The 72,089-nt window shown below is 40.8% G+C and overlaps 5 protein-coding genes across 13 annotated transcripts; 1 reads left to right on the top strand and 4 right to left on the bottom strand.

Annotated features, from left to right (window-relative positions):
* Positions 1-2,434: 2,434 nt before the first annotated feature.
* On the bottom strand, positions 2,435-3,796 carry LOC143521119 (odorant receptor 131-2-like). Its single transcript, XM_077013683.1, has 2 exons — positions 3,536-3,796; positions 2,435-3,154 (listed from the first exon to the last, which is right to left on the bottom strand). The coding sequence occupies exons 1-2, from the start codon at positions 3,794-3,796 to the stop codon at positions 2,435-2,437; spliced, it is 981 nt and encodes a 326-aa protein (XP_076869798.1).
* An 8,913-nt stretch (positions 3,797-12,709) lies between these two features.
* On the bottom strand, positions 12,710-13,660 carry LOC143521012 (odorant receptor 131-2-like). Its single transcript, XM_077013606.1, has one exon. The coding sequence runs from the start codon at positions 13,658-13,660 to the stop codon at positions 12,710-12,712; it is 951 nt and encodes a 316-aa protein (XP_076869721.1).
* A 7,159-nt stretch (positions 13,661-20,819) lies between these two features.
* On the bottom strand, positions 20,820-21,704 carry LOC143521118 (odorant receptor 131-2-like). The gene has a single exon (XM_077013681.1). The coding sequence runs from the start codon at positions 21,573-21,575 to the stop codon at positions 20,820-20,822; it is 756 nt and encodes a 251-aa protein (XP_076869796.1). The 5' UTR covers positions 21,576-21,704.
* Positions 21,705-25,581: 3,877 nt separating this feature from the next.
* matn4 (matrilin 4) lies at positions 25,582-52,445 on the bottom strand. 9 transcript variants are annotated; one of them, XM_077013832.1, is made up of 23 exons: positions 52,164-52,444; positions 47,179-47,307; positions 46,185-46,751; positions 45,815-45,937; positions 45,573-45,695; positions 43,330-43,452; positions 41,113-41,235; positions 38,401-38,523; positions 38,180-38,302; positions 37,949-38,071; positions 37,713-37,835; positions 37,480-37,602; positions 37,247-37,369; positions 37,016-37,138; positions 36,779-36,901; positions 33,024-33,146; positions 32,198-32,320; positions 30,980-31,102; positions 28,791-28,913; positions 28,146-28,559; positions 27,651-27,803; positions 27,168-27,272; positions 25,582-26,309 (listed from the first exon to the last, which is right to left on the bottom strand). In XM_077013832.1, the coding sequence occupies exons 2-23, from the start codon at positions 47,249-47,251 to the stop codon at positions 26,251-26,253; spliced, it is 3,339 nt and encodes a 1,112-aa protein (XP_076869947.1). In that variant the 5' UTR covers positions 47,252-47,307; positions 52,164-52,444; the 3' UTR covers positions 25,582-26,250. The 9 variants fall into 9 exon arrangements, with proteins under 9 accessions (XP_076869947.1, XP_076869951.1, XP_076869950.1 ...); XM_077013836.1 differs by lacking the exon at positions 32,198-32,320 and having other exon boundaries at positions 52,164-52,445; XM_077013835.1 differs by lacking the exon at positions 37,016-37,138 and having other exon boundaries at positions 52,164-52,445.
* On the top strand, positions 50,158-68,162 carry rbpjl (recombination signal binding protein for immunoglobulin kappa J region-like). Its single transcript, XM_077013841.1, has 12 exons — positions 50,158-50,237; positions 52,099-52,213; positions 54,381-54,515; positions 59,237-59,307; positions 59,472-59,584; positions 60,202-60,376; positions 61,413-61,550; positions 61,698-61,810; positions 62,709-62,849; positions 63,228-63,383; positions 64,219-64,322; positions 67,851-68,162. Exons 1-12 carry the CDS (start codon positions 50,204-50,206, stop codon positions 68,122-68,124), a joined length of 1,569 nt encoding a protein of 522 aa, XP_076869956.1. The 5' UTR covers positions 50,158-50,203; the 3' UTR covers positions 68,125-68,162.
* The last annotated feature ends 3,927 nt before the right edge of the window (positions 68,163-72,089 follow it).

Here is a 72,089-nt window from a genome sequence, read left to right as displayed (position 1 = left end):
TACTGGTTGTAAGTAGCCTACTGGTTTTTGTTCATGCCTTGTGTAATTTCTGCTCCTCCTGTCTTTATTGTTAGCCTTTAATGTCACCTTTGTTCTTTGTGTTGAGTTCTGTCGTTTTCATGTTAGTTATTTAATTAAAACTCCTTAAAATCTGCATCTGTTTCCTACCTGCTCAGCCAAATTTTCCAAGGGGTCAAACAGGAATGGTTTCAGAGGGCCAGACTAATATACTACTTGGTTCCACACTATACAAATATACTGTATACACTATATGTACAATATCTTTAAAAAACACCGAATGAAACATTACAATGATACAATGAAAATGTGGAGGAATTATTTCATCAATTAAAAAAGTGACTGTTCAATTTAGAAATAACTTTTTTTCTGTAAAAAAAAAAAAACTGCATTGCTGCAGCTCCTCCATCATCTCAAAGTTTTTCCTGACGCCACATACAGTATATAGATCAGTAACTGGGCTGTATCACCACGGCTCCACATATATAGATCAGTAACTGGGCTGTATCACCACGGCTCCACATATATAGATCAGTAACTGGGCTGTATCACCACGGCTCCACATATATAGATCAGTAACTGGGCTGTATCACCACGGCTCCACATATATAGATCAGTAACTGGGCTGTATCACCACGGCTCCACATATATAGATCAGTAACTGGGCTGTATCACCACAGCTCCACATATATAGATCAGTAACTGGGCTGTATCACCACGGCTCCACATATATAGATCAGTAACTGGGCTGTATCATCACAGATCCACATATATAGATCAGTAACTGGGCTGTATCACCACGGCTCCACATATATAGATCAGTAACTGGGCTGTATCATCACAGCTCTCATTCAAAGTCAAAAAGTAAATATCTTTGTTTTTCAGCTGAATGTCCCCTCGATCTGCTTTGTTGTGTTTTGCCTGAAGAGGGAAACATTTGCAAACATTTCCTTTCTCTTGGGACCAATTAGCACCGCAAAGACTACCAAACATCCTTGGACAAATTCCCCATCAGAGAATATCAGAGAGTGTTGTGTGATACTGTTACTTTAAAAAGTGTTGGGAACGTTACTTTAAAAAAGTAATTAGTTATAGTTACTCAGTACTTGTTCAAAAAAGTAACTGAGTTAGTAACGAATTACTCTATAATAAAAGTAACTCGTTACCAGGGAAAGTAACTATTTGCATTACAGTAAAAAAAAAAGTTATATGCTCTCAACCTGAGACAACTGGTTTGTTCACAACAGAAAACTTCTATTCTTAATTAAATAAATCAAATACCCAATCTGGGAGACATTCAGGAACTTCAAGTATTTTCTTAAATAATGTTTATATCGCCACCTTGAAAATGCTAATTTTTCTTCGGCTTGCTCCTGACTCACCATTTCTGCCTCTTCTCCGTTTGGGTCACGTGTCACTGGTGTGCTTCGGCACGTGTGTAAAAACACTGGCTCGGATTGGCTACCATAATGCTGCCTTAGCCAATCGCTTACTGACTTGTTAAGTTAAACAGGTGTTACACCGAGAACTGTGACCTATCGAGATCTGTTACTCTTCACGAGCCTGGGCAGCAGTCCGCTCGGATTACTGTTAGTATATCAATATATAGTAACGCACCGCTTTTAATGACCAGTAACTTCAAAGGCGTTGTAACGACAGGGAAAGTAATTAATTATATTACCCCGTTACTGACAATATGACGCCGTTACCTAACGTCGTTATTTTTAATGGTGTTATTCGCAACACTGGATATCACTAAGCTGGTCCTGACTGCTACATCCCTGGAAAAGTGCAGCTCTTTAAAACATCCTGCTGCCTTTGCAGTTTTGACAGCAAATGTTCAGATGCATGTGCCAGTTATGCATCAAGTTCTTGTCAAGTTCTTGTATATCTCTGCATGTTTACTCTCATAGTAGTGATTCAAATTGTAATCTTTAAACACAGCAGTCTGTTCTCTACAAACTAAGCACACAGATTTACATTTTACTTCATTTTATTTAAATAAAAGGAACACGTCTGGACCACTGATGTAAAAGAATCTGGTAAATACTGCCTTTTACACATGCACATGACAGTTTTGATAAACATATACTTTTAACTCCTTATCTTGTTCTGTACATGAGTTCTCTATTAATTGAAAAAGGTTTACATAAAGTTAACAGATCTGAAATAAATTCATGATTGTTTTGGTTAAGTCATATCCAGCTTTTTCAAATGTAAGTGATTTGAGCATATTTTGCTTTATATAGAGGAAATTTTGATATACTGTATATCCACAAAAAATACACATAATATTGTTTGTATTTAAAAAAAAACATGCTACCAATGCTGTCTTTAACCATGCCTTTCACACTTATGAACTAAAGTGATTTGTGCATACTGATAGGCTGCAGGCTGGATGTGTATTCTCAAAGCGTCACCATGCTTTGTGTGAGGCCACCGGTGCCACCGTTAGTCTGACCTTGCAGGCTATGTCCCTGAGCCAGTACCTACGGAACTTCTCATCCCGAACTCCATAGATCATGGGGCTGAGGAAGCGCGGGATGATGTACACCAGCAGGAAGTTGATGTAGCGGATCTCCAGGCTGTGCTGCGGGAAAAGCTGGATGAGCAGTGCCTGTATGGAGGGCACGACAAAGGCCAGCAAGCAAAGTAGCAGCTGCGCACCATGCAGCAGCACCGTGTTACGGGCCCGGGACACTGAAGTCGGGTCGGCAGCCGCTGCCCGCGCTGCCAGAAGGATCCGGCAGTACGTGTAAACCAGTGTCAGTGCAACCGACGAGAAGTAGATGCCATCCACGGCACAGTTCTTGTAGTATATAGCGCGGGCACGGAAGAGCTGGGACTGGTCGCAGAAGATGACCTCCCTGAAAAAGGACGCGCCGTCCTCGGTGACAAGCGCCACCATCAGGTCGGTGAGCGGCGGCACAGCGCTCAGTGCCAGGATGACACCGATGAGCAAGACGGCCCAGCGCACCGTACACATGTGGCCGTGGTGCAGAGGGAAGCAGATGGAGACGTAGCGCTCCACGGCCATGCCAGCCAGGATGAGGGGCGTGGCCCGTGTCGTCAGCACAGCGGTCAGGATGAGAGGGCAGCACGCAGATGCCTGGATCTTGGCGAAAGCATAACTCACCTTGGGAGAGGACGGAGAGGGTGAGCAGATCATTCACTACTGCCTGAGTTAATCAGGTTTGGCAAATGTAAAGTAGTTTTCAGCATTGCACATATAATTTAGACTTGTACCTGTGTTAAAATTGTAAAGGTCACCTTGGGTATCTTGAAAGGCGCTATATAAATCAAGCATTCATTTATTCATTCATTCATTTACAAAAACTTGGTTTCCTGAGCAAAGATCAATGAGTAAACAGAATACTATGAAGAACAAAAAATAAATTCAGCTCTTCTTAATTTGAACAAAATCACACAACCTTTACAATCTGTCACACTTTGCTGTTACTGACCAACAAAGCTTTTTGGCTCTCTCTTCTGCCCTTCAGGTCATCCCAACACTCACCACATACAGGCCAGTGACCAGAGTGAGCTGCACTGCGTCGTTGATGACCATGAAAATAAACATGATGTAGCGCGGGTCCTGGCGGAAGGTGCTGTGGCGGCAGAAGGTGGACACCATGCTGCCGTTGACGACGCTGAGCGCCAGCCACACCAGCACGGCCACTGTGTTCTTGGTGAGCACGGCACTGAAGCTCTCCCGCACCATTGTACTCTGCAAGGTCAGGCTGAAGTTCACAGATGCGGGGTCTGCCAACGAGTTCATGGCTTGAGAGTGCAAAGACGTCCAAGAGGGTGGACAGGGCTGCAGCTGCAAAACAGTAGCGTGATACACATATCCTCTGTGCTGCAATTGCCAAGTTATTTTTAGTAGCTGTAAAAACTACATCCCAAAAATATATTCTTTATCATGCTGTAAAGTCGAATGTAGCTGTGTAATGTGTAAATTGAGTAATATTGTATCTGGGTACCAGTTATGTAGTAAAGTCTTACCGTTTTCACACACTGGCCAACAGTCCTTCCCCATCCTGTCTTTTATACGCTGAGTGTGTCATTGATCACAGTGGTTGATTGGTAAACACTGACAGATCAGCAGGGATTTCCTGTTGTTCACCATCACAACATTATGCTCAAGAGACAAGGAAGAGGCAGCAACCGAGTCAATTTTCTCCAGTATATGAGCTTTAAAAAAGTAGGATAGTTTTACAGTGTTTTTTTCTGTTTGTGCTATGTGCATTTTTTTATGTGTATGCCATTGTCAATTCACTTTTCTTTGACTTTTCTGGAATTACATGTCCAAAGATATTTTGAATATAGATATAATTCAACAACAACACATACTGTGGTTGTTTTCAATGAAAGGAGCTTGATTTGATTCCACCTCATTAGGAACACTTTGTATATATACTGCTGATCTGTTAGCTTAGGTTAGTTTATTTGTACCCAAAGGTAAATTTGATTTACAGTATGCGAAGCAGCAAAAAAAATTAAACAACAATTAAAACAAACACAAACAAACAGTGAACCACATATACAATTTCTTAGGTCTCTATGTCCTATTCATCCTATTTGCTTGAGTTATGGCTGCCTCTGTGGGGCCTATAGGCAAACTGCATAGGGTCAAGTTTATGTTCAGTTTTCCTTAAGATTTCAGACCTTATCAATTTCTCAAAAGTTTTCATGACAATTGACGTAAGCGCAACTGGTCTAAAATCAATATCAATCAATCAAAACAATCAAATTTTATTTATATAGCGCTTTTTACAACAGTTGTTGTCACAAAGCAGCTTTATAAGTGCCGAGTCCTAGCCCCCAGTGAGCAAGCCAAGGGCGACAGTGGCAAGGAAAAACTCCCTAGTTTATTTGCATGAGGAAGAAACCTTGAGAGGAACCAAGACTCAGGGGGGAACCCATCCTCCTCTGGCCGACATCGGTCACAATGACAACAACAAAAATTTAAACAGAAAGAAATAAAGAAAAGGAAAAGATGTAGTAATGTCCATCATGGTGTAGGCTCATCCGGTCAGGCAGTAGGTGGCTGGCACTGGATGAATCGCTTGGGTCTCCTCATCTCATTTTTCCTCGAGCAATAAGAGTTTTAGGGTGGCTCGACTTTGGGACAGGAACCACTACTGCATCTTTCCACACCTTAGGTACATGCTGTGTCTGTAGATAGCCTACTTATTAAAAATATAATGAAACACAGGGCTCAGTTCATTAGCACAACTTTTGAGTAGGCACCCACAACCATTATCAGGCCCATAACCAGTGTTGCGAATAACGCCGTTAAAAATAACGACGTTAGGTAACGACGTCATTTTGTCAGTAACGGGATAATATAATTAATTACTTTTCCTGTCGTTACAACGCCGTTGACATTACTGGTCATTAAAAGCGGTGCGTTACTATATATTGATATACTAACAGTAATGCGAGCGGACCCCTGCCCAGGCTAGTGAGGAGTAACAGATCTCGATAAGTCACAGTTCTTGATGTAACACCTGTTTAACACTGGGGTGGCCGTGCCTTAGCCAAAAGGCTATCATCCCTGCCACGTACCAGAGCTTAGCCAGAAGGCTAGGGTTGGGAGGTGTGATAAGCCCTTCTTACCTCCAGTGTTATGTAAATGAGGCGTGTCTCAGGTGTGGGTGGTTGCTGCTTCAATACACACCTTTGGCTGCCTGCCACAATAGACTGCAAGCTCTCTTGCAAGAAGTCACAAACATAATATTTGAATTATAGTGACATATAAGTGGCATATTGATTATTCAAAATGGCACAGATTTTTTTAACCTTATTTTCAGTAGTTTTAGTCGTTTGAACAACTACCAATAGGTAAAGATATTTTTACACAAATTTATACAAAAAACCCTCAGCTACTTGAAATAGAATAATAATCTTGAGCAATTTTAACTTATCAAGATGGTACTTTTTAGTGTGTCTCTTCCAAAAACACAACAACAATCTTACCAGAAGAGATTTCAGAGTCACTACTCTCTTTTTTTTTGCCCCCCCATCTTTGGAGGACAACTTTATTTTTATGTAAGAATCAAAAGAAAACAATTCTGTAAAATACAGTACAATAGTAATAAAAATAATTGGGGTTAGGTGGGCCATACAGAGAAAAGAGGAGGAGAGACAAGAGGGTCAGTGTTCAGTGTTCATGGTCAGCCACTGGTCAGTGTTCATCCACACCGTCCCCTCAAAAGCCCTCAATGTCTAAAATACAGTAAAGAGTACAGGAGGAGGTGCCTTACACAATCACCGACTATAACAGCCTAAAATGTGGTGTCCCACCACCCCCACTGCAGAGAGTAGCCTGTTCAGCCAACCACCACCCCCTCCCAAAAAAGTCAACATTGCCAGAAATTTAGATTCAAGTTAGATTTATTGATATATGCACAGTAAAGAAATGTAACTGTAATAAAATAATAAAGATGATAAAGTAATAATAAAGTTAAAAAGTAATAAAATATAAAATAAGCATGCAACAATATAACAAGAAACATAACAATATAACAGAAACAAACTATAGACTCAGCATCAGCAGACAGCACATTTATAATTTCTCTGCACACACCTGGCACTGCCATATCATCTAATTTCTGCATTTGCCACATGTGAACTTACTACAAGAAATACAACGCTTAGTGGCATGGTTGTTCTTGCACCCACACTTGACTTGGCAAAATGCCCTTTTCCCTGTGTCAGGTGTGGGTGGTTGCTGCTGCTGAATCAGTTTCTGTTCCTTGGCTGCCAAATGAGCCTGTGCCAGTTCTCCTGCAAGCTTCATCAAGAAGGTGGTAACGGTTCTTCCTTTGTCCAAAAATGGTTCCATCAGCTTCATCACCCCATTTTCCGATAGTCTTTCCCCCGTGGGACGACTGGAGTCTTTTCCAAGGTATGGGATTACACATACTTAGATTTCAGGTCACATGCCACCCAGAACTTTATCCCAAACTTGTCAGGTTTTCCAGGTCTCATTATGTCCTGGAAGCGGTTTAGCGACATAATCTTGATGATGGAGGGCTGCTGCATTGCTGCAGACCATGCGTCCTGCACCGCTGGAAGGCGGATAACCCCTCTCAGGATGAGGATGGCAATGAAAGCCATTAGTTCAGGAAGGGCCAAGAACCAGTTTTCATGCTGTGTTGTCTGGTGTGCATGCTGAACAGTCCACTCCTGTATTGTCCGAAGCATTTCCAGAGAGATGAAACAGAGGAAACTCTGTAAGCGACTAGACACTTTACTTCTGGCAAAAGCAGTTGGCTCTCCAGTTTTTAGCACGTTGAGTTGCATGTATGTATGAAAGGTGCTATACAAATAAAGATTATTATTATTACTATTTATTATAAAAAGGGAAGGGCAGAAAAAACCACAGCTCAAATGACCACTGCAATGGTTCACCAACTGCTGCTACATTGGACATCCATATTCACCCAAACACATATACACCCACACACACATACACCCTTACACACATACACCCACACACCTTCATCCCAACATAAATTTACTCATATATGTACCCACACAGACAATCTCCCCAAGGAGAGGCCAGGGTTTTTTCTTCTCTATCTGAGTCAGTGAACACATCCAGCAGAACAATGAACTGATGGTTCACACCATCACCCCCCCCCCCCCCCCCACCCGTCTTCCTATAAGTGGCTGCATGTACATAACAAAGGGTGGCCTAATGGGATGCAAATGTCCCCAGAACTGCCCCCTGGTGGAGACAGGTAGAAAAAGTTTGGAATTAAAATGCTGGGAGTCCTAGTGTTAACTTAACAAGTCAGTAAGCGATTGGCTAAGGCAGCATTATGGTAGCCAATCAGAGCCAGTGTTTTCACACGCGCACCGAAACACTCCAGTGACACGACACAAACTGAGAAGAGGCATAAATGGCGAGTCAGGAGCAAGCCGAAGAAAAATTAGCATTTTCAAGGTGGCGATATAAACATTATTTAAGAAAATACTTGAAGTTCCTGAATGTCTACCAGACTGGTTATTTGATTTATTTAATTATTAATATAGGTTTTATTGTTAAGTTTACTTCTGTTGTGAACAAACCAGTTGTCTCAGGTTGAGAAAATTTAATTTATTTGATAGATGTAAATGCACGTTATATAGTGTAAATGTTTACTTTTGCTTTTATTTATCTACAAAGATTTGGGATTTTAAAGAATTTTATCCTGCACTGGTCTGTGGATGTGCAATAAATATCAAACGTTAAACACCTTTCTGATCTACTCATTTCAACTGACTGTAAAAACTGCTTTTTCAAAAAATCCTTGCATATAACTTTTTTTTACTGTATAGTTACTGTCCCTGGTAACGAGTAACTTTTATTATAGAGTAATTCAGTTACTAACTCAGTTACTTTTTTGAACAAGTGAGTAACTATAACTAATTACTTTTTTAAAGTAACATTCCCAACACTGCCCATAACTCTTCTTCACCCTTACAGAGAGAAAGGCCTTATATACCTGCTCCATATCTATCGAGAAGTGCTGGTCATTTGCCAGTTTTCCTCTCAAACCCTGTACTTCATTTACAAAATCAAATGCATCAAAACGATTGTAAAAATGATTAAATGCATTAGCCAGCTCAGTGTCTGAAGTGAAGCCTTCCAAAATGACCTTCTTACTGTTCCCTGAATCCTTAAGACCTGCTATAGTTTTCATGCTAGACCAGGCTGAACCAAGATTATTTGCCACCATTTTATTCTCCAACTCATTTTTATAGTTCTGTTTTGCTTTTAAAATTTAAATTTTCAACTCCATGTTAGCAACACTCAAATCAGAGGTTGTTCCTTGTCTAAAAGCAAGTCTCTTTCTGCAGACTGAGACTAACTGCTTTATTCATCCATGGTCTGATACATTTTCACCTGTCTACAGGGGACGATCATATCTCTACAAAATGATATATAAAAGCATGTTACGTCAACCAATTCATCCAGATAATCTCCACAACATTCTTTAAACACATCCCACGCTGTACAGTTAAAACATTCCTGCAAGCAGAGCATAGATTCATCAGTTTGGGCAGCACAGCGGCTTGGTGGTTAGCACGTTTGCCTCTCAGCACTGGGGTCTTGGGTTCAAGCCCCTATCTGAGTGGAGTTTCCATGTTCTCCCTGTGTTTGCGTGGGTTTCCTCTGGGCTCTCCGGTTTCCTCCCACAGTCCAAAAACATGCAGTTTAGGTAAATTGGCAGTCCTAAATTCTCCCTGAGTGTGTGTCTGTGTCTCTCCATGAGTGTTTGTCTGTGTCTCTCTCTGTTCAATAAAAACAAATTGTCGTCTGAGTGTGTGCTTGTATGCCTAGTGGCGGATGGTGCTCTGCCACTAGGGTCTGTCCTCTCTCTCCCCTTCCTGCACCCCACTCAGTCCCCCCGGTAGAGAGTACGCTGTGTGCAATTGGCTGCCGCTTCTCGCCAGTGTGTGATTGGCTGTCTGAGATTTGTAGCTGTGTAAACAATTGTAAAGCGCCTTGGGTATCTTGAAAGGTGCTATATAAATTGAAACATTCAGTCCAGTGTTTAATGTTCTTTATCTGTGCTTTCAGTAGGTGCACACAGTTATGATCTGCTGAACCCAAAGAGGGTAAAGGGAGGGACTTGAAAGCATCCTTAACTGATCCATAACAATGACTTACCGTGTCTAGTTGGATACGACACATATTGATTAAAATTTCCTCAAAGTTTTTTTTAAGCAAAACATGGTTAAAATCGCCCAGTATGAAATTTGGGGCATCAGGAGAGATCAGCAATTTTTGTACAACGTCATAGATAGTACTAGAGGCAGAAACAACATCTGCCTTAGGATGAATATACACCAAAGTTGTGGAAATTCACGTGGCAGGAAAAAAGGACATATCGATATAGATAACAGTTTAATATCTTGCGTACAAATGCGTTCTCTGACAGTCACAGCGCTACAGTAACGCTTGTTCAGATATAAACAGACCCCACCACCTTGAGTTTTTCCTGTCACTTCAACCTGTCGATCCAGTCGAAATGGCTCTCCAAACCCATCTATGGCCAAGTCGTTGTTCTGATCCTTTGTGACAACATATGTTGTGAAAAGCGCTATACAAATATATTTGATTTGATTTGATCCTGCTCAGTTAGCCACGGCTCTGTAAAGGCCATAACGCAGCAGTCCTTGAAGTCCATCTGATAGCGAACATTTCCCTGCAATTCATCCACTTTATTCCTTATAGACCAAACAGTTCCCATGATCATAGAGGGGAAATCGGTTTAGCCACTGTTTCCTCAGGCATAACCTCACGTCACCCCGTTTACCCCGTTTCCTCTGCTTATACCTCGCTGTATCACAGGCTCCATGTGAATCTTTCTCAACAAAGTTTGGTAGTTGTAGCGTGCTCCCTGTCACGCCAACTACACTCACACCGTTCAATTGCAGCAACTTATTTCTACTGTACCAAATCCTGTCCTGATGAACAACTCCCTTCACATCGCAGGCTTGAAGTAGATAGAACAAAGTCCATAGAACAGCCGTATAACAAAGATCCATATTGAATCAAAAACTCATATAATGATTTATCATGCCAATACTCGTGCACAGGACTTCTATAATAACTTAAAAACAATTAAAACACAAAAAAAAACACCAGACCACAAAAAGGCCAACTTCACCCTGTTGCCATGAACAGTTTGGGCTAGCCGTCTTGTCATACCACCAACCCAGTGACTTCTTTCTGAACACAGGAGGGATGTTAAATTTTTCTGCATGGTCGACAAAAACTTAATAAACTTGTACAAGTTGAACATCCACACAGCCACTACTGTGTCTTTATACACTAATCTTGACACAGTAGTGGCTGTGTGGATGTTCCATATGACATGGTTGATGTTGATGATTCTCTACAACATCCGACGTATCCGACCCTTCCTCTCTCAGGAGGCCTCCCAGGGGCTTGTCTCTTGTCATTTCAAGGCTCAACTACTGCAACTCGCTCCTGGCTGGTCTTCCTCTGCAGGCCATCAGGCCCTTGCAACTGATCCAGAATGCAGCAGCAAGGCTTGTCTTCAATCTACCCAAGTTCACTCATGTCACTCCACTGCTGCGCTCCTTTCACTGGCTTCCCGTGGGACCAGGGGGTGTGTCTTTATTATCTATATTTGAAAAGAGTCCAAACATCCCAGGCATCTCCCCTGGGTGTGGATGTAGGCATCTTCCCTGGGTGTGGATGTAGGCATCTCCCCAGGTTGCCGGGACAGGCCCACAGTGACAGTGGAATCAATGGAATTTTTTGTAGTGTGTATAAATATTGAAAATTACTATTGAACTAATATGACTGATAGTTGAAAATGACTATGACCGAAATTAACTATTAGAATGTCTTAGTGTGATCATTTGCTCAACCAATATTTGATATCATTTTAATCAAAACTGCAGATGTAATCATCTTTATGAAGACAAGCAGAATGTCCCCACACTATCAAAATGTATGCCTTGTTCTTTCATTGTAAATATAACACACACAGTTCTGAAATGCAAACCCTATAATTATATACAAGCTTACCACGTTATTAACTAAGGGCGTACTCACACTAGGGTCTGTGATCCGGGCACGGATCCCTGCCGAAGCACGGTTCGCTTGGCTAGTGTGAGCGCTCCAACCATGCCCGGGCCCGGATCAGTTAACCGTGCCTGGGCCCGCTTGAAGAGGTGGGCCATGGCACGATTCTTGTGGACTCGGGCACGGTTCGCTTCTAGTGTGAGCGCTATTCGTGCCCGGGCCCGCTTGTTGCCTCGTCTGATTGGTTCATTTTGCTGGAACTCAAACATGACGTCAGTGATGCAACGCTCACGTTAAACAGTCATGGCGGCAAAGTGATTAGCAGACAATCGTTGTGTTAAATGATCGATAAATCTGTGCTTGCACCGTGTTTCTGCACTCCCAAAACGACTCCAAAAATACAATCAAAAGAGAATCGTGAACTCCATAGTGTTGTGCGAGCGCGCTTTTATTCCAAATAAAATCACGTTGTGATGACGTAAGCGTGCTCGGGCCGGGTTGCTGAAGCGAGTGTGAGTGCAGGCCAGAGGGGGAGTGGGGAGGGGGGATAACCGGGCCCCAGCACGGAACGAGCAAACCGTGCCTAGTGTGAGTACACCCTAAGATGTCTCATAAAAAGCATGCCAGTGCTTTTTATGCAAAGTGCATGTTTTGACAAATGGGACAAAATATTTCCTTTTTGCTACAGTTCATGTTTGCAAGTATTTGTGTAATTCAGAGGGACACTGTGGGTTTATTCATTGAGGATAAAGACAAGTTAAACACTGACACGGGTCGTACGCTTTGCATCATAAACTTCTGTCTGGCAGAAGCATGTACAAAGATGATCCCAATAAACCTCAGTGGTCAGAAACATTATTCAAAACGACAACAGACAACACAGCTTCAATTAGTCATTAGTCATCATTTATATGACAGCCCTTACAAAGGTATAAAATAATAGTATAATATAGTAAAATCGCAACATTTTGCTGCCCATTGATAACACTGCAAAAACGTTACTTACAGGTTATTTTCTTTTATAAAAGAAATTTATAAAAGTAAAGCTGCTACTTTAAAGCTGTTTAATTTAGTACAGTAACATAGTACATAGTCACAATTATAATAAATATTTAATAATAATAAAGATTTATATTAATTTTCTTCCTCTTGGTTGTCCACTCTTACATTAATTTTACATTGACTGCTTACAAAATACAACTTGAGATATTTACAGAACTTTTGGTCCCGAACCCCATATATGATTGGGCTTAGAAAACGTGGCAGAATGTAGACAATGAGGAAATTTGCATAACGCATCTCCAGGATGTAGCTGGGGAAGAGGACATTTAGAATTATCTGGACACTGGGGGATATGTAAGACAGCATGCACATGAGCAGCTGGGCACCATGCAGCAGGATGGTGTTCCTCGCCCTCTGGACCAACACCTTCTGGACCGATACATCCCGGGCAGCGGATAGTACCCGCAGATACGTGTAGATGAGCGTGAAGAAGACCAGTGAGAAGTAGAGGGCATCGAAGGCCTGACGCTTGTACAAGAGGATGGGGTCCTTGAATACGTTCTGGCGCAGGCACAAGACAGAGGAGTGGAAGAAGGAGAGAGGTTCGGTGGCCAACGTGACGAACAGGTCGGTGACATCGGGCACGACGCAGATAAACCAGATGAGACCGATGAGGAGGTAGGTGCGGCGCACAGAGCAGATCTGGGCGTGGCGTAGCGGAAAGCAGACGGCGATGTAACGTTCCACTGCCATGCTGGCTAGGCTCACCGGGGTGTTGCGTGTGGTGAAAACGGCCACAAGTATGAAGACACAGCAGACGGACACGTTGATGGTGTAGCAGACGTAACTGACCACGAACAGGGCGACAGACACGGTCAGCTGCACTGCGTCATTGAGGACTGTGTGGATGAAGAGAATGTAGCGCGGGTCCTCGTAGAAAGTCCGGTTGCTGAAGAAGGTGGCCACCACGCTGCCATTAATATAGCTAAGGCTGAACCACAGGCAAACCAGAATGAAGTTTTTTGTGAAGGCTATGGCAAACGGATCTCGGCTCAGATCTTGTGGTCCTCTGGTTGAGTTCATAGCTCAGTAATTATGTCCTGAAAGAGAACACTACTAAAGATTTAAAGACGTATCATGAAAAATTAAATTTATGAGTATTATAAATATTTATATTATTGTGTTAAATGTATTGGAATTACTGATTTAAGCTCTCTGCTTTGCTTTGTGAAGTCTTTTTCAGTGTACTGCACATATCACACACAGTCCTTTACACAAAATCAGTTTTAGACAACATTTAGACATTTGTATTGGTGTGCCAAACACTGGCCTCTCAAAAACTCTCAAACCACTTTACAATAGCAGTATTAACCTGTTTACATGTAAAAAAAATGTTGTAGTGAAACTTTATATCATAGTATAGTAATACATATTTTTTGAGCTACGCAATGATTATCTGAATAGCATAAACAGCACCTCAATAATAATTGTATGGTAAGAGGAAACAGACACTAACATAACCTAAACAATATTTAGTCTATTCAAAATCTGGATACCGACTGGTGACTAACCACTCCAATTGTTAAATAGTTGAATCCTACATTTGCTTCATAATGTTTTTATACTGTAAACCTGCCTTTATGGTGGTCACAGTAGATGGAAAATAGATTTCCAAAATGTCATTTTAATTCACAGATATAAGTAGCAGATAAATGACTTCATCCCAAAAGAATGTTTCTATTCAGATAAAAAAAGACAGCTACCAATATCTTTATCTAAGTTTGTTCTCTAAAACATATATTCACATATCAGTTTGCCGTTCAAATGACCTGCAGATGGAGACTATTTATTTTGATCATGAGAGGTCAAGTGAACTGCATTCTGTAAAATAAGAAACACAGAAACATATTCTATATATATAAATAATATAGGGTCTTTACTGTAATTTTCAAATTTGCTGTCCTGTTAGCTATCACATCTGAGTTAAAGTCAGAGAAACAATACTCACTTCATCCCTGTTGGCTAGTGTCATGCTGATGAGTTAATGCTACCTTTTATATTTTGCTGTGACATCACAGATTACTGACACAGTACTAAATCAAAGCTAAATCAAAAATATTAATGAACGGATGTTTTGAATTTCAAGCAGTAATTCAAGCAGTGCATAGATTGTTAGCATGTTAAAGAATTAAAGAATATATATATAATTTGTAATTTTTTTTACTTTCATATATATGCTTCAGTTTGTGAACCACCCAAACGTCATTGTTTAAATATTGTCACTGTGATAAAAAATATCATAAAATTAATGTCCAAATCTCAATTTGTAAATTTGTACAAATAAGGGACACACAGAAAGAAGATATAGTCAGGAAAATAAGTATTTGAACACCTTGCAAAGTTTTCCCACTTAGAAGTCATGGATGGGTCTGAAATTTTATCATCTTAGATGCATGTCCACTGTGAGAGACAAAATAAATAAAAAAATCACAATGTATGATTTTTTAATCATTTGTGTGTTACTGCTGCAAATAAAGTATTTGAACACCTGTGAAAATCAATGTTAATGACGCAAAAGCAAGTTAGTGAATATTTATTAAAAAGGAAACAACAAAACGCTACACTACAACATAGAAGGCAGAGAGAGATAACATCAGATGGGAGAGCACGAGACAACTAGATAAAGACAACAAGTCAGGATCATAACAAACTAAACGTAGAACTATAATATTAACAAGAGAGCAACGACTAACGGTAGAGACAGAAGAGAAAACAAAGCTAGACAACGGACGAGAGACTTAACCAGACTACAACTGAACACAATGAGGGTCAACGTAAACGAATAAGCAAAGTAGAATACAGAGGAATACAACTAGAGTTTAACATAAGCGATAGGGAAACGAACCACAAAGCAAATGATAAATGAGACAGACTACACAGAGCGGAGCAGAAGGGCAGAACAGTAGCAACCAGCGACAAGACTAAGAGCAAGAACAGGCATATGACTACATAGGGAAACACAGAAGAGAAGCAGAGCAAGGAGGAACTCAAATACAATGACCGATGAGGGGGAACTAACTACACAACAACCAGGGCAGAAAAGTAGACACAGGTGGAAACACTGAGGATGGGGGCGTGGTGGGCAGAAGGGAAACCAAGGAAATGGGGAAGCTAGGCGGGACTAGGGAGGAGGGCAGAGCTGGACTTGACATAACTCCCCCTCAAGGCATGCAACATTGGGACATGCCAAATATGGAGGGAGGAACAAACACTGGGGACAGGAACACTACGATGCTAGGGGAGGCCAGTGGGCGAGGCCGGGGCAGGGACAATAGGCAGCATCAGAACAAACAGGCACTGCATAAGTCTCAGGCCCACAGGCGGGCAAAGCAGTTACAGCATCACATCGCGACCTCTGGCCCACCTGTTCACGCTCGCGCTAGACGTTTGGACCCCGCCAAGCTCGCAATAGCGAGAGCTGAGTTTGGGATGATGGAGCGCCTGGGTATTGTACGTAGGTCTGACAGCCCCTGGGCCTCGCCGCTGCACATTGTCGAGAAACCAGGCGGTGGCTGGCGCCCTTGCGGTGACTATCGCTCAACGACGCCACCACTCCTGATCGCTATCCTGTTCCTCATGTGCAAGATTTTTCTACCTGTCTGGCCAGAAAACTCATATTTTCAAAGGTGGACTTAGTCCGTGGCTACCACCAGGTCCCCGTGCATCCCGCAGACATTTCAAAGACGGCAGTGATCACTCCTTTCGGCCTGTTCGAGTTCCTCCGCATGCCTTTTGGCCTCAAAAATGCTGCCCAGACATTCCAGCGTCTCATGGACAGTGTCCTGCGGGATTTGCCTTTATGACATTTTGGTGGCCAGCGCCTCAAGGTCGGAGCACCTGCGGCACCTCAGGCTCATGTTCGAGCGTCTCAGCCAGCATGGCCTGATCATCAACCCGTCGAAGTCCCAGTTTGGTCTTCGCCTTATTGATTTTCTCGGCCACCGCATCTCCAGGGCCGGTGTTGTTCCACTCCCTACCAAGGTGGAAGCTATCCAGCGTTTCGCCCGTCCGCTTACAATTAAGGCCCTGCAGGAGTTCCTGGGAATGGTGAACTTCTTTCACCGTTTCATCCCACGAGTAGCCGGCCTCATGCACCCTCTCTACACGGCCCTCAAAGGCAAGGCCGCCAAGCACATGGTGGATTGGACTAGTGAGCAAGGCAAGGCCGCCAAGCACATGGTGGATTGGACTAGTGAGAGGCTCCTGGCTTTTGACGCAGCTAAGCGCGCGTTGGCGGATGCCACTTTGTTGGCGCACCCCTCTCCTGATGCGCCCATCGCCATCAACACAGACGCATCGGATTACGCCGTGGGCGTGGTGCATGAGCAGTGGGTCGATGGGGCTTGGCAGCCCTTGGCATTCTTCAGTTGCGAGCTCCGCCCCGCCGAGCGCAAGTACAGCACGTTTGACCGTGAGCTACTCGCCCTGTACCTGGCTGTGCGGCATTTTCGTTTTCTTCTGGAAGGCCGCATGTTTACTGCCTTCGTGGACCACAAGCCATTGGCATTCGCGATGGCTAAGGTTTCTGAACCGTGGTCTGCTCGTCAGCAGCGTCAGCTGGCCTTCATCTCAGAGTTCACCACGAACATCCAGCACGTTGGCCAACTGCCTCTCTCGGGGGGTCGTCGGCGCCGTGCACCTCGGCATCGACTACTCCCGTATGACAGCAGACCAGGCATCAGACCCGGAGGTCCAGGCCTACAGGACGGCAATCACCGGCCTGCAGTTGGCGGACGTTCCCCTCAGTGATGCAGGTGTGACACTCCTCTGTGACGTGTCCATGGGCCGGCCTAGGCCTATTGTCCCCACCCGCTGGCGCAAGCTGGTTTTTGATTCCATACACGGTCTCTCACACCCCGGCAGGAGGGCGTCGCAGAAGCTAGGGGCGGACAAGTTTGTCTGGCATGGCCTCAGGAAGGATGCTTGCGATTGGGTTAGAACTTGTGTAGCCTGTCAGCGCGCCAGGCCCCGCTGGATTCATTTCCTGTGCCGGAGCGGCGTTTCGACCACGTGCATGTGGATTTAGTGGGGCCGCTGCTACCATCCCATGGTTTCTCTCACCTCCTCAACGTCATGGACAGGACCACGAGGTGGCCGGAAGCCATACCGTTGTCCTCCACTACGGCCTCGGAAGTGGCCTGGGCGTTTATTGGCGTGTGGGTCACATGGTTTGGCGTCCCGTCGGATATGTCCTTGGACCGCGGGCCTCAGTTCACTTCTGCCCTCTGGAACGGCGTGGCTGCGGGCCTCGGAGTACACTTGCACCGCATGACGGCCCACCATCCCCAGGCCAACAGGCTTTGTGAGCGTTTCCATCGCTCTATGAAAGCTGCGCTCCGGGCCAGCCTCCAGGACGGCGACTGGGTGGATAGGCTCCCCTGGGTCATGCTGGGCCTCAGGTCGTCCCCCAAAGAGGATCTCCAGGCTTCGTCGGCCGAACTCGTCTATGGCCAGCCCTTGCGGGTCCCCGGAGATTTTCTTCCTTGTCCTACTGCTCCGTGGTCCGCCGGCCACCAGGGCAGGCATTTTGTGAATTCTCGGGTGCTTTTGTCCCCGTGCCCACCTCTCAGCATGGCTTACAGCGGTCCCGGTTTCCACCTTCTTTGCATGCTGCTAAGTTTGTGTTCATACGGCATGATGCGCACCGCAGTCCCCTCCGCCCGGTCTATGACAGCCCTTTCAGAGTGCTGGAGCCGGGGGACAAGTTCTTCAAGGTGGACATCGGGGGCGTCCCCGAGAGTGTTTCGGTGTCGGTTTCGGAAGCCGGCCCATTTGGACTTGGATGGTGCTGTGGTGATGGCACGTCCAGCGAGCCGTGGGCGGCCCCCGGTTGTTGGTCCTGCCTGCCCTGCTGGTCAACCAGCTTGTGCAACTGCCCCGCCGGCGGGTGGTGTGAGCCGGTCTGGGCGGTTGATTCGTCCCCCTTGCCGAATGGACATGTCTCTTTTTGTGAATTCTGGGGGGGGGGGCGTGTGTTGCGACTACTACTCCTCGCAGCGAGTTCCCTAACAGACAGGCACTTGGCCATTCATGGAGTTTTAGCCCTTTAAGTGACACTGGGGGAGCGGCGCCTGCGCGCGCCAGGGGAGGGGGAGAAAACAGTGCTGTTGTTTGAGTTGCGTGGAAAATAAAGTTTCCCTCCTCGGGATTTTCTCGATTAACCCGCTTCAACCGAGTGAGTAATTACATACCAAGACCGCAAACTAGATAATCCACTGCAAGGATTACAAGCGCGTAAACGCAGAACACAATGAACCCGAGGAGCAACTGCAGAACGCTGAGCACCAAGTGAAACTCCCTGAACACAATATAAAAAGCTAACATTAGCAAGTGATAACTAACTTGCACTTCGATGCCAAGAGAAAGCCATTTACATACCTCCAAGGAGAACGTAGGCAAAACTAACCCCAAACGCAGCCTCAACAGAAATTGCCTGCAGACGAACAGCAGCAAAACCAATGCTGATGGCCAGACAGAACGGCGTAGGACAGCCAGAACGTGCATCTGGCAGTGTTGGCGCCCTGAATTTAAAGCCCATTGCTAACGTGGGACGACAAAACAGCGTGATGATGCAAACAACGACGCAGTGTGACTGCAGCATGCGTAGAGGTGCCGAAGCACCACTACATTTAGCTTGTTCCATTTTCTAATAATTGCTCCAACAGTTGATCTGTTTTCACCAAGCTGTTTGGCAATTGCTCCGTAGCCCTTTCGAGCCTTGTGGAGGTCTACAATTTTGTCTCTGGTGTCTTTGGACAGCTCTTTGGTCTTAGCCATGTAAGTAGTTGGAATGTTACTAATTGTGTGGGGTGGACAGGTGCTTCTAATTTAGAATAATAAGTGGAGTGGAGGTGGACTTTTTGGGCCAGGTCTTTGAGAGCCAGAATTTTTGCTTATTTGGCAGGTATTCAAATACTTATTTGCAGTAGTAACACCCAAATAAATTGTTCAAAAATCAAACATTGTGATTTCTGGATTTTTTTTGATTATGTCTCTCACAGTGGATAAAAAAATCTAAGATGAAAATTTCAGACCCCTCCATGACTTGTGGGAAAACAGATGTCCTTTTATTTCGTTTATTTTGATACAGTCAAAGTAAAATTGATTTATATAGCGCTTTTCACAACACATGTTGTCACAAAGCAGCTTTACAATCGTATGGGTCCAGATCCCTAATGAGCAAGCCAAAGGCGACAGCGGTGAGGAAAAACTCCCTATGGTGGTGGGGATTAGGAAGAAACCTCGGGAGGACCAAGACTCAAAAGGGAACCCATCCTCCATTGGGCGGTCCATATAGAGGCCTACACTTTATGAGGTCTGGAAAATTCATTATAACAATAGGCATGACCTCATGTATTCAGTTTGCCTTATACTTGAACTTTGAAAGAATGGACTAGCAAGCTTAGTGTGATACATCTTTTTCTGGCAAAGACTTTATGCTAAAGGTTGTTAACAGAAGTGATGCTCATTGGATCTGTTTGGTTTTGCAGACCACTCTTGACTCTTGACTGATGGGTATAACAACCACAGTAACATTGCTGTGTTGCAGCTCAATACTCACAACCATATCACGTGTTAACAAGATAGAAGTGGGTAACATATGTATACATGTTATGTATGTATGCTTAAAAGTGTGCGGACATAAGAATTTGGTAAGTGAGTGTAGGTAAAAGGAGCTGTGATGTTTACAATAAAATGTCTGGTAACTGTACATAACCTGTGTTTAATATAACCACACAAAATATCGACACTACACATCATTCAGTCGACTGGAAAACTCACTGTGTAACACTGTGCACAGGAACAAGAGTTCTCAATTTACCTTCTCACTACAACAGTATAAAGTTGTATATTATAAAAAGTACAGCACTTTACTAAGTACAGCTACACATGTGTCACACATACTACAGTTCAAAACTGAAGTCCAGCTGTACCTTCAAACTTGGCTTTGTGCTTGGTTCCTCTCCTACTCTCCTATTTCCTTCTGGACAAAATCACTTCTGATCTACAAAGTAAAACAAACTAGACCATTAACTTTTAAAGTGAACTTTTATAGTTTTTGCATTTAGTAGTGTGGGGATTTATATGATGGTTGATGATGCATTCACAGCATGTTGTTAAGACATACATGTGACACACACAAATTCAGATATTTCCCTCAGATTTGTTAGGCTAAAATCACTTAGAAGGGCTGTGTTTGTTGTTTAATCCCTCCCAGCTGCACATTGCACACCAATTGCTTTTTCAGGTATGTACGGAACATCTGATCCCTCAAGCCATACACTACAGGACTTATTAGCCTTGGTAGGACATGCACAAAGATGTAGGTCATGAATCTCAGCTCCATTGCAAACACTGGAAAGTGCGAGATGAGCAAGCTCTCGAGGAGTGGGCCGATGTAGGTGAATATGCAGAGCATCAGCTGCAGTACGTGCAGCAGGATTGTGTTGCGAGCCTTCCTAGCATCTGAGCCTGCAGCCCTGGCGGTAAGCGCAACCCTGAAGTAGGTGTAGACCAGAGTGAGAAACACAAAGGAAAGGTAGAGCAAGTGTGAGATGTTCTTCTTCTCTATCAGGTACGGGTCATGGAACACAGTATCTCGGTTGCAGAAGATGCGAGAGTTGAAGAACTCCATGGGCTGGGTGGCAAGGAGGTAGAACAGGTCAGGGAGGACAGGGATGGTGCCCACCAGCCAGATCAGGCCAATTAGGACATAGGTCTTACGCACCGTACATATCTGTGTATAGCGCAGTGGGTTGCATATGGCAATGTAGCGTTCTACAGCCATGCTGGCCAGATTGAGTGGTGTGTTGATCGTGGTGAACACTGCGATCATTAGTAGGAAGCAGCAGAAAGAGACGTTGATTGTGTAGAAGACATAAGAAATTATGTTCATCACCACGGCAAAGGTTAGTTGGATCATGTCGTTCACAACCATGTGGATGAAGAGGATGTAACGAGGATTCTCATTGAAAATCTCATGCTTAAAGAAGGTGTGAACAAGGGAGCCATTGATGTAGTTGATAGAGAAGTACAAAGCCACCACTATCACATTTCTCACAACACTTGTGATGTCCCTAGTATGGTTGAGGTCATCATTCATTGAGAAGTTCATCACTTCCTCAGATCCAACTGTTAAACAATGTAAAAAGAACAACATTTAAAATTCATTCCACAGTATATTACACTATATTAAATACAGCAGGCATTATTTCTTTAGCATAAGTACATGCAACATCTGAATTCATTTAATAGCCAAACCAACTCTAGAATTTAAAAAACATGTTGCACTCTAGTGATACTCTATAAAACCAGGATAATTTTATTACAGAGTGAGAAAATAAAGAAATCATGAGGTCTTTTGAATTTAGTAATCTCCCAACCTCCCAGTCTCGTATAAAAATTATGAAAGAAAATAATTCTTGGAAGTACTTATATTGAGCATGAAGACCAGAAGGTCATGGCCCCTCCCTGATTCAAGCCCTGGAACCTGATTCATGATTCCACTCTGTGTTTTACTTTATGCATAGGGAGCACTCATTGCAGAAGATTTTCAATACCTGGAGCCTCCATGTGCTAACCCTAACCCTGGGTTAATAACTTTAGAAGGTAATAGGTTCAGACAGCACTGAACTTAGCACTGAATTGCATTTTCCAGCTACCTAATAACAGTCCTTCCAACACAAGCGGAACAATGACTCTACTTATGACCCCCACTCCCTGACGCTTCCCCCACCTTACACACATACACACATTTTTGCTCACAATTCATTATTAATTGCACTTTTAGCATGAAAATACATGACTTCATGGGGCTATTGACTTTAGCTAAAAAATTACAAGAAAAAATTACAAGAAAAAGTAAGGTCATTATCTGTAGGCTTCTTTGAATTTTTGCCTTTCACAAGTTTTAATAAAACATTAGCCATGGAACTAGGAACTATGAAAAAAATTGTATCTTTAAAAATTATTGGGAATTGGGAAGTTAATGGAACCTAAATAAAAGATACTTTGTTATTTTAGCCCAATATTACAACAGCTGATTTATATATGAATTCTTTTTAATTGTGTAGCCTAATCCGTGGGGGGTGGGGGGGTGGACACTGCTCACAAAGATCTGTAATGAAACTGAGTGACATCATTGCAGATACTCTGTGACAGACGGTTCTTCACACCTGGATCAATAGTTGCTGCAAAAGAACTTGAAGACCTTGTGTTTAGTGACCTATTAAAAACTTGAACATGCTGGTTGGACTAATTTCAATCTATTTTTTTGCACCTTTAAACACTATATTGCCCAACGTATTCGCTCACCCATCCAAATTATTGGGATCAGGTGTTTCAGTCACTTCCATGGCCATAGATGTATAACATTAAGCACCTAGGCATGCATAATGTTTTTACAAACATTTGTGAAAGAATGGGTTGCTCTCAGGAGCTCAATGAATACCAGCGTGGAACTGTGATAGGATGCCACCTGTGCAACAAGTTCAGTCGTGAAATCTCCTCACACCTAAATATTCCACAACTGTCGGCTGTTTTATAAGAAAATTGAAGTGTTTGGGAATTACAGCAACTCAGCCCCTAATTGGTAGATCATGTAAATTGACAGAGCGGGGTCAGCAGATGCTGAAGCACATAGTGTGAAGAGGTCACCAACTTTCTGCAGTCTATCACTACAGACATCCAAACTTCATGTGGCCTTCAGATTAGCTCAAGAACAGTGCGCAGGGAGCTTCATGAAATGGGTTTACATGGTCAAGCAGCTGCATCCAACCCATACATTACAAAGTGCAATGCAAAGCGTTGGATACAGTGGTGTAAAGCAGCGTTTCTCAATCAGGGTGCCGTCTGTCTTCATCGGGGGTGCCGTCAAAATATTCTGATGTGAAATAAAAAACTAAAGTTTTAAAAATTGAAGTTATTATATGCTTTAAAAATCATTAACATTTATTTCATATGACCAGATCTCTCAAGTTTGGTGGATTGGAATCTGTCGCGATGGTTAGTGTAGCGGCTGTGTGTGTGTGTGTGTGTGTGTGTGGTTGGGGAGCGGGCTGGCTAAAGTCTACCAAGCAACAGCGCGATCTATATTCTGATTAGTTCAACCTGTTATAATGTACAACCGATGGATTGGCTGAATATGCTGCGGTGTGCGGCGATTAGATTATTTAAAAAATAAATTATTAATAATAATAATAATAATAATAATAATAATAATCAAGCGTGAGAAATTCCATGTGTGGCGTGAGAGCGTGTGAAATTGCTAAAATGCGTGAGTGTCACGCTCAAAGCATATGATCCTTACCAAGGTCAGCACATGATTACGCAGGTTTCCCACTGACTGTAAGTCAAATGTATGCGCTCTCTGTCTTAATAATTACTTTTTTGTATGTTTTCAGGGTTGCCAACTCTTGCGTGAGACACACGCATTTGACCGTTTTCACACGCTCTCACGCCACACTTCCGATTTCTCACACCGAAAAAAAAATCTAGCTTATTTACCTCTGATCCATATCTATGATTCAATGAGTTACTAGTTTGCTCTGGTGCCAACCACATACTTAATTTGTGTCCATTTTACGTTCGCCACCAGTGCACAAAGCAAGGTCCATAAAGACATTGATGGCAGAGTCTGGTGTGGATTAACTTAACTGGCCTAAACAGAGTCCTGACCTAAACCCAATAGAACACCTTTGGGATGAATTAGAGCGGAAACTGGGAGCCAGGCCTTTTCGTCTAACATCAATATGTGTCCTCACAAATGGAAGAATCCCCGTAATCACACTCCTAAACCTTGTGTACAGCCTTCCCAGAAGAGTTGAAGCTGTTCTAGCTGCAACGGATGGACCAACGTCATATTGAACCCTATGGATTAGGAATGGGATGTCACTTAAGCTCATATGTGAGTCAAGGAAGGTGAGCGACTTTTGGCAAAATAGTGTATGTAAATCTGGGTATTAATTTTCATTAATCAATCAGGCATGGTCAGCCTAACCCTTGAGGCTATATGCTAATTACACACACCTTTACATTTTTATCAAGGCTACCACTTCAAATTTGATTTGTTCATCCATGTTCACAGTATCTGAAGACCCTTTAATTCTTTCTTTAATGCTGTTCATGTTCTTCAGTGGGATCATTTAAAAAATACTCCTTGTTGTTATGTGTTTGTTTTTTCCAAAGCTGAGAATGGAAACCTGAGGTGGATAATAAAGGCTAGTGGGACCTTCTGACATTTGTCGGTCTCCACTGGGTCCAGACTAAGACCTCAGCAGGACAGGTAGAAGAAGTTGAGCATCAAGCCCCTGAGCTCTCATTAGGAATGGCATAAAAAAGGTCAACACCAGAACAGGGACACTTGTTTTTCAAAAACACATAATGCATCCCAGGGACTAATTAGGATTATGCACATAGGTAGAGAAGTTCAAGATGAGAAAAAGAGTGTCTTCAAAATATTTAAAGACAATTAGGATCTGATTATATCTTATTTTGCCATGTTAATTGGGTCATCTTGGGACATCACCTTTTGAGTGCATGTAAAGATTATTGCATTGCCACTGTGACTAAGGATCTTATGTTGAGCAAATACAACTTTAGTAAAGTTAATAATTAGTAATCAGGAAAGTGTTTGTGTTCACAATAACCATCATAACCTTTATAAATTTCCTTTCCTCTTTTAGTACAAACTAGTTTTACCACACCTAAATGTCACAAACTTCATGGCACTTTCATGGCACAAACTTCATGGTGAACTAAATTATGCTTGACTCATAAGAGGCCAAAATGACCATTTTTCCTTTATGCTTGTGTTGTTTACTTTTCCCCCCAAATGTATTTGTGTTGTGCTACCAGGCTGTAGGCCGAAGGAGCGAACCTCTGCATTCATTAACCCTTGTTCTGAGAGGAACGTAAAGCCTTTGGCACCAGTAAGAAAGTCACTCTGAAAAGAAATTATTTTATTTCTTCTGGTGAAAGAATATAGTCCTCAAACATTACAAAAATGATTATTAGAAAATAATATATAAAATCACAAGTATCAAATACAGAGGTAATAAAAACATAACAAACCTTAACATTTTTGTAGCTGACTGAAAGCAACATAAGTCAAGGTTACTCAAAGTAGGTATTCTCAACCAAGAAATGCTTAATGGGAATTTTCCAAAGAAAATCCTATTTAGCCTAGAACTAAACTGGCTGTCAAACCAGTAGTTGGTCATGACTGTTTTATCTCTTTCTTTAACTCCAATCTCCAATCCATATGCAGTCCACTATAAGCCATGGCAATGCTTTCAGGGCACTCAAGTGATGGCAAAAACTGCTTTAGCCTCTTAGTTTATCAAAATGTAAATGACTGAGCTTCTCAGTGACATTGGATATTAAATATTTCCTGGTGCATGTGATAACTGTTATTAAACTTGCAGTGACTTCAATGCCCACACAAAAACAAAAGTAGAGGTATATAATTTATAGCTGTTTTTTTATGATGATATTAACCAGAAAATTGGTTTTGGTAGAAGTCTTCTCAGGGCATGTCAGGGCCATCACTTGTAGATCTCTCAAAGTGAGATCAGCCCCTAAAGCCCAGAATGCTTGCAGATGATGAAATTGTCTCATTTCTTTGTGAGCAAGTTTTTCTCCAGATTCTCCAAACGTGTTGTCATTGCTGACAGTGATAGATGGTTAAGGAATCAGCATGGCATTGTGTGAAAATATTTCAAAACTTTCTGTATAGTGTTATTACACATAGGAGATAACTGCTGCAAGACATACTGAAATATAACAGTGCTTGTCACAGCAGTTATTTAATCAGTGTTCCTCACATATCCTTGCCAAGGGCTCTTTTCCATGAAAGGCTTTTTAAAATGCATTTTGATATTCCTTGAAATACTGTTAGCCCCCTGTTATCCTATGAAATTGAATTATAAATAATATTTATTTATTTTTTACATTTTTTACATTTAGCATACTCACTGTTTAAATACAAGGTGTCAAAATGTATGATTTTTGTGGGTTTTTTTTCTCATTAAGAAAATTAACAAAAATAAGATAATCAATGCTTAAACCTATCCACTATTATTGAGACAGCCATATGTATGTGGCCTCAGAGTCTGGACAAGGGCTCTTTTCAGGACAGATGAATGGCAGAATGAGAGATTAGATAACAAAGAGGCTTTGAAGCTAAAGTCTGCTTCCTGTGAGGGACTGACCAGAGAGGCCAGTTAGAGATCAGACAAACATACTATGCTTTACTTGCTCTTCACAGAGGAGTCTCTGTTTCAGGCCCTTTGGGCAAAATGAGTCAGGATGATGTGAAATGCTGTGTCAAAAGCAGAAGTGATGGTTTGGTGCCCTGTGCCCTGCCTGACAATAAAATGCATGTTATTTAAATTAGCATATACATAGCATTTTCAATAGATTTATATAGCATTTTTATATAGCATTTAGATTTTAGATGATTAGATTGGCACTCTGTGTGTTTATTTTTATCCCTGTAAGAAGAGAGATACAACAAAACTGTAAAGGATATATTTCTGGTTGAGCTGCTTCAGAGTGGTCATTGTAGCTTGCTGGAATTCTACAAGGGTTTCACAGGCACAAGGGTCCTTAACCTCGATTTCACCCTGACTCTCCTCTGAAAATATCCAGAGCAAGAAAAACTGAAAGAATTAATATAATGAATAAAATAGATATATTGTGATGTCTGGAAAGATATCTACATGTAATAAATACACACACACACACACACACACACACACACACACACACACACACACACACACACATATATATCCATTTGTAGCCAATGTATCCATTTGAACCATACATTTTCTTATTAAGCCATATCGTCAGTGTCCCCTAGATGGCACCAGAGGACAACTATGCAAATGTGAACGCACACGTTGGGTCGTTCATTTCCACATTTCCATTCAAAATGCCTTGATGTTACAGTGCTCATCCGTGTAGCTTTATAACAATAAGACTTATTCTATAAGACCAAACCTGGGAATACCTGGGCAGACATTGAGTTTGAGGTTCTCTGCAATCTGGCTGATGGCTGTGAAGTCGGCACTGTAAAAAAAATGCTTCTCCACAGGTTCAGAGGCAATCTCCCTCAGTTCATCCTCCACTGCTTTGCCAACACCAACAGCATACATGGTGATGCCTGTAAAAGAGCAACTGTGAACTCTAAGACCTACATCCTGCTATAGCTAAACCAAAAGGAAAGTTATGTGCAAATTTCTGTTATTTGGAAAAATAACAGAAGTTTTTAAACTAACAATTACTTTAATGAATAGAGGTCTTTAACCCCTGTGTACTGGAGGTTACAAACAGAAGGTTACAGTAGGTTCATATGTCATTTCTCCAACATACCACAAGTCAGCATTATTATGTGAAATGATTTTACATTGATTTTACATGATAACATGATATTGCTTTTTTCTTTAAAACATATTGACAGCACCCAACCCACACCCTGGCAAATCCCACACCTTTCAACTCTGACCTGCATCCTTTGCTTTTTTGGCCCATTCTGTAATGTCATCCTGAGAACGTCCATCGGTAAACACCAGCCCAACACGGGGGACGTTCTTTGAGGTGGGGCGAGCACCCTCTGCCTCAGAGAAGCTGTTCTCAGCCATGTGCTTGAGGGCCAGCCCTGTCATGGTCCCCTTCTCCATGTACTGCACCTTCATCACGGCTGCCTTGATCTCATCCTTGGTCTGGTAGATGCTGAGTGGGAACTCCGTTCTCACCCGGCTGGAGTACTGAACGAGTCCCACACGTGTCCCGTGAGCAGAGACGTCGAGATGCTCCACGACCTGGTTGACGAACTGCTTGACGAGCTCAAAGTTATGGGGCCGTACACTTTTAGAGCCATCGATCAGGAGGACCAGGTCAATGTTGGATGACCTGCAGCCTCAAAGTCATACAAATAGGTTACATTTACATTTACATTTATTTACTTAACAGACACATAACCCATGTAAACATACAGCAGGTTGCATGTAATGAGAAAATGTAGAACTTAGAACCTATTTTGTAATATTATTCAAGGGATAGCAATACAGCTTGGAAGAAACTCTTAAGTACCTAACCAGGGAAATTTTTAGCTGGTATAAAGGTTCAACAAGAAGTGTGTAGTACATACTTCCACAACTCTTCCCATCCTCCTGTAGAAGATGACCCTCAGGGCAGATACAGTGGTACGACCCTGGAGCACTCACACACTGGTACTCACAACCATGCTCTATTATGTTGCACAAGTTGTCAGCTAAACAGGACATAAACAGATATTTGTTTGAAGAAAAACTCATTCCAAAGCAAATAAATAAATAAAACAAAACAGTAAGTATTTTTGGCACAACAGCACATGAACAGCATAAGTATAGGTTACCATTTAAGGGTTCTCATTAGGCAAAAGGCATTGGGCCTAACTCAGTGGTTCCCAAACTTTTTCTGCCGTGCCCCCCTTTAGTAGATGAGAATATTTTTGCGCCCCCCCCCCCCCCCCCCCCCCCCCCCCCCCCATATTGACTAGGGATGTGTTGAAAACTTACAAAAACAATAGGTTCACAACTTTGGTCAAACATGAAAAAAATTACCTGCAAGAAACATTTTAAATGGTTCAAGAATTCTAAATGTAATTTAAAATAAATAAGGAGATGAAATAAGAGAAACAGCAATACATATGCGGCTACTTTGCAAGCGCAGACATCACGCAGAGCACAAAGCATGTAACGGCCAGAAATATGTGTACTGTCTCTTTAAGGGAGCGAGTTGAGCGTGCGTATGGAATATTGTTTTTTTAGCTTTCCGCCGTAGACCGAGTCAGACCACTGCTCTTTAATTTATTTCTGTAAGTAACGCATTAAATGAGCTTTGGACAACTCACCAGTTCATGTATGAACAGTGAAGTATTGCTGGAGCCCAGGTTTATTTTGGTCAACCAGCAAATAAACGGACTAAGTGGAATACCACCAGCGCGAGTATTAGGGTTGAACTAACTCCGAAAAGCAAGCAATACAAGCATATAATTAGAGTGAATAGATCTGTTTTTATGGATCGGTCACATTGTCCCCGATACCCGATCTAGAATTTTTTCAGATATTAATATCGGAATCGGTGCATCCCTTGACACATGTGCACGTTTTACTTTCAAGCTCCGCGCCCCCCCTGCAATAGCTCCGCGCCCCAACTAGGGGGCGCGCCCCCCACTTTGGGAACCACTGGCCTAACTGATCATAGGTTTCAATCTGTGGTTTCTATTATGTGGTTTTTATGTTGTATTGTGGTGGTTTCTATTATGTAGTTTTTATGTTGTACTATGTATTCTAGAAGTATTCTATTAGTTGTTTGACTTCAGATAAGTTTTTCTGATAGCACGTTATACAATGCTGCTTTAACAGAAGCACCTTCCTTATAGTTATACCAAGTAGCCATTTTGTTAGGTACATGTATCTTTTAGGTGTGTTTTAGAAGTGTACATTGACAGACCATAGCGCATCTTTTGGCATCCATGATTCATCAGCCATCTTCTACATAGTAATAATCTGGGCCCGGTTTCCCAAACAGGAGTGTTAAGACGATCTTAAATGACAGCAAGTGGCTGGTGTCATACTTGCTCTGTCATGTAATGATGAGGTTCGCATTATGATGCTTTTGGGAAACCCAACCCAGTTAATTGCCATCTGGAATATTTTTCTACACTGTGAACGTTGATGCATGTACATATGCAGGATTTATTCTAAAGAAGTCAGTTACCTATATTGTGTATAAAACTATAATATCAATTCTACATTAAGTCATCTGTCTTCTATTGGAACTACCTCTCTCAGGAAAAAAGAGAAACTCTAAAAGAGTCACATCACTGTCCTAGTGCCTTTGGAAAATCGATAAAAGTAAATATTTATTCTGGATCTCCTCTACCATCTGGGAAGACTGGGAAGGCTACTAGACGTTGGACATTTTTACTTTTATGTCTGTGTTGATTCAAACATGCTTATTGTTCCTGGAAAAGGGGCTGTAACCTGTCAGAGCACTTAGGTTGTTAAACAATATGTAAAACAGGTTGTACATTGGTCACAGCAAAAACATTTTGGATCAATTTATTTTAGCTGTACATGCCTGAAAAAATATCAAACATAAATCCATACATTAAGAAATGTATAAAGAGCTGTTTCAAGCATTCATAATATGAATCATATCCCATAATTATTGTTAATTAGAATAACTAGAGGTAGAATAAATATAATTCTTCCTCATGAAGGTAGGCACACAATTGAAACACATATAATAAGATTCTAGTCATGAATTGTTGTTCTTTAATTTCACACATACCCTGGCAAGTCTTTCCATCCTCCTGGAGTGTGTATCCATCATTGCAATGGCAGTAAAATCCACTGAGTACACTGACACATTCATGATCACAACTGTGATTCCCAAATGAACAATAGTCAATCACTGGATGGATAAAGAAAGAGCAGAATTTATAAATAAGCATCAATTATCAATTACAACCACAACATTTCAGTGAAGTACATAAAGTTCACTGTTTCACTGATTACAAATTTTATTAGTATGAATTGCATATATTATATTAATCAGTATATTATATATATTAATCAGTATTAATTTTACTGAACAACAAGTCTTAATTATTTGTTTTTAATTAATTTTTGTTCATTCTTGAGACATCACAAAAGTTATTTTTGAGTTTTGAGACACTAATAATTATGGTCTCAAAATATTTCACCTTTTGTGCTCCTGTGCATATTCAACAAATTAAACCAGGCTAAAGATTTATTAAGCATACAGTATGTGTCCCCTCAAGTGCTAACAGCAACAATTTAACAAAAGCTATAAGTGGCTTTAGTGGCTTCCTACCAATGCCACAAAGTACAGCACAATTAATTACCGCTCTGGGGCCAATATAATTGGAGTACATAAATATGCAAAAGAACAGCTTTGAACAGCTAGAATCTTGAGATACCCCATCACCAAAGGCAAACAAAGCAGAATCTGAACTACATGACTCACATGCAGAAGCATCACATCACAGGATGACCATCACAGGATGACCATCACAGCATGACCATCACAGGATGACCATCACAGGACGACCATCACAGGATGACCATCACAGGATGACCATCACAGCATGACCATCACAGGATGACCATCACAGGATGACCATCACAGGATGACCATCACAGCATGACCATCACAGCATGACCATCACAGCATGACCATCACAGGACGACCATCACAGGACGACCATCACAGGATGACCATCACTGCATGACCATCACAGCATGACCATCACAGGATGACCATCACAGGATGACCATCACAGGATGACCATTACAGGATGACCATCACAGCATGACCATCACAGCATGACCATCACAGGATGACTGCATGTTAAAGCATGTATGTTCACATGCAGGTTTCATGCAAAGGATGTGTTTTAGTAAAGCACTGCAAAAATACAATGTACCAAAAACATCCAATGACAAGGAACAATGTGTGTAGTTTAATCAGTAACTTAAAACTAACTTGTGCAAGTCTTCTTATCTTCATTGAGTGTGTATCCACCATTACAGCGGCAGTAAAAGCCATTGAGAACACTAACACACTTGTGTTCACAGCTATCATTCCCAAATGAACAGAAGTCAATCACTGGAAAAGTTAGAGAACATAAGTATATGTATTAGAACTTTTGCCTATACTCTCACCAGTCACATTTTAAAACACTTCTTACAGGTTTGTAGTTGTTTTGTCTTGTACAGTTTGTGGTAAATATCTAAGGGCTTTATCAATGTCTACTTTCTGATTACAGATTGCTGTGCCTGATAGATTAATAAGTTTGCTAATGAGAGCATATTTATACACAGGTCATCCTGGACTATTGGTTCTCATACATAGGGCCATGGCTTGTCCCTGATTAGAGATTAAACTTTAATATTAAAAAATGCTTTGCTGTATGGAGTACAGTGAACTACTGCACTTACATGTACTCACAATGTTTATTTATAAATTATACATTTCTTATTGATTTACCTCAGGACACATCTATTGAGTTGACTTGGTAAAGGAGCTATGGAAGTTTAATTTTGTTTAATTCTTTGCATAGAATGTAAGAGATTCACTGTTCCAGAAAAATACAGCTCTAAACTAGTAAGTTTGGAGTTTATAAGAAAATGTGTGTGTAATCAGTTTGAAACAAATCAAGTAACTGCAGTCAGATGCAACTGAGCAGTACAGTAGTAATTAAAGTAGGTCTGAAGCACATAATTTTTATATTTGAGCACGTGGGTAGAGTTTGTATGTAGTGTGTGTGTTTGTGTGGGTGTTTGCGCTGATCTTAGTAGCCCCCACTAACTTGTGCAGGTCCTCTCATCTTCATTGAGTGTGTATCCCTCTTTACAGCGACAGTTAAAGCCTTTGAGGACACTCACACATTCGTGCTCACAGCTATCATTCCCAAATGAGCAGTAGTCGATCACTGAAATTAGTGGAGAACAATGAGAAATTCGATACCTTCAGAAGAACCCAGATAAGGAAACAATGCAGATATTAAGATACAAGCATTAAACATGGTTGGTAAAGAAAAAATAAGATGCATAACTATATGTTGACAGAACATTCTACAAAACCTCTTAAAATGAAAAGTTTGATGCATTTATATTTGTATTCAAATCAGCATGCTGTTTAGAATAAACTGATTATCAGACAGTTTCTCGTAATGAACAGAAGAGATTACATCAATTATGTACAATTATGTATGAGGAAAATAAGTATTTGAACACCATGCGACTGCAAGTTTTCCCACTTAGAAATCATGGAGGGTGTCACGCTACAGCCACGGACCCCTCCCTTTGGGGCGTGTGTCTACGTAATCCGTGTCCGTGTATGTACATGTGGGGGTGTGGTTGTGTGTGTGTGTGTGTGAGTTCACTTGTGTCATTAGACTCTCGTGTGTTTCACGCAGTGCTTGTTAGTTAATGTGTATAAAGCGTGTGTAACGTCCTGTGCTAGTCTTTGTTAGAGTCTGACACCTGTATGTGTTTATGTTTAATGTGCGCTATCTGCGCTTACACTCAATAAACGTAACGTCAGTGTTTTTGTTCTGAAAGCCGCCTCGTTTTTCGTCTCGCACTGCGCGTTACAGAGGGGTCTGAAATGATCATTTTAGGTGCATGTCCACTGTCAGAGACATAATCTAAAAAAAAAAAACATCCGGAAATCACAATGTATGATTTTTTTATAATTTGATTTTTTATAGAATAAAATAAAATACTCTTTTAAAGCTGCAGGGTGTTAAAATACTTATTTTCCTCACTGTAGATTAGGGGGCAGGATTATTTTAGCTGTTATATCAGATCATAAGATGTCCAGTAGAATGAGATGGTAACATTTAGTACATTTAATCATATTTCTTTCGTAAATATTTGGATTAAGGTGACTTGAAAGTGACTTCGCTTTGCAATTATTACTATCAGAAACAAAATGCAATGTCATCAGGTGGGAGAAAGTACGTTTCACAAGAAATTGTTTCTGTATTTATTGTCTCTGAATCTCTGATTGTAAGCAGAATAACCTAAGCAGCTATGTGTAAGCAACTAACCTCTCTATACAGAACTGGGTCACATGTGAAAGCTTTCTCATGTGTACATCTTCCATGGAGTTTCAACTCAGATGACATCTGGGCTTAAACTACTACACCATTTTTTTCTTCTTTGGTTTGTTCAGTCTTCTTGTTGAAGATTTGTTTGCATGTTGAAGATGAGTTCTTATAGTTTGGTTATATATGTCTTATTGTAAGATCTGTCATTTTTTTGATGTGAGTCAAATATCAAAAAACAGGGTTCCATAAAATGAATGTGCTGGATGCTGGCTTGATTGGAAAAGCAACCGAATTATAACTTTGTACAAATTGAGTTTTGTTAGCTAAATTAGCTTGCTTAGTAGCACGTCATTAGTTTACTTTCTAACCCCACTTTCTAACACCACCTAGGAAACAATATATTGTTGTGAATGCCCGCTCGTCTCCTCGGCATTGTATAAAGCACTCTATAAATTCATCAACAGCAACACAGTTTACTGAAACTACTTTAGCCCTCTCACCGTCAGATCTAGAGGAGTTAGACAGTTTAACCAACTATCAAATATAAAAAGGCCAGATTAAAAAAGCTTGTCCCGTGGTATACCGACCAAAGGCCGCAAGACAGAAAATACCAGATCCAATGCTAAATCTTGCAAACTACCCCATTACTCCTGGCTCATTCGCCAAAAATCTCACCATCATGCTCGACTCTGACCTATCATTTGATAAATACATAGATAATACTACTAGGATCGCTTTTCTACACCTCACCCAACTATGGAATAACCTTCTTTAAGTCTAGGTTGAAAACTTACATATTTAGTTAAGCATTTGGTAATTAGATAAAAGTGCAGATCCAGGGGTTCATGGGTGAAGGGTTTTATGGTAAACTGGGGCGCTGGTGCTGTCATCCTGTCACTGCACATGATAACTCAAGTTTGCTGAGAGTGTAGTGGATGGATGCCAATGTCTCAGGATGCTCCCATGTCTGTGTTACCTTCTGGTTCTGCCCTTTTTGTTAGGTTGTTATAATTTAATGCCGGAGTTGCTGCCACATGTTTAAATATTCTCTGTCCCTTATATAATACCATACAGAGCTAATTGACCCTCTTGCCTCTTTCCAAATTTTCCTCTCCTACCTCAGACATACTGTGACGATGAGAGATGAGCCTTTCCTTCTATCCACCCTGGGCCACCCACCTTCTGCCTAACCAGCTATGGATGAAGGATCAGCCCACTGCCCTGGCCCCTCTCACCACTGCCCTCTCAATTCTCCCCTGCTATGGCTGTATCTTCATGGCCCTGGACTACTCTTACTGACCATGAAGAAGTCTAGGACTCTTAAGAATACAAATTACATAGAGTACACATGCATATAGATACACACAATGATGAGAATTACTTATCATTCCCATCACATCTTTGTTCACGCATCTGTCTAATTATTGTTGTCATGGTGACTGTCGTTGGCCAGAGTCTTCTCAAGGTTTCCTACTCATGCTCTTAGGGAGATTTTCCTTGCCACTGTCGCCCTTGGCTTGCTCACTGGGGGCTTGGACTCAGACACTTGTTTTGTGACTGCTGTTGTAAAAATCGCCCCACTGTACTGACCCAATTAGGCGTTGGAATACAAAGCAGAACTCTCTGGTTACTCTCTGGTTGGTTGCTTCTCCAGCAAACAACCAATCGTATGTTGTATACAATCTCATGTAGGCGAGTAGCAATCAGGCAAACAATGCTGGTTCTCATCTCTGAGAGTAAATATGCACTATTTACTGTAATTCGTACTATATTATTATTTATTTTAATATATACTCTGGACGCTTTTATCCAGAGTGACTTACAAAGTGCTTTGTATCTGATCATAGAATTCATCCTAGGTAATAGTACGGATAGGCCAGAACATTCCTTTTATTAGAACATTTCTTTCCAATTATAAGATTCCGTTATTGTTAGAATTAATATTTGTAATATATTTATATATATTTTTTTATTTTTTCATGTAAAAATTCATATTCTGCAGAAAATCCCCAGAAAAGCGAAGATGCGAGAATTATTTTTCCCATTAATATGTTATAAAAACCCGTGAAAGAGTGAAGCCACAAAAGCTGAAGCGCGGAGTGGCAAGGGATCACTGTATAAATAAATTTTTATTTGATTTGATAAAGTGCACACCTTATACTATACAATGCTTAATGCTGAAGATATACCTATTCTATTTGAGCACTTGGCCCTGAAGAACTCACTGCGCATATGTAAAAACTCTTCCCAATATTTATTTAACATAACAAGAATTTGCTGATTTCTATTAAAAGGAATAATCGCGTAGCATATTTTTGGTGTTTATGTCTTGATGAGTCACCTTAAACCATTGATACTTCTAAAGTTAGGATTAAAAATCTATAACTCCAAGAATCTGCAAGGTCCAAATTTTTTTACTTTCTCAAACTGCTGGACAACTTTTTCATTTGGGGATTTTGATGAGATTAGCATGTGTCGAGTGCATATGTTTATGGGTGGCCCTCACTGACTTTTGCAGGTTTTCCCATCCTTGTTGAGTGAGTAACCTTCGTAACAGTGGCAGTAAAAGCCATTGAGGACACTCACACACTCGTGCATACAGCTATCATTCCCAAATGAGCAGTAGTCAATCACTAAAACGGGTATAAAACAATATGAGATTTCAAGCTTTAGCAAGAGACAAAAAAAAGAGAAACAATTGTGTGACAGGAAGAAACAAAATCAGGGCCTTGATTGCCCTCACTAACTTGTGCAGGTGCTTTCATCTTCATTGAGTGTGTATCCCTCATTACAGCGACAGTAAAACCCATTGAGGACACTCACACACTCATGCTCACAACTATCATTCCCAAATGAGCAGTAGTCTATCACTGGAAGATGCAGAGAGCAGTGAGAATTTGTGTTATTTGCTAAGTGTGCAAGCAAAGCAGTAATGTGAAAGTAGTAAATGATTTGTTGGCTTGGTTGCCCCCACTAACTTGTACAGGTCCTTTCGTCTTCATTGAGTGTGTATCCGTCATTACAGCGGCAGTAAAACCCATTGAGGACACTCATACATTCATGCTCACAGCTGTCATTTCCAAATGAGCAGTAGTCAATCACTGAAACAGATGGAGTACAAAAAGGAATGACATGGTTTAGTAAGAGGAAGAAGAGTACCAATTGTGTGATAGGAGTAAACAAAATCAGGGCCTTGATTGCCCTCACTAACTTGTACAGGTCCTTTCGTCTTCATTGAGTGTGTATCCGTCATTACAGCGGCAGTAAAACCCATTGAGGACACTCATGCATTCATGCTCACAGCTGTCATTTCCAAATGAGCAGTAGTCAATCACTGAAACAGATGGAGTACAAAAAGGAATGACATGGTTTAGTAAGAGGAACAAGAGTACCAATTGTGTGATAGGAGTAAACAAAATCAGGGCCTTGATTGCCCTCACTAACTTGTACAGGTCCTTTCGTCTTCATTGAGTGTGTATCCGTCATTACAGCGACAGTTAAACCCATTGAGGACACTCACACACTCATGCTCACAGCTATCATTCCCAAATGAGCAGTAGTCTATCACTAAAATGGATATAGAACAAGTGATTTCAAGTTTTAGCAAGAGGAAAAAGAGTAAGAGAAACAATTGTGTGACAGGAGGAAACAAAATCGGTGGCTTGATTGCCCTCACTAACTTGTACAGGTCCTTTCGTCTTCATTGAGTGTGTATCCCTCATTACAGTGGCAGTAAAACCCATTGAGGACACTCACACACTCGTGCTCACAACTATCATTCCCAAATGAGCAGTAGTCTATCACTGGAAGATGCAGAGAGCAGTGAGAATTTGTGTCATTTGCTAAATGTGCAAGCAAAGCAGTAATGTGAAAGTAGTAAATGATTTGTTGGCTTGGTTGCCCCCACTAACTTGTACAAGTCCTTTCGTCTTCATTGAGTGTGTATCCCTCATTACAGCGGCAGTAAAACCCATTGAGGACACTCACACATTCATGCTCACAGCTGTCATTTCCAAATGAGCAGTAGTCAATCACTGAAACAGATGGAGTACAAAAATAAATGACATGGTTTAGAAAGAGGAAGAAGAGTATAGTATTAAACAAAACCAGGGCCTTCATTGCCCTCACTGACTTGTGCAGGTTCTCTCGTCTTCATTGAGTGTGTATCCCTCATTACAGCGACAGTTAAACCCATTGAGGACACTCACACATTCATGCTCACAGCTATCATTCCCAAATGAGCAGTAGTCGATCACTGAAACAGGCACAGAACACCAAGACATTATTGGCAAATGAGGAAGCAGTTAAAATCAAAATTAGGTGCTGCTTATATTTTAAAATATTGTTCATTTATCTGTCTAAAGCTCAAATATGTTCCAATGTGAACACAGAACACAATGAATCTTTAATGGATTTGGTACTGGGTGACAATAGTCAGCAGACAGAAATTAGTTTTTTGTCACAAACACAAGTATCTTTATGAGCTTGAAAGGAAAATGTTATGTCCAGTTATGATCCATTTGCACAACTTAATCTGAGGTGCGTTTCCCAAAACAATCGTAACTTTAAGAATACTTAGAAATATTCTTAAATTTACGAGTGTCTCCCAAAACTCTTCGTAACTTAGTCGTACTTATAGTCGTTCTTAACTTAAGAATATTCTGACCCATTCGTAACTCACTAAGTACTTCTTAACTCGAAGCTCACGTTCAGTTCTACCTCAAAAAGGACAGAGGCCACTAATTTCACTCGCACTGGTTTTAAGCACGACATTACAACATTTGCATTTATGTGTATAATTAACCTAATATTTTCTTTTGATGTAATTACATCGCATACACCACATTGAGTGTCAACAAAAATCAAATGTACTACTTTTAATTATTTAGCATTAGCTGATATGTTCCCAATATTTAATTACATCTCTCCGTTCATCATCATGCAGTTAGTGTTTCAGACTTTCACAATTCATGCATTTGTGATTCTCTGGGCAGGGCGAAGGACGAAGCACAGAAATCTTGCTTTTCTCTAACGTCACGTTTATTACATACATAAATATAGCACAGATAGCGCACGTAAAACAGCAACACATGTATGACTCAGACAAAGACGAGCACGGGACACTGCGTGAGCGCACATTAAATAGACTAACCACATCATTCCCAAGTGTTGACGAGACTAGCCACAGGTGAGACTGATGAACACACTCAGACACAACCACACCCACGGAGATCCACCGACGCAGACGACTAGACATAGACAACGTAAACACGCCCAAAAGGGAGGGGTCAGGGGCTGTAACGTGACAGTATTCTTTGCAAAGAAATGGCTACAAGTTGGCCTATTAAGCTTGTTTTAACTTAACCAAAAAATTTCATTGATTAATCAGTAGCACATATAAGTAACTTGGATTAAAGCTAGCAATTGTGTTTGTGTGATGAACATGGCAGCTCTTCAAAGACTATTGGCGTTGAATAGAAAACATAATTTAAGAAGACAACGTAATCCCCGAAGCCATGTAGTTCGCCTGAATGCAGAATTTTGCCCTTACAATGCAGTTACTGACAGCCCTCCAATTTTATGCCACAGGTGGGTTTCTGCAGACTGTTGGTGATGCCCACAGACTAAGCAAAATTGACGTATCTAAATGTGTGCATGCTATTACTAAAACACTGCTTTGCCATGCAGCAATATATATAAAATGTCCAAGGACTAGGGATGCATTACATGAAACCAAAATTGATTTTCATGCGATTGTAAACATTGCTGAAGTTGTTGGTGCAGTGGATGGCACTCTGATCCCCATACACACTCCCAGCCTCTTGAGCCCAATCTACATCTGCCGTAAAGGATTCTCTGCTTTGAATATACAAGTATTAAGCAACCACCAACACCTCTTTACGGACATTGTGGCCAAATGGCCTGGGAGTACTCATGACTCCTTCATCTGGGCCAATTCTGGAGTGTGTCAGATGGCTAGGGACAGTGCATTTGATGGTGGACATGTACTAGCTGACAGTGGATCACTCTGAAGCTATATACTCCTATATCAAATCCCCTGGTGTCCCTTCAGTAGCTGTGGGGCCCAGTATCCCCAGTGCCTTCTCCTCCTCAACAGTAAGGGAACTTGTGGACATTTGACCTCCACCAGTCTTAACCCTTTTCTTTTCTGAGTTCTCTCCTCTTATTTTTGGCTTGATTACAGAAGTCCTGCCACATGTCATGCCTGATCTCTTAATTCCACTACATGCACTGATGTTCTTGGCAATATCATCCCATTTTTGTTTTGTTTTTTTTTCTGAATTTGAGGAACTTCCTCGAGTTTTTGAAAACAGTATACTTTTGTTTTTGGCTCAGATCACTTGACAGAATGTTTCATTTTCTCTGTTTGTTTGCCATGGTTTTGAAAAAATGTGTGAAAGGTTAATGTGTGCCCTATTTATAGCCTTGAGATATGCTTACGATCTGTCAGAATTGCAAAGGTTATCATTTTAGTTCTACTAATTTTTTTTCTTAAACTTGAAATTTCAACATTTATTAGTTGTTAGTTTTATTTATTGTCATTTTGCCAATGATACATTTGCATCATAATGAAAAAATTTATGTAAATCAGTGGCTCGGTTTTCGACTAGCGGTGATTTTCCAGTGCAGATGCAGAGGCGGGGTCAACAAAGAACTACTTAGAACTCGGCTTTTGGGAAACACTCGTAAATTTGGCGTTCAGTTACGTCGTTCTTAATGTTATTCGTAAGTTTCTAAACTCGTTCGTTATCGGGAAACGCACCCCTGGTCTGTGTGTATGTATGTGCATGAATGATCATGCATGTAAGTGAGTGTCACTGACTTGTACAAGTTGTTTCATCCTCGTTGAGTGAGTATCCTTCATTGCATTCGCAATAAAAGCTTTGGAGTACACTCACACACTCATGCTCACAGCTATCATTCCCAAATGAACAGTAGTCAATCACTGCAACAGGTAGAGAATGTGAGGAAGAGGTTAAGCATGGATTGGCATTGGCAGCTAAATAAAATCATATCAGTATGCCTGTAACAACATGTAATTCAGACAAAGTAACTAAGTATAAGGGGTAGACAAATAGAAACATAGGGCCTTTAAGTACATAGAGCTGCACGAATATTCAAACTGTTTTGACTAGACATTTGACTAGACATACAGTAAATCTCAGAATTTCAGAAATATAATTGTGAGTGGATTTAGCATGGGTTCACCCTGCCATGGCTTTCCTCCATGCCCCCTATCAGTTTGAGGCACTCTTCATTAGCTCATCTTTGGGGATTGTGGCTTCAATGTTCTCATGGATGTTTCATGTCTCATCCTTCACAGAGTATTTCACAATTTTACCATTTATAGGACCCTACTGGCCACTGGTATTCAGCCTTTAAACTGTTAGATTTTGGTGTTCTGCATGAATAGTATCTTCTTCCAGCAAGGTTTTTCCATATCAACAACTAGTGGTACATTCCATACAGATGTTTATCCTCTGGTGATGATTCCTGCTCCTCCTTATTCCTATCCTCCTTGCGTTTCTGATAAATGAGGTATTCATTAAGCACTTCATCAAATTGGGCCATCTTCCTATTGTAGTCCTATTGTTTGTTTTATCCTGGAATAGTGGTGCTGATGCTCACTAGTCTTCAACCACCCCCACTCCTTCCATTTAATGGGGTCTGAGAGTGCTGGATTTGGGATTAAACCGTCCATGCATTTTGATATCAGTTGAACATACAGTATCTCCACCTTTGGCCAGCTTATAATGCCAGTGGGATATCTCCTGACTGGTAGAGTATATGTGTTGATAGCCTTGATCGTGTTCTTCCCATTTAGCTGAGATTACTTGTAATGAAAGGCTCATTACTGTAAGTAACATTATAAACATACTTCTGTGTCACACTTGTCCCACACTTGAATTGTTTCATTATTCCACATGATTTTTGTTTTCATACTTCTGTTATGTACCTTGATTAGTTTCACTTGTGCCTTGTTTAGTTCTTGCGAGCCTTCATTAGAATGTGTATATATTCCTGCTGTTTTCACCTTTTTTTTTGCTGGTCATTGTTTGTACATTGCAGTCTGTCAGCATATGTTCTGTTTATCATTGTTGCATGTTTGTGCCAAGGATGCACATAGTCAGTAACAATACTCAAGATAGGCAGACGCATGCTAAGAAAACATTTCCCACATCATTATACCACGAACAGTCTGAACTGTTGAAACCTGGCAGGTATGGTCCAAGAATTCATGCTGTTACATTTTATCACTACAATCTATATTTTTCAACAAAATTCAAGATTCGTTTAACCAGAGAATGCATCCTAAACTATAACTGTCCTCTTTCAGTGAGTCTGTGCCAATTGTACCCTCAGATTTCTGTTTTTGACTGAACTCTGTGTGATCTTCTGCTGTTGTATTTGCCTTAACAGAAAAAAAAACAAATTACTATACATGCATCAGGGCTTGATGCATGATGAATTCTGGGATGCTTGTCTGTTCACATAGAACAGAATGGTTACTATAGCCTTCCTGTCAGTCCGGACCTATCTCAAGTTGCTGGATAGTTTTGTGTTTGTTTTTGACACCACTCTCTGTAAACGTGTGAAACTCGCATGAGATCCGAACATATTATTCTATTCTAGTTGACCATACCTTAACTCTGGTATGTTCAAGAATGGTGAAGGTAGTAATTCAAAACTCTTAAGTTACTTGTTGTTGGCAAATTTCAGGGAAAAATTGATGAAGGCTGAAACACCATGAAGTACATGTAGAGAAGCAATTTTGGCCAGGAAACCAAAACTAATGCAGAAGAAGTATGAACCCAACTAGGCCTACCTGAAATACAACTTACTCACTAAGCTGGTTAAATCACTAAAACAACCAAGCACCCAGAGAATTAATCATAAACCACACACAGACTTAAAAGAGCAAAAATGTGTTAAAGGTCAAAAATGAACAAGAACCTAGTATGCACTGTAGCATACATTCACAAAATGCCTCGTCACTGATATGAGCACTCATTGGAAAAAAGCAGAAAAAAACACTAACTTGTACAGGTCCTTTCATCATCATTGAGTGCATATCCCTCCTTGCAGTGACAGTTAAAGCCATTAAGGATGCTGACACACTCGTGCTCACAGCTATCATTTCCAAATGAGCAGTAGTCAATCACTGAAAGAAAAGTGACATGAGCCACAATTTTTATTACAACAGTATGAAAAAAGGTAAACACTGGTAAGTGCATATATCAGCTATTCTCTCAGAGCAGAATTTTTTTTGACTGCAAATCACAAACATGCCTCTAGCAAGCCATTTGTAGGCAAAACCAAACTTAAACCCCTTCAAGTATGAGGAAAGATGAATGTATAACAGCTATTAATCAGATATTCATTCAGATATTCATTTAATGAATTTAAATGTTATATGGTACATTAAGAGATGAATACATGAAGAAAAATAATACTTATTTAAATATATATTAAGTATTATGCCCTACAGTGAACAAAAATGTTCTCCTCAAAAGCATCCAGAGTATCAAGAATTGCATATGAACTGTTGGAAATTTATGGAAACTGTTGTAAAGTACATTTTATTTAGCAACAGTTGCTGTGTATGGAGGTTAATCTGTGTCAATATTAAAATTCAATTGTAATACACAAAATGGCAATTGCAAGTACATTTACCCATTGCAATTGTAAATTAGCATTTACATGTTCCACTCATACTTTGAGTTCAAAATTCAAATTCAAATGCAATAATTCCATTTACATTTGCAATGTGGTAGACGTCTATTCATATTTCATTTACACATACATTTTGCTGCTTTATTTGTGTCCTTTATTTAAATGAAAATGTATTTCATGTGTTTGGATGTATCAAAATTAGAATTAAAATGTTATTCACTTAATATGCATTTGCATTCCCAGAATGCATTTTCATGGTGTTCCACTATAGTCAGCCAATCAGATTCCACAGCCCTCCACTTTATTCAGCCAATCAGGTTCCACAGCTTTCCACCTCAGGTAGCAAATCAGGGGTGGGTTTCCCAAAACGTTTTTAGCGCTATGTACTTCGTAACCTCGTAAGAAACGTACGAGGCTAAGAAGTACTTAGCGCTAAGAATGTTTCGGGAAACTCACCCCAGAACAGGACTATAGCATGCTACGCAGTGCAGGCAAATTTTTAAAAACATTGCAGTGAAAGTGCTTGTTAGATTAAATCAAAGGGTAGCATATTAAGTGAATAGCATTTTAATTATATGCAAATTTAGGATTATATTGCCATTTTGCGTATTACATTTTAGTTTTATTATTGATAAAGTTTAACTTTCATAGCTGTGTATTTTGCAGATTATACAATTTTAAGATGAGTTAATATTTCATGTGTGACCTTAAACCATAAAGATAACTGATTAACCCCAGTGATGTCTACTGAAAGTCATGCAAAACTGTTTTTAAGTAGTTATTGTTGATAATCTTGTAATGCAGCATGCAGGAGGTGGTCACAAATTCTGAGGAGAGCAAGATTTAATGAAGGGAATTCAAAACTCATCGTCAAATAAGAAGGCATAGTTTAGATCATCTAGGGAGTCGAACAAGAAACATGAAACGACATGCTGAACACAAGGAACTAAACGCAACCAAACACCGACTAGAACAGAACACGAATTAAACAGGGCAGCGGGATTAATACAGGAACGAATAAACGAATGAACAAATAGAACAACCAAATGAACCAGCAAACATAGAAAGAGCAAATGAACCAACCAAACAAACTTCACAAAGATCACAAAATAACCGACAGGGGACAAGGGAAACACAGGGACTACAATTGCACAACACTAACAAGACACAGGTGGAAACACTGACAACACGGGCGTGACAGACTGAGGGAAACCATGGAAACAGATAGCAAGGCGGGATCAACAGGCAAGGGAAACACAGGCACGTAGAACAGGGGACCGGAGTAACAGCTAGAATAGAGGGGGCGGAGCCATACATGACACATCTGTTCACATCTGTACTTGAGCAGCAAGATACTGCATCTTTACTATTACAAAGACAATAACCTGAATAGGGTGTATATATAAAAATCTATGATTTTATCTCACAAACTAAATGTAGTAAACAGGATATCATAATAAAAGTTCTGATTAATTTCTAATCACTCTGATATGCAAAGGACATATCATTATGCAAATACATTTTCCCTTTGTTTCATAGATCAGGTAGTACTTTAGTACTTCAGGAAGTGGGGTTAGGTCTCCACCCTGGTGTTTGTGTGTCACTTACTTGTGCAGGTCTTCTTGTCTTCATTGAGTGTATAGCCAGTGTTACAGTCACACGTAAAAGACCCAGGAGAACTAACACAGATCTGCTCACAGTCATGTTTTCCCTCAGCACACAAATCTATGGCTATAAGGTACATACATGCAACAGTGTATATACAGTCAAAACATTACAGCAGATTATTTAAAAACAGACAACAATACTTATGTCAGCACTATGAAACCAAAATATTCAGATGTACATACGTGTACAGGTCTTTTCATCCTCGTTCAGTGTGTACCCTGGCAGGCATAGACAGTGGTAGGAGCCAGGAGAGCTCTCACAGATGTGATCACAGCCATGGTCTGACTCAATACAAAGATCAATTTCTGCAAAACCAAAACACAGATTAGTACTTCAAGTAAAATTGTTTAAGAATGAGATGTCCTCCTAATTAGAATCTACCCACCCAAACAACAAAAACAAGCCCAACGATTAAAACCTTAATTGACTGTGATTGATTATAAGAGAAAAGCATGGTTCCACAACAACACAAATGCAGACAGACTGTTTGAAAGCCCAAGAGTCCAGATTTGTTGAGTTTGAGGAACAAAGCTTTAAGCAAGGCTGACTTACTACAAAGCTTGTCTTGAAACTGGATTCCAAACTGGTGAATGAGATCAAAGGACTCCACAAGGAACACGTGGTCTTCAAAGGGCGGAGATGCCATGGCTCTCAGGGATGTCATGTCTGCCCTGGCCACACCCACGGCATAGATCTCGATCCCAAACTCTCTGGCAGCAGCCGCCACCTCAGCTACGCGGTCCTGGGGCCGACCATCAGTGACGATGATGGCGACGTGAGGGACGTTTGCCCGGGCACCCTCCAGGGTGGAGAAGGCTATGTTCATAGCATAACGAATAGCCAGGCCGGTCATTGTGCCTTGGGCCAATGGGATAATCTCATTAATGGCTTTAACCATCTGCTGGTGGGTTGTAAAGTCTTTGAGGGAAAAGACATTTTGGACTTGGCTGGAGTATTGCACAACGCCAATGCGGGTAGTGTCAGGGCCCACGTCCAGCTCGTGAATGATGTCAATCATGAACTTGCGCATGGTCTCAAATTCATGGGGGCGGACGCTGCGGGAGCCATCAATGATAAAGACGAGGTCCACCGGGCCAGATTTACACTTCTGGTCTTCAGCTGCAGAAGCAAAAATGTTAGAGGAATATGAAGGCAGGTTTAGTGGTTTCAGCACTGCACCTATATTCTGGTCATATTTTATAGAGTGCAACAAAAGAAAAGTATGATCTAAGTTGAATGACTGTTGAGGCAGAGTATGGAGTATGCACATTATTTTTCAGTTACTTTAATATTACTAGAACTCCTAAGTAATGGATGCTAAATAAACTGCTAATACAAACAATTTTTGAATATTAGTAGAATTTAAAGCTACCATTCCTTTACTGCTGATTCATCATCCAGTCCAAATGTTTTCTACTCTGCAGTCATAAAGCTACTGTCATACACTACTGTCTGAGTGTAGTTTTGGCAGTTTTGTGCAGGTGACATCCAATAGCAGTTCCCGTGATGTGCAGTGAATTAATACGACCATGAGATTTATGCTGACCTGTTTTGGGCCTCGCTTCCATTATGGCCACTAAAGTCAGCAGTGCGCCAACGCACACAAACAGCCGTCTCATTTTGGGCACTTGACACTGGCCTCAGGCCTGCTGCGTAATCGGTTCTGCCTTTAAACCTGTTGGGGGGAGACGCGAGAATAAAAGTGAGCATTCCAGGTCACAGCACAGCAGCGGTTATATTTTAGGGACAGACAACCTTTCCAACCTGGTCCTGCCATAAAATGACAACAACAAACAGAAGAGCCGCAGCATCCATGGCAACCAACAAGGTGCTGTTAACGCAGAGGGACAATTCAATGTCTGAACTGCTTACATGACTGCAGGCTGCTAGTTCAAACACAGTACAATGTAATTACAGGAAAACGCCAGCGTCTGAGACATTTAGCTAGTAAAAGGCATGTTGCCAGTAACATTAGTCTTTATAAACACACTTCTTTCTTCTAAAGGTCTCAGAAGGGATATGGGTCTAGTGTCTAAAAACAGGACCATGTGTAAAGGGTTGTCATAGACTGCTGTGTGTGTGTATGCCCATGTAAACGATGAGCTTAAAAGGCTGAAGTTTATCTGTGATGATATGCCTCATCACCAGACAATTTGAGTTATTCATTACTTTAAACTTGGCAATCATTTTATCTCAGTGGTGTCTAATCTCATATCCTGGAACCATCTGCCAAGCCCTTCGTTTCTTCTTTGAACACTTCAAATTCAGCTTACAGTTTTGGTAATAAGCTCATGAACTTAACTTGATGTATTAAAGCAGGGATAATACTGATACTATTGAGGCTCGAGGCAACGGAAAGGTAAATAATAATTTCCTGTCGTTATTGCTGAAGAGAATCCACCACTCTACTGTACATACAGTATGTGGAAAATAAGAAGTCTCAAGGTCAGGTATCTTAGATCATTCTTCAGAGGGAAGACCACTGTTTGCTTTGTGGTCCCTTTGGGTCTCCGCTGAAATTCTACACAGTGGCTGCTTTAGCCTCCAGAACTCTTTGCCCATGTGTCCAGATTCTACAAAGGCCTCAGTGTTTGCTTCATGTCAAGATAACCTTCCCTGAGTTAAAGGCTGCTGAAGCCAACATTCATACACACGTGTGTTATACACAAAACGTGTTTTCAGAAAAATCTGAATTTCATATTTAATATTTACTCAGAACAACTCTTGTATGCAGCTGTTTTGCTGCCAAAATGTTATATAGTATTATGACTACTTTGGACTTTATTGGGAAATTGGGATCTACTTATATAGATTCTGTTACATTATTTTGTGTGATCTTGTATTAGTAACCTGCTTAAGATAGACATATATTAATTTAAATTACCCTTAGATGTTGAGATTTGTTTTTCTTTTTTTACTAAATGTACACAAACTACATCAGAGTGTTTCACCACCCACCTGATGGAATGAGTGTGTCTTGCCCTCTGCTAACCCCTACCTACTCACCCAGAATTTATAATGATTTTATTTCAGTATGTAAAATATTTTATGTCATTTCTTTACCAACATTTTCTAGACTCTACTATATAGTACCACACCATTTTTATCTGTCCAATCATTTATTCTCCTTGTTCTGTTTGTTGTTGATCTGGCTACTTGTGTTTAAATTATTAAAGCTTTTATGATTTGTATCTTTCAGCTGTCATCATCTCACATTTGAAAGGTATACCTTATAAGAAGGTATAACCTTTAAGAATCAAGGAAAGGATTTGTTGAAATATGCAACTGAATACATTTGTAGTCTCACTTCCATTTCTGGCTACCACACCAGAGATTTTACAGCTAAAGTGGTGTTAGATAATATCCCAAAAGGTTTTGCTTTTACTGTTCAGTGAAATGTTACAGACAATTATCAGAGGTATCTGCAAAGTAATTCTGGATGTCCATTGGAAGAGCCCCAGCAATAATTTACAACGGTGCCAGATAAGAGATATAAATGTAGGAAAAGAAGCTTTAGAAGTGAAAAAGGAAAAGAAAAAATAGAGAACAACCAAATAACATGGACATCAAGCTATGGTATATAGGAACATTCAAAAGAATTCAAATCCTGTTTCGCCAGTTTCTTTAAAATAAGCATCATCTGGGTTAAGATGGTCTAATCAAAGCAACGATGATGATCACTTTGATGAGGATGATGAGTTTACCCACTTCATGAGATTGAAGATGATGATCACATATCACCAAATATGACTGGGCAGGTTTAACAGGCTGAAAGATTATATTTTCCTGAAAAGCATTAGCTCTAGCCATAAATGAGTGTCATTCTATGAGTGTGTTGTTAAAACAACTACATGTGTGTTTTGAAAGGAATAAATCTTTTCACAAACTCCACACAGAATATTAAGGTAAAGAAACTAAACAGCACATGTTTGCTGCATTTGAGACTGGAGTAAAGCAGTTTCCGCCTCAGAATAATCTCTCTCACAGACATGAGGAGGAGTTCAAAACACCTACTACACATCCTCTACAAGGAAGCAGCTGCTTCCTTCTTATGACTGTTGTATTATTAGTTTTAATATGAATGCTCTAATTAAGGACATATCATTAGTTTACATTTCATTAAGGATGTGTCATTTTCCTTCTACTTTAAAAGTTTTGCTTACCATATTGCAAAAATATGTTTAAAAATCACACCATCAAAGAAAATAAATAACTGCATGTGCCAAGATCCTCAACCCAAAAAAGGGGGTTACATGTTACTATGTGGACCTTAGCCCTTGTAGTTACTAGGATCAGCTGCTGTTTGCAATGCAAAGGGTGGCTTGAGAATCTCACACCTGTGTACAGACTGCTATCTCTAAAAGCAAACATGCACAGGGGCTCACACCACCTAGTTTAATATCAAATCCAGAGCAACATACTGGGCAGACGAAGTCACAGTCTACACGCCTCATGCAGCTCGGGGGAGGCTGAATCAGGGGTGGCGAGGCATAAAGGGGCCTGGCAGAGAAGAGTGAGGCGGGGCGAAAGAGCTTATGAAGATGCAGGGACAGTTGTGCTGGTGAAAGATCATGCAAGACCAAAGAGAAGCTGAGAGAGAATCTGGTGAGTGACAACATTTCAAATGCACAGGTTTGACACAGGCATGAGTCTCCCAAAAATGTTAAGACAGAAGCATCATCATTTTAACAGACTATTACTTAAAAGACTTCCTGGAATGGTTAAGGTGATTTAAAGGTGATGACTTTTTTGGGAAAGGGAACCCAGTCCTTTAAGGTTTTTTTCTTGTTTAAAAGGTTGTTAGTTAGTGCAGCCATCATTATAGGCAAATATGTCCTCAATACTTTATATTCACAACACAATGCATAGTCAGCATCCATTTTAATCATTTTTTGTCCAGACACTCCATGCTTCTTGTATTTTTTACCACTGACAGCTTTTCATCAATTGAATAGGCTATAATGGTTTAAAATGACTTTTAAACAATTAGAATGAGCAGTGGTGAAGGGTCTTACCTGCAATTTGTAAAATTACATATATAGTCTAAACCCTCTGAGGCTGCGAGGAGGAGGGGAAAGTAGAGATGCTGACTGACAACACCAAAGCAAACTACAAGAGAGGGAGGGCACATTTCTCCAAACTGTCGACCCTTCTAAACGCGGTCAAGCCCTAAGGGTCTCAGTGGGTAAACTCTAAGCATGTATACATTCTTCTCAGCTATACTTGAAGCACTGGCAGAAGTAAAAAAAAAAAGGGGGAGTAAAGTGTGGAAATGGCATTGAAGGGGTGGGGGGCAGTGTGGAGAATTAGAGAGCTAGGTTTTTGTTGCTTGTGGTTGACTGACAGCTTCATAGCAGACGTTAGGTTAGGAAACAGCAGCTTCTTGTTAGCAAGGGATTAGAAGCAGATGTGGAGTTCTGCTACTGTTAGAGGTTTCACTGTGTGGCTTTGTCTCCAGTCAGCCACTGCACGCCTAATGCAGTAGTGATCTTTACAGCTGGTTTAGGATCAGCCTGTGCAATGCAATGCTGTTAAGTGGCCCGATCTGAGTGCCACTGAAATATAAAGAAAGACCTACAAAAATGGCAACTAGTGGCTCGCTCATTTTTTTAATCAGTTAGAACCTCATTGTCAGTTTGGGATAATTGAAGATGATTATTTCTTAATGCTTGTAAATTTTCAGCCACAATTGTGTCAGATTGTAGAAATTGATGTGTTGGAGCGTTGGATTAAAAAAAAATCTAGAGGTCAATTTAAATATGCTTAATTAGTTTTTTTAATGATAGGCGGTAGGAAACAAGCCTTTTGTCAGATCTAAGACATCAGGACATATCTATATTTAAATATTTTTAGCACGTATTAAGTTTCTGTATTAAGAGGGTATACATTTTCTTTGTGTGATCAGGCTGTGTCTGACCAATTTATTTTATGAAATATTATTCACAACCATGTAAATATGTGATAAACTAAACTCTCCAATATTATACTGTTCAAAATTCAATATCCCATAGAAATAATGTGCTGTCCTTGTATTCCTTATTGCAAATATCGTCAGATAGCAAGGAAGATAGCCAAGATGTCTACCGATCAATATTCGTCTTGACGATTAAGTAATACCAGTATCGGTAATTACTACGGCCAACGAGTAATTAGGCTTACATAACCACATCTTTACTGACACCTACACCTTCTTTGATTATCTATATGAGGGTAAGCAACAGTAATTACGATTCCTCTGTACATGTTAAAGGTTTTATCAACAATATTCACATTCAGTTAAGTTCATTCGTTAGACTTGAAAAGGTTGTTTCGAAAAATAACGCAATTAGCATGTGAAGGACAACCTATAGGCTATATTTCGTTGCATGCATAAATGGCCATTCTAGCTAGCCAGACCTATTTCGCTTGTCGATAGCCCTTTGCCAGAAATAATGCACTAGAGTTAAATGCTTTAACTGTTTTCCAGGGTTGTTGCCTGGGGACTCCGTAGACACTTTGCACCTGTTTACACCTGAAACATCGCTTACCCACCTTGGCGATCTTCAAGGAAGACCTGAGACGCAGCAGTCGGGATGGGACAGGTAACCTCTTTTCACGCACACAAGTTCCCCTTTGATATAACGTGTCCTAAGGCAGCTAACAGAAATGTCCAGTTCTTTCAAAAACACCGAAATTACCCAATGATTGTGCCTAGGTGATTCGATAGAAGACTATTCAGAAGTCAAAACAGTTTCCTCTTCACCATAGTTCGTGAACTTCACTTACTCGTCCGTAAGCGAGACAGAATGAATTCCAAGACACTGGGCTGGTATTAAAAGCGGGGAGCATGTTAAAACGTGGGTCCACCCCCTCTGAAATTGGAAGAGCACAACCTTCACTCTTTCAAGAGGAAAGCTGCAGTATGAAACCCCGCGAAATTCGCAATACGTTGTTTCGGTATCTGTTGTATTTACAATAAGATAGTAATAATTGACTTTTAAAATAATGAGCTAGAAATTGTTTACCAGTTGTATACAAATATTTATTGTGTATGGAATCTTAATGTTTGTACTGACTGAGCCAGGCAGAATCACTTGAATCTTATATTTTCATCAAAGATGTGATATTCAAAGTATTCCAAGTTGATGTTGATCATAATTGTAGATATACTGACCTGTAGACATTGTTTGATTGGTAACGCATCTTCTCTGTCCTAACCTGTGACAACTTGTCTGGTTTCTTCATTTTCAATTTGGAACTTTTTGTCAGTATCACATATGAGATGTTTCAGTGCAGACCATTGTAAACATTTGCAAATAAATTTTCTTGAGGGCTACACTATTACCAGTTTTAGGAATTCAGGTTGTCTGTGGGCCTGCTTTGGTGTTTTGGGAGTAAAATACCTGTGTTAAATTGTCTGCCTTATGACCCTCATGTCTTGCCAGGAAGATCCTAAATTAAATAAAAGGTTTGCTATATTGAAACCTTGCCTTATTTAAATAGCTGTTTTCCATAATTAATCATGCACAGTATCAAATATAAAAAAATGCATCAATGCCCCTGTGATGCCAGCACATACAATGAGTTTCCATTTTCCAAGATTTATTAGGTTTTTGAATAATAGCTCCATCGTAATGTTTTGAATTCCAGAGAGAAATTGCCACAAAATGAAACAATAGTGGGAAACAGCATTTTATATAGTAAATATGATTTGAAAACATTTGGTGAGATTATACTAATTGCTATTATAAATAATGGACAATTATCCTTTGAACAACAGAAAACTAAGTGCAGAGAGATTATGTTCATAGTCTAAGAAGTCACATAAAAAGTTTTCTTTTAGATATTCAGATATTTTAAGTAGAAAAGTACAGAGGCAAAAAGCGAGATAATAGACAAACACAGCAAGAGTTTGTCAATCTGGAGGGCTCACCCTCTCTGTCCTCCTCTCCTTCCTCCTCTGTCTTCATTTTTTCTATTCAAGCCACAGACAATCACAAACCATATTACATTACTAGGATCTGGTGACACACTGAGGAGAATCTCAGTCTGACCAGTTTTTTACAACATTGTAAAATTATATTAGAAAACAGCAAAACAACACTTGCTTTTGCTACTGCCAGATCATTAATTTTTTTCTAATAATATCTTTCATCCATGACATTAAACAATCAAAATTAACAATACTTCACAATGATGGTTAGCTAAATCAAAACAGAGATGGAAACATCCCTGTGGTGTTTAGTAGTATTGATGTTTGTAAAGCTTGAAATTAAGATTAACAGTCATCTATTTTACTTTCAAGACACTTTCATGACTAAACACTTATTTTCTATATAATCTGACACGATAGTCTCCATTACTAAATATTTTCCTTGAACAAACACATATATTTTACAGTGGTATGCTAGTGAAAACCACCCAGGCTTGTGGTTGCCATTCACTTTAAAGGGAAGGCAGGAATGAGAGTCTCTATTTACCAAATGCAGCATCACTTGGTTGGCCACTTCTGACCAAAGGAATGCAGGTCTTTCTGGTACAGGAGTTTGCAGGGCTTGCTTGCAGTTCAATAAATCAGGCTGTGTCTGACCAGATTTCTGAATGTGGCAGAATGCCTTTTGAGGATTGGCTATAGGAGGATAAGCTGTTTGATTAATTCAGACCTGAATTTTGTCCTCATTACTAAAATAATGCAGGACTTTATGGTTGGTTATATGTGGTTATACTGTGTTTTGCAAATTCTGACCTGAATTATAAAAACATCCATAGGGTGGAACAAAGTTTCTCCTCGGTACCAAGAGTAACCAGAGAGTCAGTGAGACAGTACCTGCAGTTTAGACCGGACCAATCAGTGCTCATTCTTCATGCCAAAGTCGCTCAGAAGTCCTATGGCAATGAAAAACGGTGAGTCAATTCTTCAGTGTACACTTCCGGCCCTTTTATGATTGATTGAAGTTAGTTTAGTGTTTGTCAAGAAAAGTTTTAGAACTTTATGGAGTGATTTTTGTTTCAATAGTTCCACAAAAGCAAAAGTAAATCCAAGAGCAGAAAGTATATGTTATGAATGCAAAACAGAAAAAAATATATCAAAAGTGTCACGGTACGGCGTCCCCCTACTGGTCGCCCCCGTCTACAGCAGCAGCTTGTCATGTGGGTGTGGCGTTGTGTTCGTCCCTCAGGTGGGCGGAGCCCGCGATCCGTCTCACCTGAGGGTCGTTTGTTCGTCTATATATGTCTTGTCTTTGTACCAGTTGACTGCTGGTTATTATATCCTTAATTCGGATCAGTTCACGGGTTTTGGTTTGCGCACTTTACATATTAAACCATCCTATTTCCCTGAGACTTGGCGTGATCGCTTCCATTTATTTTCGTTCACCCTGCCCGTCACAGAATAACCAGCCACCTTCGGAAGCCGCCAGTCTCCTTTGCTTTTTCCTTCGTTCGTGGTCATGTCTCGTGGTAAGTGTTTGTCTGCGTGGTGTTTTATGTGAGGAGCTTCGCCGTGCTTATGTGTTTTGTGTATGTGTGTAGCACGGCGAGGACCAGGGCAGTCTGCCCTGGGAAAGCTCTTCCTGTACATTGTTTGTCTGTCTGAAGAGTTTCGCCGTGCATTAGTGTTGTGAGTGGCACGGCGAAGACCGGGGCGTCTTCCCCGGGAAACTCTTCATGTTGTGTGAGTGTAAAGTGTGTACGTGTGAACGGGCGTCTGGATCAGTGTGCGTGCTCGTGGTGTTGAATGTTCCACGTTTTGTGTAAAGCGCGAAAGCCGCTCCTCACTGTCGCCTCGCTCCCCGTTGTGTCTTGTGTTTCATGTGGGGAGTGACTGCGAACACGAGCGGCGCGTCGCTGTTATGTGTTTAAACCGAGCGCGCATGTGTGGGTCTCGTCCGTTCGTCGTCTGTACACCGTTTTTGTCTAGTCTTTGCGTGTGTGGTGTTCTTGCGTGCCCGTGATTATGTTGAATGTAATTCCACACATGCTCCTCCCCCTTGAGTGTGTGTTGGGGGTGGACCAGTGATGGTCCCGTGCCACGGGGAGTGGCACGGAGGGCGTCGCTCCTGAGGGAGGCCCTGACCAGGAACGTGGGGGGTTCTCCTGAGCAGGTGGAACTCCCCTGCTAAGACGGAGACCCCTCCCCCATTGTAAGGGGGATCAGGGCAGTGCGCGTCTATGTTTTGTGTTGGTGTGTGTGTGCATTTTGTGTTTTATGTGCAGGTGCCTCTCCCTGGCGGTGGATCGTGGCAGTCCTGGACCTTGTGGGGGTCTCCAGCCGGCAGGAGCCCCCTTATGTTGTGGGGTGACCGGAGCCCGGTCGGAAAGAGCCCCTCCTTAGAGGGCTGGGGCCCCCGGATGTTTGGGGACGATAGGGCTCTGGTCCGAAGAGCTCCTGCTGAAGATGGAGATCCTCCCTCCTGCTCGGGGTGACCAGGAGGCCCTTGGGGGCTGTTCCCCAGCCCGCGATAAGGGTGCTCTGGGCCTCGGTCTCTGGCGCTCCTGGGTTTGGTGGAGGAGTCCACCTCGTAAAGTCAGGCTCCGGCTGGGGCTGACTCCCCAGGAGGCTGGGGTGGCCCCTAGCAGAAGGCAGGGGCCAGCTCCGGGAGGAGGTAGGTCCAGGAGGTGACTTAGCCACGCCCCAGGGAGGTAACCTGCACACATACACCCCGGACGGACACGGAGCCGTGGCCCGCCGTCCTCGCACCTGTGGGGCTATGCGGCTTAAGGCCGGTTAGGGCGTGAGGGCCCTGTGACCGACCGGGGCGTGGTTTTGTCTTGTTGACGGCCCAGTCGGTCCAGGGTCCCGCCCAGGTAGGCGAGCTAACCTGTTTGTGTTTTGTGTTTCAGCTCCGGGACTACAGGGGGTGTGTCCCTTGTCCCTGCCTGCCTGCCCCTTTGTTTTGTGTGCTGCTGCTGTAGGCCGCACAGCCGGTGGAGGGGAGTGCGGCTTGGAGGGGGGATCTGTCACGGTACGGCGGCCCCCTACTGGTCGCCCCCGTCTACAGCAGCAGCTTGTCATGTGGGTGTGGCGTTGTGTTCGTCCCTCAGGTGGGCGGAGCCCGCGATCCGTCTCACCTGAGGGTCGTTTGTTCGTCTATATATGTCTTGTCTTTGTACCAGTTGACTGCTGGTTATTATATCCTTAATTCGGATCAGTTCACGGGTTTTGGTTTGCGCACTTTACATATTAAACCATCCTATTTCCCTGAGACTTGGCGTGATCGCTTCCATTTATTTTCGTTCACCCTGCCCGTCACAAAAAGTATATTTTTTTAATATAATTGGTTATTTGAAACTTATTTTCGTTAGCATTTTGACAAGTTTTTGGTTCCATTGTTTTTGTTTTTTTGGATTTTCCCAGTAAGGTCTTTTGCTTCTGGAATCTCTCTTTGCTTCTGCTTCGTTTTTTGCTTCTGACTTTTGGAACACATTTCACGTGTGGGAGGGTCTTAGATGAAGGCGTTCCTCTGCAATCTCCATTGGTCACTGATTCCGGACTGACACAGAGCTCTGAGACCGCCTCTGGGACCAAGACACGCCCACCCCACCAGCTTCCCAGCGTTTTCAAACATGGCGGAACGGGGGTTCTGTTTCACAGTAGCATGTAAACTGAGTTTTACCATTAAAGTTTATACAAAGGTTTTAGTTAATTGCTAAATGGTCTGTAGATATTGCAAATGTACATAATAACTACATTAAGCATGCTTACCAGCGCGAGCTTTTTAAAATTTTAGTGAACTGGATGGAGAGAACATTGATGTGTGGAAGAAATATGAGTATTTGCAATATCTGGTATGGGGACAGGTGTAGGATATATAGTAAATTTACAAATATAGTAAAATACATACTAGTAAAAAATACCAAAATTAAAGCAATACTGAAAAGTGGCCACCCTATATACAACCAGCTTTGTTCACTCACACTGTTTTTCAGTGTTCTGCAGATGCCAAACACAAACACACATCAGATGCATCTTGTGCTGTCCATATTTTATTAAGAAGTAAACAATATTCATTGAACCATTGAACATAGCGATACTAAACATAATACATGTCAGACATGACATTCAGACACAGAGATAAAAAAAAAAAAAGATTTTAACTTGGAGGGGTGGGAGTAAGAAGAGTAGTCCATTGAAACGCAGAGTGCGGATTAGTTTCCTTCTCACTTTAGACCTGCGGGGACGCGAGCGAACGTTACTGGAGGAGCGAGTAACTAGTCGCTACTATTGTGAATGTAGCAAAACGGTGACAGAAGCCACAGCAGCGATTAAATAAAAAATAATTTAAAGGCTAGCTTTAAACACGCTCTTCCCTGTCGTCTCCTCTCATGATAATATCGCGCTGAAAAATATTGACCTGTCTTGTCAATATATGGAGCCAGATCCGTAAATGCGAGAAGCCGCTTTCGCCATTCCAGATGGCTCAGTCAAAACCATTACATCTTAATGAACCAATAAATAACAATAGCAGCGAAAATGAGTGTAAAAATACCAGGGTTCACCATTTAGAACTACAAAAAAAATATTGTTTCTTATTTTACCGTTAACTATCTACCTATTTTTCATAAGAGTTTGTTTTACCGCAAAATATGAAAACTTCAAAACGGCGAATTTCGCCGCAAGGTGACAGATTTTCATGCCTGCATCCAGTTCACTAAAATTTTAAAAAGCTCGCGCTGGTGAAGTGTGCTAAATATTAACCGCCATGCTTAATGTAGTTATTATACAGTGTACATTTGCAATATCTACAGACCATTTAGCAATTAACTAAAACCTTTGTATAAACTTTAATGGTAAAACTCAGTTTACATGCTACTGTGAAACAGAACCCCGCGTTCCGCTATGTTTGAAAACGCTGGGAAGCTGGTGGGGTGGGCGTGTCTTGGTCCCAGAGGCGGTCTCAGAGCTCTGTGTCAGTCCGGAATCAGTGACCAATGGAGATTGCAGAGGAACGCCTTCATCTAAGACCCTCCCACACGTGAAATGTGTTCCAAAAGTCAGAAGCAAAAAACGAAGCAGAAGCAAAGAGAGATTCCAGAAGCAAAAGACCTTACTGGGAAAATCCAAAAAAACAAAAACAATGGAACCAAAAACTTGTCAAAATGCAAACGAAAATAAGTTTCAAATAACCAATTATATTAAAAATATACTTTTGATATATTTTTTTCTGTTTTGCATTCATAACATATACTTTCTGCTCTTGGATTTACTTTTGCTTTTGTGGAACTATTGAAACAAAAATCACACCATAGAACTTTTATATAGTCTAAAATGAATTATAGTTCGGCAAGCCCAAATATTTAGGGTCTAGGTAAATATATGCATTTGGCAGTGAATTCTCTGTTTATTCCTACTGACTCTATGTTACCACAAGAAATGAAATCATATTAGCATGACACAGGGCCATCCACATGAAAGCTTGTGTGAACTTAAACACAAATGTTACATTTGTGTCCAGGCCAATTTGTATTTGAGTCTGAAATTAATTAGACTATCTTCACAAGACAGATCATCCTGGTTATTTTAGATTATCCTGAACACATGTTCCTTTTAGCCACCTGCATAAATGTAAAATGCAAGAAATACATATGATCACAGGTAATTGTAGTGTTTTTGTGTGTGTTAATAGATTTTTCTGTCCTCCTCCATGTGTGTACCTCTGTGGGCCAGGATGGAATCTTAGGCAAGAGCATCTCAAAGGTGCTGTCCCAGTCTTTTCCAAGGTTCTGGATAAAATATGATAACTATACTATTATCTACATTAAACATTAACTAGCACTTGAGGTGATCAACATTGATATCGAGTTCATGCCATATGGAAAGGGATTTTAAATGCAGATGACCTGTGTCTCATTTTTCACCAGGATCAGGTGTCAGTGAGTCTAGCCATCGTCTGTGTGGGTATATGGGTCTGGATAGCTCTCAGGGTCCACAGGCAGATGGCTTCAAGCTCAACATCGAGGAACAAACAGACAAGGTGTGACAATGGAACGACATCCAAGATCAAAGCAGAATAATCCTGTGTTGGCCGGAAATTGATGGATTGTTTAAAGATTCAGTTGGTGGTCCAGGCAGGAATATGATGTATTATTGTTTGCCAGCTGATATGGAACATTAGGAGCTGGAAAGACTTTAAGGTTTCCTTTGTTTTACCTTTTTGCTTACTCATCACTGATATCTTATTTCCAGAAAGCTATTCATGTGAAATACAGTGACACACAACAAAATGGCCAGTAGATTTCTCCTCTCTACTTCAACCCACTTATTAGAGCTCTTAACGGGTGATTTCTTTTGAAGTCCTGTGCCCCACAGCTACCTGTTAACAGGCCTTTTATTTAACATTTGAGATGTTCAGCTACAAACCACCTAATACTGTTTTCCTAATTTGAACAAGCACCTGGTGTTCCATGTCCATGAGGTTCTATTACTGCTCAGGTTGTGGAGTAAATTGGTATCCCCATTTATATCCCCATTTTCTAGTGTTCCTCAGTCAAAATTGCAAGTACTTCAGATTTATATTACTTAACGCAGACACAGCTCCTAAGTTAGCAAATGTACCATTCACTTACTGATCCTAAACTTTCTTTTTCTCAGATGTTTGCCTGTGCTAAGACTCTGTACATCTCAGACACAGATAAGAGAAAACACTTCCGCTTGCTGCTCCGACTGTTTCATAGTGGAGGGCAGGAGATTGGCTCTTTCCAAAGTGGACTCATTAAAGTCATTTCCAAACCGTCACAGAAGAGGCAGTCCATGAAGAATGCAGACCGTGAGTCAGTGTGTACGTGTGTGAATAAACTAGTGAGTGGTGATAGGTAAGCCTTGGTTAAATAATGTCTAGAACAGCAGTTTCAGACATAACATAACTCAAGGAAAAGAGTTAAACAGAAAAGAGATTCATAAAATAGAAAATAATTCCTACCAAGAAGTCATGACTCATGAAGCCCTGGTGGTCTAGAAGGATACATTTCCCACTGCATTTTTATTGATTTCATTCATATTATCATAGAATACACAAGTCATGAGGGAGAAAAAAGATCTTACCATCAGCACTATCTAATTTTCAGTGAGATATCACTCAGCAATGACCTAAGAATGACCACCAACTTAATTTTAAAGCAGTATGACTTCATTCAAACTAGCTATCTGCATTATTAACTTTACAAGGCTACTATTTATGACAGGATGTCTGTTTAGAAACCACTTATAACCAAATCCAATGTTTAAAATGATGCCTCCTGTAATACGTGCAAAATTATATCTTAGCAAACTGGAAAAAGTAATAAATATCCCTTTTAAGTTTATGTTCACTCTTTTATTTCTTTCTCATGTCTGTATGGATTTTTCTTCTGCAAAAAGCAAAGACAGATTTCAATATAATAGTTGACTGATTTTCCTTTTAGTATGGCATAATTTTCTGCTAACAGCTTAAAACATGTTTTGACAAAAGAGTTAAAAAGAAGAACAAAATCCTTGTTTCGAGTGTTCGGACAAACCTGACTTTGCAGCAAAAAGGGTCAGTTAGGCATTTAACCTTTGACCATTTGATCCTAAACCACATACTGTTAAGGCACGTACTATTGGCCGTCGCTGTGGAGTCCTCTAAAAGGACCTCAGGAAAATAAAGAAGTAAAAGAAGTGTTGTAGACTTCTCAGTGGTGGTGAAATGATGCTGAATTCCTCACCTTTTAGTGTGAAAATGACACAGTGACTGCAGGCTTACTTTGGCCATGCTGCACTGGTCACTGCTGTTTGTATGTGTTTAACTTTGCTTATGTGTACTGCATGTTTCTCTGTGTTTTCAGTGTGTATTTCATCAGGTTCAAGAGTATCATTGTTTAACCGATTGAGATCTCAAACGGTTAGTACACGGTACCTCGCTGTGGAGGGTGGAGCTTTTGTGGCCAGTGCCAGGCAATGGACTGCTTTTACTGTCATTCTAGGTCTGAATAGCATCTTTCTCTCATTAATTAAACATTGGCCATGTAACTTAGCCTACTCTGTGTCTCTGGTATGTTTTCGGGTGTCACTGATGAACCCTTCTACTCTGACTCTCTCCTCTCTTGGTCTCTCCCCCTCTCTCTTTGAAGTGGAAGAGCAGCAGACAGACCACAGTGATTACTCTGTGTGTGAGAGTTATATCTGTTATGGCTGTGTGGTTCAACTGGTATGCACTGATTCAGGAGTCGCACTGCCACCCATGGTATACATTCCAGACTCTCAATCTTAAACCACTGGTGCAGTTTTTAGCTTTTCTCAGTTGTTTAAGCCTTTATATATCCAAGATGTACAAAACTATACAAATGCCAAAACGAACAACACAAAATTCAGATCAAACCTTCCATGACCATCTTGGATGACAATTAGGTGAAAGTAAAATGCAGTATGTGCTGTAGAAGGTCTTATTTCAACATTCATATTAACTGATAATTAACAAGCGATTGTTAATATGCCCATGCCTGTTGAATTTTACCAGTGTCACTGGCCTTTAAACACATTGGTCATGCTGATTTAAGTCAATGACAGTAAAACACATGCTGTGATTCTTTTATTGTCTTCATCCTCTCTTAATGGCAAATGATCATAGCAGATCATCCCTCAGGAACATGTTTCAGTTGGAGACTCTTCAAGAAGGAAGACGAGGATCTCACCAAGATCAACATAGTGCAGTTCAATCGTTTTCGGGATTGTAGGAATGGTTCTGCAATTGTGTGGCGCAATAGAGGTCAACGGAGGTTTTAGCATGCGGTTTCTCATAAACAGACTTACCAATGTTTGCCCAGCAGTATAAATCCATTATGACCTCTCATTGTCAGCAATATGTTAAGCTTAGCCAATTACCTGGAATGCTTAGAAAATGTATTATAGGCTGCACTTATAATGCGTCAAGACGACCATGATGTACCAAACAACATGATAATATTTAGATAATTATCATGATACCATGATTAACCAGAAACCTAATCTCAAAATCTAACGTCCAAAATTGTTAACTTTTTAGTCTCACTGATTTATTTTAGTAGTACAAACAGGAATAAAAACTTTTATATATATGGATATGCTAAGTAATATCTAAATTCCACTGGCTTTTCTTCTCAAAGGTCATCCGCAAGGTGAATAAGCAGCATGCGTGTCTAGAAGTGGATGAGCCTGTGTCCCAGCTTCATAAATGTGCCTTACAGTTCAGGGACAGTAAGCATATGTACCTCTGTCTCTCCAATGAAAAAATCTTGCAGTACCAGGTAAAATTACACTCAGAACATGCAGAAAATATATAGGAGACATACATGTACAGTGGCAAAGACAGTAAATATTTTGACATACTTGTTTGAGAGGAGTTTCATATTTGCTTCAGATCAAATACTTATGTAAGGGAGAAAATGAATGGAAAGGCAAATAAAGTCTCTAATGCCATGGTGATAAAGAGAAATTACAGGACAGCTAGATCATCATGATCATAATAAAAGACTGTTAAGATGGTTTGTCCTCCTCAGTGAAGCAGACACCCATATAGCTTACCATATGCTAATCGCATGCTAATACCATATGCTAATCGCATGGGATGGTCTTACTTTATACTCCTACAGGAGTATAAAACTTGTCATTTCATACTCCTGTAGGCCTCCCCCTGTCCAAAGGAAAGCAGTCGAGAGCTGCTGAACGACGGCTCGTGTTGGACCATCATTGGTACAGAGGTGGTGGAGTATACCTTTAGCGAGAGCCTCACCTGCCACCCATGTACCATCAGTCCCGTCCCCATCATCAGTGGACTGGAGGTCAGACCAAATCACTCAAACAGTATTCAGCCAATGTTGTAATAATTAAGACAAGTCTTTATAAAGGATAAAGACTTGCCATTTCAGGTCTTACCAAATCCTACCAACAAAAGTATGGGGATGTAGTTCCGTACTCAGTTCATTCCTCCTGAATTATACATAATTAGCAGAACCTGTAAATTGTTTTGATTGCCCCATACTGACGTTTGGCTGAATTGTGGCAGTCTACAATTACAAAATAAAACAAATGATCTGCATCAGATAGTATTCCAAAACATTTCGAAGGGTAGGGTAAAGTGATGCTGTAAGGAATGCCACCTGATCTTCCCTAACCAGCCTCACCTGCCCCTCATTATCACGCCCCCTTTCAGTCACACATATACACCTTCCCCAGCACGTCTCAGTCGCGAAGTATTGCCGACTCATGCCGCGTACCAAGCCGTTCTATTACCTGTCTGCTCTCCTGTGTTCTGACCCTCGCTTACGTCCCCGACCTTGTCTCCTGCCTAGTCCCTCTGTACCTCCTGACTTCTGCTCCCCCGGTATGACCCTGGACCGTCCTGACCACGCCAAGAAAACGCTGTTACTTATCCTAGTACTCGTGATTCCCCTGCCTGTTTCTGTGCCAGCGTCTCATTTCAATAAAAGTGGTGTTCTTCCGCATTTGGATCCCTCTCTGCCTGGTCAATTCGTAACAGATGCACACTAGTTTTTAGTCATACAGTACAGAGGACAGCGTGATTTGGTCTGTTCTTTCATTATTTCAGTACTTCAGTTCTTGTGTCATGTTTGAATGCTCATGTTTTGATTGTTTGCTTGTTTTTTTGTGATGTAGCTTAATGGAGGAGGTCATGTAGCTATGTTAGAGCTCCATGGAGAGAACTTCAGTCCCCACTTAAAGGTCTGGTTTGGGAATATGGAGGCTGAAACTTTGTTCAGGTAAGAAAATGATCTGAATATGTAGCATATTTATTCGAATATTTATAAGGACATACAGTCATGTTGTTTCTAGAATGGGGCAAGATGCATTCTTAAATAACCTTTAGGGTTTCCTGTACCCTTTTGTAAACCACAAGATATCATGATTACATGGCTGCAGTAAGAAGCTGTATTCTTCTGTACATTACACAATGTATAATGTTGTAAATGTCAACCAAGGGTGCAGTCTGTGATATACAAGGCAAAGCAATGCCTTGTATTTGACTCTCTGGTCGTTAGGGGTGATGTAGTCAATAAACTCATATGTTTCCAAATTAACTATTGACATAGAAGTTCAGATATACACTCACCAGTCACTTTATTAGGTACACTTGCCCAACTGCTCATTAACGCAAATGTCAAATCAGCCAATCACATTGCAGCAACTAAATGCATTTAGACATGTACACATGGCCAAGACAATCTGCTGCAGTTCAAACCGAGCATCAGAATGGGAAAGAAAGGTGATTTAGGTGATTTTGAATGTGGCATGGTTTGTTGGTGCCAGACAGGCTGGTCTGAGTATTTCAGAAACTGCTGATCTACTGGGATTCGAAAAAGAGAAAAAATCCAGAGTAGCAGTTCTGAGGGCGCAAATGCCTTGTTAATACCAGAGGTCAGAGGAGAATGGCCAGACTGGTTTGAGCTGATAGAATGGCAACAGTAACTCAAATAACCAATCATTACAACCAAGGCATGCAGAAGAGCATCGCTGAACACACAACAGGTCAAACCTTGAGGCGGATGGGCTACAGCAGCAGAAGACCACACCGGGTGCCACTCCTGTCAGCTAAGAACAGGAAACTGAGGCTACAATTCACACAGGCTCACCAAAATTGGACAGTAGAAGATTCGAAAAACTATGCCTAGGCTGATGAGTCTCGATTTCTGCTGCGACATTCGGATGGTAGAGTCAGAATTTGGCATCAAACAACATGAAAGCATCCTGCCTTGTATCAACGGTTCAGGCTAGTGCTGGTGCAGTGTTGTGGGGGATATTTTCCTGGCACATTTTGGGCACATTAGTACCAATTGAGCATCTTGTCAATGCCACAGCCTACCTGAGTATTGTTGCTGACCATGTCCTTCACTTTATGACCACAGTGTACCCATCTTCAGATTGCTATTTTCAGCAGTATAACGCGCCATGTCATAAAGCACAAATCATCTCAGACTGGTTTTTTGAACACAACAATGAGTTCACTGTACTCTAATGGCTTCCACAGTTACCAGATCTCAATCCAATAGAGCACCTTTGGGATGTGGTGGAAGAATAGATTCACATCATGGATGTGCAGCTGACAAATCTGCAGCAACTGCGTGATTCTATCATGTCAATATGGACCAGACTCTCTGAGGAATGTTTCCAGTACCTTGTTGCATCTATGCAACAAAGGATTAAGTCAATTCTGAAGGCAAAAGGGGGTCCAACCCGGTACTAGCAAGGTGTGCCTAATAAAGTGGCCGGTGATTGTATGTTTATTTCATAGACAACTTAAATCCTTCAAATAAAATTTTAGTGATTTATTTAAAGTTTAGTGATTTATTTGTTTAATGATTTCCTAAATTCTCCAATATTATTCTAGTCATAGCAATAAGCAAGTTAGCAGGCAAGTAACTATTTTGATTTCTAGTTTACAGTTTTTGTCTGTCTTTTGTCTGCCACTGTCGCCTTTGGCTTGCTCACTGGGGGCTAGGACTTGGCACTTGTAAAGCTGCTTTGTGACAACAACTGTTGTAAAAAGCGCTATATAAATAAAATTTGATTGATTGATTTGGTTGATTTTAACAAAAATATCAATTTCTCTTTTGCCCCAGTCCATTAAAATAATACTCGTATACACTCGAGTTTCACTGTAGATTGTTTGTTACATTTGATTGATTTCATGGTTTAAAACACTTTGCTACCTAGGAAGGAAGCAAAATGTCAAGTGCCATTCTGTGCCTTAATGAGGAAAATGCCTTGGTTCACACACTACATTGCCAAAAGTATTTGCTCACTCATCCAAATGATCAGAATCAGGTATTCCAATCACGTCCATGGCCACAAGTGTATAAAATTAAGCATCTGGACTGTTTTTACAAACATTTGTGAAAGAATGGGTCACTCCTAGGAGATCAGTGGAACTGTGATAAGATGCCACCTACGAAGAGGTCGCCAACTTTCTGCAGAGACCATCACTACAGATATCCAAACTTCATGTGGCCTTCAGATTAGCTCAAGAACAGTGCGCAGAGAGCTTCATGGAATGGATATCCATGGTCAAACAGCTGCATCCAAGCCATACAACACCAAGTGAAGTGCAAAGCCTCATGGAGAATTCAACACTCCAGACAATGCGTCTCCACTACCAGTAGTGGAGACGCATTGTCTGGAGTGATGAATTCTCCATCAGGCAATCTGATGGATGAGTCTGGGTTTGGCATTTGCCAGGAGAACAGTACTTGTCTGATTGCATTGTGCCAAGTATAAAATTTGTGGAGAGGGGATTATGGTGTGGGGCTGTTTTTCAGGAGCTGGGCTTGGCCCCTTAGTTCCAGTGAAAGGAACTCTTCCAACATGACTGTGCACCATTGCACAAAGCAAGGTCCATAAAGACATGGATGGCAGAGTTTGGTATGAATGAATGAGCCCTGACCTCAACCTGATAAAACACCTTTGGGATGAATTAGAGCGCAGACTGAAAGCCAGGCCTTCTTGTCCAACATTAGTATGTGACCTCACAAATGCGCTTCTGGAAGAATGGTCAAAAATCCCCATAAACACACTCCTAAACCTTGTGGACAGCCTTCACAGACGATTTGAAGCTGTTCTAGCTGCAAAGGGTGGACCAATGTCATATTGAACCCTATGCGTTAGGAATGGGATGTCACTTAAGCTCATATGTGATTCAAAAAAGGTGAGCGAATACTTTTGGCAATATAGTGTATAGACCTAGGATATACAATACAGCTGAACAGAGTGCCAAACTTTCAAAAGGACCACAAAATCACCCTTAAGATGACTATTATGTAGGTTTCTCAACCAAAGAACTTGACTACAGTGACTAAGAAATCACTGACATGTTAGAGTAAGTCTGAAAGATGTTACTGCTGTGGTGACATCAGGTTAGCTTCTTCACAGATGGACTGAGAGCCATTTTTCTTGTGTTTCAAAGGGAGCAGTTAGTCAGTTGATCAGTCAGTGAAAGAAAAAAATGTCTTCTAGGTCAGGTCATAAAAATGACATAAAAAGGACCAAAACATTAATATTCATATATATTTTAGTGCTGGATGTTACAAGTTCTCTTTCCATACTCTTCATTTTGCATTACCAAATTTTAACCATTGAACTATGCATCAACCTTTTGCCAGCAGCAACACAAAAAGTTTACATAACTGTGTAATTTTCTTTTTGTGTATGTGGTTCCTTTTTAGACAAAATAATGTAAAACTTTTCAGCATGTTACATTCTATAACAGTGCCTCCCTTTAACATGTCTTCTTCCAGGAGTCCCAGGTCTTTGCTGTGTGTAGTCCCTGATATTTCAGTCTTTAGTGGGCAGTGGAGGTGGCTCAGGCAGCCTTTCACAGTGCCCTTATCTCTGATCCGATTGGACGGGCTTATCTACCGGAGTGTGTTCATGTTCACCTACACCCCAGAGCACAACCCTTCCCCTCAGCCCCACGGGACCACTGAGAGAGTCACCAGTTCAGACACACTTCTCGATACCATACACCAAGAATTCACCAGGACCAACTTCCACCTATTCATGCAGAGCTGACTCAGACAGAAATTAAGATGCACATACCTAAACCTAACCTTAACTTCTTAGACCCTCTCATGATGCCTCGGTTCTGTTAGTACTTTAAAGGAAACAGATATCTGGAAAAGAGTTTGGGATGTGTGATGTGTTTCCAAAAAATCTAAATATATTACAAAATCATGTATAATCACTTCTACCTCATGTGAAAGAGGTTGTTTTTTTTTTTTTTTTTACTATTTTTAAAATCTTTATTTAAATGACTGACAATCTGTAGGCAATTGGTAGAATTATTATTTAACTATTATTATAATTATTATTCATTTATTTTATTAGTACTTTGGCTACTGATTTTTAGGTCTTCAACTATTTGCAAAAAACAATCCATTTCAGAAAACATATTTATTAATTATTCCATTTGGACTGTGACTACTACTCCATAAAAGGACTTTATCACAGGCAAAGACCAAAACTAACCATCCTTTTGCATGTACAAGATGTAGAACACTTGACTTGAGTTCTACTGTGCATAGATTTAATAAGCACTCACTTCTTTTGCAAGCCTTTTTAAATCAAATTTAGACTGTATTTTAGACTGTTTAGACTGAAACTAGACAATTGCAGAGATGTCATTTTCCATTTAAATTTACATTTTGTTTTTTAAATTGTACTCTGCATTATATATAATATTATCCCAAGAAATGTAAAATAATTTCATTAAAAAAAGTTTATTTTACCTTGGGAGAGTATGATTTGCTTTCTAACAGTGGTGTCCTATGTGTAACTCAGACTAAAAAAAGGTGCTATGCCATACCTATGTACTGTATCTGTGAAACAAAGGTGAAATAGTTGAAAATAGTTTGTCTGAGTAATTTAAATGTAAGCACAGAAATTCTAATGATACCTCGTGAAACCACAGGAGTTCAAGTTGATAAAGGTTTAGCTCATGCCCCCCAATCTTCATGGACATAATCCTTATGCTAGAACATTAGCCTAATGTCTAGAGAAACCAGAAATACACACAAGTAACAAATGAAAAAGTGAGAAACAGATGTTTCCTTATACATTGGTTACATCTAGGTGAAATTTAATCAGTACTCATTCATCTTGCACAGCAAAAAGTCCAGTGTTGAATTATCTTCCAGAGTTTATTTTTTAACACTTTTTGAGGGACCTTTTTTTATATTGCTCCACACTATTAATTTAACACAGTTAAATTAATTTAAAAAAATCTTAACATTAAACATATAACACTTGGTGAGAGTTACTTTGTTAACTCTCAAAACAGTTTTGTAACACTATGGTATTTAGAAAATAAAATTTGAACTAAAACATTGTGAAAGGTACAATGTCCAAACTTTCATCTCTACCACTGTAGGCTATACCCTTTGAAAATCTCAGATGTGACCAGCAATGATGTGCAAGTAAAAGAAGGACACGATCACACCAGTCTCACTGAAAATGAAGGATTTATTGAATAAAGTGCACCAACGCAAAACCCGTGACATAATCCAAATAAGGGATACAATAACCAGAAGTCAACTGGTACATAGACAAAACATACAGATAGACAAACAACCTTCAGGTGTCGGATTCCCTAATGGGCCACGCCCACATGAGGGAGGAACATAATGATAATGGAAAGCTCATTGCAGATTGGACTACTCTACCCAAGCCAGGGTTCCTTCCTGTACCCCAAGACCAGACTGAAGTCCTCTAGTCCCTGAACATAAGGGGAGTAGTAATGGGATTTTCGGCTCTATTTTGAGATGCGGCTCTAATGGCTCTTCTTACTGTGGAGAGCCGGCTCTTTCGGCTCCCAAACGGCTCCGCATATATATTTTTTACAATATTAATTAAATAATAGCTTAAACCTAATTTTACAATATTTTGTTTCATTATTGACATTATTAAGCACTTGTGATGAGTAAAAATGCTGCATTACAATGCTTTATAAATAAAACATTTATTATAACCAATTATTAAATTATCACAAAATAGAACGCAATACAGTTTGGCCAATTGCCTGCCTGTTTCCACAAAAAAAGTGGAGGTAACCTTTTTTTCAGTGTTTTCCCACCACATTATTAATTGAAAGCTGCGTGTGATTGGTCAGATGTATGGAGCACACGCTTGACATGCGGGCAGTGGAGACATTACTTGCAGTGTTCTCCGAAACGATATGTGGTAGAATAAAATAAACACCCCTCAAAACAGGGGAAGGAACATTTACCTGACCAATTTTAATGTTGCTTTGTGTTCCAGGTTTGAAAAGTGCTAAAGTAGGCTTGAAAATGCTTGAAAATGTAACTGTATTTCGTTTCTGACTGAATCGATGTGATAAAAAAGCGAATTATTTTGAATAATTTCGAGTATATGTATAAATATTTATCTTAATTAAGTTTAAGGTGCTTGGAAATATTGAAAATTGACCTTGAAAGTGACGCACAAGTGCTTGAATTCCACCTTGTAAAGGTGTATGAACCCGGCATACATGACTTTGTTCAATGCGCTGAAGCGCAGCGCGCGAAGTTACAAAATTCAAGAGGTGCACGACCTCGCGAAGCGAATGCGCACGGGGGTCCTCACGCAGGGGCAGAGCCACCGTGACTGCGTCATTTTTGACACGCGGACCCTCATGCTGGTCGCGACGCGTCAAGTATAAACCTATCTTAGGCACCGACTGAGGAAAAAAACTCTCCGCTCTGTAGCACTGGCAGAATCAGAGCAATACGCGCAAGGAGAGGAAGAGACAGCGAGGCACCAAAGGACAAATAAAAACGACGTTGGAAAGAAACTGTGGCACTGTGGCTCTGTGGCACTTGCAGAGCACAAGCGCAACAACAGGGAGGCGGAGAGACAGCGAGATCCTGAAGATAAAAAACGGCTCCCATTGTGGAGCCGGTTCCATTTGTTCACTTCAAAGAGCCGGCTCTTAGAGCTGGATCATTCGCGAACGACACATCACTAAAGGGGAGCCCTCAACTCTCATGGGACCTCTTCAAGACCAGGTCACCCCATAACATCTCAGTCAACATGTCAAGTCCAAAGAAAAAAACTCAGTTGGGCAAGCAATAGTGGTAGTGGTGAAACCAGTAGCGAACCGTGACCATTAAACCTGGGACCGCTCGTATCCATCCCCCCCCGAAAAAAAATTTGTTTCCTCTCCTAATTAACTGCAATAAAGAAAAACTTTAGAAACGCAATTACGCAATCATACACGAGAGAGAGTGCTATAACGTGTAATATTGGCAGTGCCAATATTACACGTTATAGCACGAACCTCGAGTGTAATATTGCGATTATACCACAGTACCATTATCGCTGTTTATTGAAAGATTTTGAGTTAAAGAGGACGAGAAAATACAACCTGTTTGGTTAAAAACACTCCGCCAGTTAAAATAGTTCCATTCAATGGCTCGCTGCTAAACTTACACAACACTGGAACAGACTTACCCAATAAATATTATAGAGGTAAATATGCACAAAAACAACTGTTGATAAAATTGTATTTATTAAAAATAAAGTACAACAATTATTGATAATTGATTTTTAACCAGGATGTAAATACAATAGCCCAGGACATTTGTTTTACGGTATTAACGTCATTGCTCTCCATTTCCAGCTCATCCAAATCATTGTTTGTAAGCGTGACAAACCTTGGCTCATTGGAGGAATCAGGCTGGTCATTTATAGCTTCATCCTCCAGTTTCAGATCGAAACAAATGTTTTTGAAGCCAATAGATTTAACGAACTCCCTGTAATTCATTTTGATAATGTTGCTGCTTGTTTGTAGTTGCGCTGTTTGGCTTGTAAATGCTGCTTCGTTGCTAGGTTACCTGTATGTGGCGGAGTAATACATGGAGAGCTTCGGTTACAGTGCTATAACGTGTAATATTGGCACTCCTAGATCGCCTCTCAGCCAATCACATTGTAGGGTCAGAACTAACTGTGGTATAATAAACAATAACATCTGTACTAGATGA

This window comes from Brachyhypopomus gauderio, chromosome 8 (genome assembly GCF_052324685.1).
Source record: "Brachyhypopomus gauderio isolate BG-103 chromosome 8, BGAUD_0.2, whole genome shotgun sequence".
NCBI classification, from domain to species: domain Eukaryota; kingdom Metazoa; phylum Chordata; class Actinopteri; order Gymnotiformes; family Hypopomidae; genus Brachyhypopomus; species Brachyhypopomus gauderio.
Note: the sequence above shows the minus strand (reverse complement) of the source record. Positions and strands in the feature narration are given on the sequence as shown.

Excerpts from the sequence above, each read along its gene's own strand:
- LOC143521119 (XM_077013683.1), bottom strand. The coding sequence starts at position 3,796 with ATGAACTCGTTGGCAGACCCCGCATCTGTGAACTTCAGCCTGACCTTG. Across the intron at positions 3,155-3,535 it reads TGGTCACTGGCCTGTATGTG|GTGAGTTATGCTTTCGCCAA; the intron begins GTGAGTGTTGGG and ends TCCTCTCCCAAG.
- LOC143521012 (XM_077013606.1), bottom strand. The coding sequence starts at position 13,660 with ATGAACTCAACCAGAGGACCACAAGATCTGAGCCGAGATCCGTTTGCC.
- LOC143521118 (XM_077013681.1), bottom strand. The coding sequence starts at position 21,575 with ATGGTTGTGAACGACATGATCCAACTAACCTTTGCCGTGGTGATGAAC.
- matn4 (XM_077013832.1), bottom strand. The coding sequence starts at position 47,251 with ATGAGACGGCTGTTTGTGTGCGTTGGCGCACTGCTGACTTTAGTGGCC. Across the intron at positions 46,752-47,178 it reads GGAAGCGAGGCCCAAAACAG|CTGAAGACCAGAAGTGTAAA; the intron begins GTCAGCATAAAT and ends TTGCTTCTGCAG. Across the intron at positions 32,321-33,023 it reads AGATGAGAGGACCTGCACAA|TGATTGACTTCTGTTCATTT; the intron begins GTTAGTGGGGGC and ends TAACTTTTCCAG.
- rbpjl (XM_077013841.1), top strand. The coding sequence starts at position 50,204 with ATGCAAGACCAAAGAGAAGCTGAGAGAGAATCTG. Across the intron at positions 50,238-52,098 it reads AGAAGCTGAGAGAGAATCTG|GGTTGTTGCCTGGGGACTCC; the intron begins GTGAGTGACAAC and ends ACTGTTTTCCAG. Across the intron at positions 59,308-59,471 it reads TAGGCAAGAGCATCTCAAAG|GATCAGGTGTCAGTGAGTCT; the intron begins GTGCTGTCCCAG and ends ATTTTTCACCAG.